The sequence below is a fragment of the Mercenaria mercenaria genome, chromosome 12 (genome assembly GCF_021730395.1).
Source record: "Mercenaria mercenaria strain notata chromosome 12, MADL_Memer_1, whole genome shotgun sequence".
Lineage (NCBI taxonomy): Eukaryota > Metazoa > Mollusca > Bivalvia > Venerida > Veneridae > Mercenaria > Mercenaria mercenaria.
This window is the reverse complement of record NC_069372.1, coordinates 53,989,447-54,061,535: the sequence shown is the minus strand read 5'-3', so window position 1 is coordinate 54,061,535 and position 72,089 is coordinate 53,989,447. Positions and strand designations below refer to the sequence as shown.

General features: G+C 34.1%; 1 protein-coding gene across 1 annotated transcript; it reads left to right on the top strand.

Moving 5' to 3' along the window:
- Positions 1-15,973: 15,973 nt before the first annotated feature.
- LOC123533364 (uncharacterized) lies at positions 15,974-65,805 on the top strand. The gene is made up of 6 exons (XM_053520096.1): positions 15,974-16,490; positions 18,211-18,351; positions 24,078-24,187; positions 48,840-48,935; positions 59,146-59,272; positions 61,559-65,805. The coding sequence occupies exons 1-6, from the start codon at positions 16,284-16,286 to the stop codon at positions 61,703-61,705; spliced, it is 828 nt and encodes a 275-aa protein (XP_053376071.1). The 5' UTR covers positions 15,974-16,283; the 3' UTR covers positions 61,706-65,805.
- The last annotated feature ends 6,284 nt before the right edge of the window (positions 65,806-72,089 follow it).

The following is a 72,089-nucleotide window of genomic DNA, read 5'->3' as shown; positions in this document are numbered from 1 at the left end:
ACTTATGGCTCACCCAGATGTACGAAAATGGTCTTGATCTGTAGCCAGGACCTGTACGTAGCTGACCATATATAAAAGTAGTACAAATTTAGGTCAAAAGGGATCCAGCTGGGTCGGAAACCTTCCAAACATGGTTAAAAACCAACCGTTTCGAACCCGATCTTGTAGCCGTATTTGGCTTGCTCTGACCTCTATGGCTACCCAAGGTACATTAACGTGGTCTAAATCAATAGCCAGGACTCCCACCTTACATGACGATATATGATATAGATATATTACTTTAGCATAGAGGCTCAACCCGGACGAAAACATCTTAGAAAGGTTCAAAATAAGACTGTAGAAGACCAAATTGTGACCTTATATGTCCCGCCCCGACCCGTACGGCTATCCAAGGTACTCAAACATGATCTCAGTTGATAGCCAGGACCTACACCTACACGACCATGTATGATACGGGTACATATTTTTGTCATAGGGGCTCGCACTTTATCAAACACCTTTGTGACCAAGTCGAAATAGACATTTTTATCTAAGTACGAACAATACCCGGTGACCTTGTACGACCTGTCGTAACCCCAAGACTATCCTAGGTACCCGCACGGATCCTAGCTACTGTTCAACATCACATTCGGGTATATTGGATATAGTGCGATCAATTAATAACAGGAAATACCAAAATACTTCAAAAAAATGGGAAAAGCACCAAATTTGGCCCAGATGTTTATCAAAGCATAAGAAACATTTTATTTCATGGGACCCAACTGATATCTTTCAACATGGCCACTACGGCGGCCATTTTTAAAAGTGGCTGCCAAAACTCAGTATGTTCCCGTATAAAATTCTAAAGAAAGGTCATTATATTTACATTCCTCCGCAAATTGCACCAAAATTTAAATGTATACTGTATGATAAAATAAATCTTAAATTTGAATCAAAAGCACAGAATAACAATTTAAATGCTGTTATTTTCTTTTTGCTTCCATGGTGACGGCTAAAATATAGCATTTCAAACTCATTTTAATATCATCATAGCGAACATTTTGTCATTTTTTACATAAGTTTTTTGTTTGTTTTACAATAGGAAGTTATATTACTTGTAGTATTCCCTCCAAGACAGCATATTAAAATTGTTATTAATCCCCAACTAGAGGTGTGTGTGTGTGTGGGGGTGGGGGGGGGGGGGGGGGGGGGGTGCGTATGTTTTGCCCCCATATGCATGTCAATCTGTCAGCCATGCGAAGTTAGATACTGCGATAACTTTGAAAAAAGGAAACCAGATTTTTTCATGAAACGTGGTATATGGATAGATGGTGATGTAGAGAATTCCAAGGTCATTTAAATTTATTGCTTTGGGAACAAAAATTGTTGCTATGGCAACAAGTAGTCAAAGAATGACAAAAATCGTATAAGACAGAAGGAAAAATTGACACTTTTGTTATTTTATTTTATCCGTTTGTACATCCGTTCATCCGTTTGTGTGCTCGTCCATCTTTCACAAATGGTGAATTCTTCACTAACTTTAAAAGTACAAATATCAAAGATCGTAGGCTATTTGGAGAATATGCAGCTCCTTTAACTTATTTTCTATGTAAAATTTAAATTTGGTTCCTACGACACCAAATACGACATATGCCCCTTTCGGTTTGGGACTAGCGACGGGCTAGTGGGATAAAATGAAACAACGTTCATAACTATGCACCATATCTGCATAATACGTTGATCTGATAATTATTGATTATGCACTACTATACTAACTGTGTAACAAAAAGGGGTAAGCTTGGAAATATTAAATTTGCTTTCACGGTCAGCACATATTAACTGTTCTGTGATATATATTACTTAACAAAGTGAGCTCGTATCTGAAATAAGGTATATGTCAGATACACGTGTCATTACACACAAGCACGATATGAAACAATATGGTACATAATATCAGTTAACTTGTATAAGGCAGTGTAGAGCATTTCAGGACTTTTGACAAAATACATCTTCCTCGATGGCCTTTTTCTAAGTTGTATTGAGCACTTGAGGAAATATTGGCAGGAGACTGGTGCATGAGACAAGAACTACCAAAAGGGTTCCAGTTTGTTAAAGATACCTCTGGTCAGCCTCATTTATTCCGGCCTGGAGTCTTACGATCTGGCCCCATATGTGCTCGATGAAAAGGCAACTTTTTAGTATGTTCAAGAGGTGCAGCAAACAATGCAGGAATGCATGCTATAGACCTACTCTTTGCATGAACAAATGCTCGTGAGCCTCATTGACATCGGCTACTTGACATGTTTTGTTTTAAAGAAGGGTATCGAAAGGTTCTATCGTAGGCATTTGATCTAAGTTATGCTCAAGTTTAGAAGAAAAAACAAAAACTGAGAATGATGCTGTGTATGGAGGTATATTTCGCATCCATCGATGACTTCTTATCTGAATGACCGCTACCAAACAGTCTCAGTAAATGGCAAACTATCTACTCAAGTCCATATGAAATACAGTGTACCACAAGAATCTGTTCTAGGACCGAAAAACTACATCATGTACACAAACCCGTTGGTTCAATCTGCAGAAGCCGTGGACTGAATCATCACTTTTATGCCGATGACTCACAACTATACTTATCGTTTAAGCTAAAAATTATTTCCCAACAACACAAAGCCCTATCTCGGATTGAAATCTGTCTCAACGACATAGTCTCTTGCATGCATCAGAACATGCTGAAGCTCAATACTAACAAAACTGAGGTCATTTTGTTTCACACAAATCACACAAAAATACCCAAAGATATCTGCGTGAAAGTAGGACCCTCTCAGATTAAACCATCAATTTGTGTGAAGAATCTCGGTGCTAGAATGGATTCAAACATGGTCATGGCACAACATGTTAATACTCTCTATAGAGCTAGTTACGCACAACTTCGGCAAATTGGCCACATCAGGCAGTACATCACAGCTGATGCTACCAGGTCTCTTGTGAACTCTCTGGTTACATCGAAAGCAGACTACTGTAACTCGCTGCTATATGGAATTTCCAAAGACTCACTGCAAAAACTTCAATGTGTACAAAACACAGCGGCCCGCATCATAACCAGGACTCCAAGATACGAACACATCACGCCGGTCCTGTAGGAGTTGCATTGGCTTCCGGTTCAGCACCGCATTGAGTTCAAAATCTTGACACTTACATACCAAGCCATGCACAATGTCGATATGCTGGACATGTACAAGCCTCGTAGAGACTTAAGGTCGGCAAATGGCCCGGTGTTTTTGGTTGTACCGAGGAGTCGAACAGTAAAGTATGGTGACAGAAATTTCAAGCATGCAGCTCCAAAGCTTTGGAATGCCCTCCCAGCAAGCATCAGAGATTCAAGCTCACTGTCCGCATTTAACAAATCTTTGAAACGCATCTCTTTCACATATGTTATAAATAAATAATAAAATCTGAAATACTGTTGAAAATGGGGTTAAACCAAGTCACATTCACATATGTTATAAATAAACAACAAAATCTGAAATACTGTTGAAAATGGCGTTAAACCAAAAACCATGAAAGGTTTGTTTCGTGTTGAGAAAGGGATTGGTCTCGTAATGTATTTAACGTTGAACATAATTTATGGATGATATTGTTTTAATTACTATTCATTTTAATCTTTTACCAATATATTTTCATGTATGTATGTGTATGTATGTGTTCTTTATGTTTTTGTAAAGCACTTTTGAACGTACATATTATGTATGAAAAGAGTGCTATATAAGTTAGGTATAATAATAATAATCCACTTAAGCAGATAATTTTCACGAAATTTCGTACAGTTTTCGTGAAAATTAAAAAAATTTCATGAAAAGAAACTCTTGTTCTAGGTGAAAAATTGACCACAAAAGTGCCAGCTACTGCATACGATTACAGATATGGAATGACAAGAAATAATAAAGTGAGTTAAAAAAATACGTTGGCTTAATAACCCATCTGATTGTTATAATTAAATATTCATAAGTTTAAGACACTCTCCGGTCTTTGTCGCGATTTTTTTATGCCCCCGCTGTTTAATGTGGGTGGGGGCCTATAGTGTTACTCCTGTCCGTTTATGTGTTTGTGTGTTTGTTTGTTTGTGTGTGTGTGTGTTCGGGAAAGGGTGGTGTTCGTGTCCGTGTCATAACATTAACATACATGGTCCGATTTCAGAATAATTTCAAACAAATGATAAACATGGATAGACAATGTGTCAAGCGCAATGCGCATTTCACTAGCTCAAAAGTCAAGGTCACAGTCCTTGGTTGAACTTAGCCAATTTTCACTACATATATACTGATAATGTGGTCTTCGTTTCAAAATAATTTGACACAAATGATAAGCATGGATGAACAATGTGTCATGCGCAAAAACCATTTCACTAGCTCAAGGTCAGTGCCACAGTCCTTGGTTGAACTTAGCCAATTTCCACTACATATACAGAATACTAAATTTTCTGGTTTTCCTACAATATTTCTTTTTGTAAATAAATCGGGCCACGGGCCCTTCTTTTACTTGTAGTCTGTGAGGAGTACCATGCCTGTGACCTTTCTTATGCCACCATAGCTGTGAAATTAAAGAAACTGGTCGAAGTTTCTTAAACTGATTTTTTTTGCCTCGCGCACAGAAAGCCCATGTCTTGTCACAACCTGTGAAGACAAAGCCTTATTCTAAGCTTTCATGAAAACAGAAACATATTGTCTTCAAATCTAAGAGTGACAGATCAAAACAGAAACTGACAGATCTAAACAGAAACTGACAGATCTAAACAGAAACTCGGGGGAAATTTCAATCTGTTTTCGCGACTCAGAATGCCACAAATTTAAATGTGTGCAATATTTGACAACAATTGCATGTTGCAGTAATACAATCAGACAACAAGCTGTCAATTGAAGTGCATTAAATGTTCTGCCAACATTAGACGCCTAAAGTCTGTTTATATGTAGGTTCATGAACAATACTGTGCTAAATCTGAAATTGTCTGATGAAAGTCAAAGCCTCATAAAGGAAACAAAATTATATAGCAGCCATGTTTGATAAGTACCCGGAAAAGTGCTTTTATCTCTTCACTTTTCATAAAAAATGAATGAAAAACTGTTATAACATGTGGAAATGGGAATTTAGTTTATGCGTAAAGAGTATCATTGACGGCTCACAGTCCAGACATCAGACTCATATTTGAAAAATAAATGCATTCCTTGATATGGATCAACGTATCACAGTTCAGTGTTCCATTTCATCAATACCACAGAAAGAAATGTAAAGTAAATGTAAATTGTTTGTTTATTTGTGTGTCAACCCTACTGAAAGTGCCAGCCAAGTTGACTTATAAAACACCTACATACATTGAACATCATTACTTCAGTAACAGACCCACATCTGACAGGGCTCGAACCTTCGACCTCCCGATTGCAGGACAGGTGCCTTATCCATTAGTCCAACGCAGCTCGACTATTATTACATGAGCAGTTTTTATTTGTTTGTAGGAAGGTGTAGAAAATTCATTTAAAAGCTTGATTCACCGGTAATCACAGAATATTACAGGAACTTTCAATTAATTTGATCAGGCTGATCTAACGGTAACGACTTTTTCCTCAAAGAAATATTACTATAATTATTATTATTATTATATTATTATTATTATACAAATTTATATAGCGCCTTTTCATGATAAACACATTCAGAGGCGCTCAAATTACATAGTAGCAAACGCAGCCGCACAGGGTGCGAAATTCAATCTCTACTAGTACAGACACAGAGCGATCTGACCAGAGGGATAGAGTAAGATGAAGCCCCCCAGAATAGATAGAGAGAAATCCTTTTGAGACACAGGCCTGTCCGGCTAACTTGACCTAGCTCTTTGTTAATAGACTGACTGGTTCTTTAACGTGCCTGTTGTATAGCACCGATACACGCAAAGCCATCTTTCCTGGGAGGAACAGTACAGGCCTCTTAGTTAGGTGGGAGACACTCAAGAGCATATCAGAAATTTCCGGTGCCTGGACCGGGATTCGAACCCCGGATCACTAGATTGACAGTCAATCGTGTTATCACTGGACCATCGGCCCACCTATATTGTCTGATGGGGGATGTTCAATTGTAAGATGTAGAAGTCTCATGCTCTAATGCACAAACATTTTTGATATGTCAGTTACCATTGTTTACTTAATTCTAGCTCACATCAATGCATTCCGATTTTTCTTATGCTTAATAGCAAATGTGTATCAAAGGGAGAAAACTTTTTCACTTTTGTTAGAAATACAGTGTTTTTGATAATACAATATGTTTGAATTTATTCAAACAGGTGATATTAACTGATTATAGTGATGACTTTAAGTGTAAATATCAGCATTATAGATGATATTAGGTATTTCTTAAAAATATGTACATGTATGGCGGCCATCTTGGATTTTACGGCCATATTGGATTGTTTGGAGTGGGTCTTAAGCTCTTTTTGTTTTTGTTTTGCCCTAAGGTAGTTACCAAGGTTTGTGCTTTTCCCATATTCTGAAGTATTTTTACACCATTTGACTGGTCTAATACCATCTGAAGTCAGGACAAGTAATATATGGAGTACTATTTGAGTCACAACAGCATTAGTTTGATCAATTTTGGACGTTTTTTCAACTCGGTTAGATCCCAGTGACCCGGCATATACCACTATGTTATATTTTAATATATGTTTTGTTTCGTATCTGGCTATCTACTTAGACCAATTTTAAGTAGCTGATATACGTATGGTGGCCATAGTAGGTCATGTAAGGTCAGCTGGTAGTGTTGAAACTTATATTAGAAAATATTTGATCAATTTTTACCATGTCTGAACGGCTTTAGACCCGATTAGAGCCCCTATAAACAAGATATGTACATATATATTATATGGTCGTGTATATATAGGTCCTGGCTAAATACTGAGATACTGTTCAGGTACCTAGTATAGCCCGAGGGGTCAGGGCAGGTCGTAGAAGGTTACCAGGTTGTGTTCGAACTTTGAAAATCTGCTTATTTTGACCGCATTGGAAAGGTTTTCGATAAAGTCCGAGCCTATATCACAAACTCATATACTCGTATTATACATGAATGTGTAGGTATGGGTCCTGGCTATCAACTGAGGCCATATTCTAGTACCTCGGATGGCCATAAGGGTCGGGTCGGGTCGTATAAGGACAACTTTTGGTCTTCTAATTACGTATTTTGACCATGTCTAAGAGGATTTCTACCAGATTCGAGGCCCTATGCCAAAGAAATATATCTATATCATACATGGGCAAAGAATGTGAGTCCTGGCTATTGACTGAGACCAAGTTCGAATATCTGAGACACCATTAAAGGTCACGGCAGGTCATGTAAGGTCACTAAGTAGTGTTTAAACTTAGGAGATATGAAAATTTTGACCATGCCGAAAAGGCTTTAGACCCGTCCGAACCCCTGTGACTATGATATATACCAGTATTATACATTGTTGGGTAAGTATGGGTCCTGGCTATAGATTGAGATTCAGTTTTGGTACTTAGGATAGCCTAGGGGTCAGGACAGGTCGTACAATGGCACCGGGTAGTGTTCGGACTTAGATAAAATGTCTCTTTTAATTAAGACTGAAAGGTTTTCGATAAAGTTCGAGCGTCTATGACAAAAATATATACCCGTATCATAAATGGTCGTGTAGGTACGAGTCCTGGCTAGCTATCAACTCAACCGAGAAAATTTTCCTTGGATAGCCGTAGGGATCGGGGCCGGAATGTAAGGTCAAAATTAGGTCTTCAAAGTTCCTCATTTGGTCATATCTTAGAGGTTTTCGACCGAGGCTTGAATACATCGTCATGTAGGTGGGATTCCTGGCTATTGATTGAGACCATGTTGAGTACTTGTGATAACCCCTGAGGTAAGTACAGGTCATATACGGGAACAATGTAGGGTTCGAAACGGCGTTTTTGACCATGTCTGGAAGGTTTTCGACCCAGGTGGTTCCTTTTTGATGTAAACTTCTACCTGTTTTATACATGGTCGATTAGGTACGATCCTGGCCACAGATTAAGTTTGATATGTTTGAACACCTGGGTGGGCCATATGTGTCAGTGGAGGTAATACATGGATGTACGGTATTGTAATTCAAACTAAATTTCAGTTTATAATGACACGTTGTTAGATTTTGACCCTAGTTCAGGTCTCTACATCTCATTCACCTACCTATACGGTATATGAATTTATTATTAAATGTCTTGGTTTCATATTTAAGATATTGCTAGTCCATATGATGCCATGAAAGCTCAGGGCAGGTATCAGTAAATGACTGAACTTGTTATATACAATAGGGAGCTGGCCAAGACTAATCTGGTCGGACTCGAGAAGCTGTGATAATTTTTCCAGTGATGTTGTTAGTCTTTGTAGCCTTATGTTTTCAGGACTGCCTTGACTGCTCTGAAAAGTTCATATTTTGAGAATAATACCGGACTTTGAACTATGATCTTGACCCCCAGCCGACCGTGTTTGAACACGACTTGTCCTGTTTTCTCTAGGTACTGGCCTGCCCTTTGCAACGAGGTATCATTTATTAACATAAAACATCAGGTTATGAAGATAGAAATCCTCTGACAAGGTCCAAGCCTCTATTTGATATACGAAGATGTATGCATATATTCGCGAAAAATGCTACATTTTGAGACATTTTCCCGACAAAACCGTCGGCGATATAAGCATGCAAATCTGTTTGGATTATGTTCAGATTTAATTTATAAAAGTTGTTTTATCAAAATATCTTGTGTTTGAAATATTCTGCAGTTGTTACAAAAACACGAACTTTTGCCGTTCGAGAACTACGGAAATACAGCTTTTATCCTAAACTACGGACGGACGGACGAACACATGGTGTCTTTTTTTGTAAAACACTTTCAGAAATTGAAATTTTCTATGGCATGTCTACGTATACGTATCTATAATCTTATTATCATTGTATGTTTGTTAATATTATTCAATATCGTGTCATTCATATTCTAAAATTTGCTTTTGTTATTGTAAATGTCGTTATTCTTATTCAACCCCTTTAATGGACTGTACTCCCCCAGTTCCTGTTGCAACCGATCAGAAAGAAAGAACAAAAAGCTGATCGCTAAAAATTGAAAAAAAAAACCCCACTATTTTAAAGTAATTAATGTGCTTTGTTGGTGTGTATACTTATATTTTATTAGAAACTGAACATGATTTGTTAATAATATAATGTGTTTGTCTGATTACAGGTAAAATTATAGCAAATAACTTGATTGGTCACAGAGTTTGTCTAGAAATTAAACATTGTCGGCGTCAAAAGTACATATTTTCTTGCTTGAAGACTAATCTATATATAAATCCTACTGTTTTGTGGATAAATATACTATTTTTGTAAAATCAAATAAAGTCATTGCTAAAACCTCCAATTTGTTTATAATCGTCAATGAAAGAGGATTCGGTGTAATGTTATGACTGTATGCATGTTTGCGTGCAGTAAGTAAGTAACGACTTTATTTAAAGTGGATCACCAAACGGCATTGGATACATTTTTCAAAAGCCGATTGACATATGTTCCACTACTGTACAAATGTTTGCGACTTTCGTAAGAAAGACTGTATTCCTGTTAGGAACTGACTTATTTATGAAATATCGGCCTTTCCCTTGCTCCAGTAGTATTTTTCGTAGTTATAACCCGCAAACGCAGTTTGAAGGAGTGGGATATCACCAAGCGGTCTGTTTGTACGGTTTATCTGTATGTGTGTCCTTATAAATTTGGTCCTGCAATTAATTGAATATTACTACACTTACCTCTCTCAAACTTCACACACGCACGCACACAGGTAATATGTAGTTAATTCCCGTCCTCTTTTTTCCTTTCTTTTTCATTTAAGGTCAATGTCACACTTAAGGATGTAGGAACGAATTTTTTAACGTTAAGATTTTTTTTTCATACTGTGTTAGCTTGAAGAACGTTAGTTTCCAAGACCAACAAGAGAAGAAAAAACATAGGCCACCGAACTCGTTTTGACTTTATAGGGCCTTTTCTTCACCCACTGTTTAAGCATTTATGAAATTTTGTAAAATTGAAAAAATGGTGGAACTTTATAAAACATATAATATCCCATTTAATGTAGGGATTTCAGGTCTTACATGTTAATATAACTACAAGGTGATGTCAGTATTATATAAACATAAATGATACTAAGAAATCTCTTTCACTTTTACATGTTGACATAATCACCCCACCCACTTTATTTTCAATGGAAAAAACGTATTTAGATCTGCGAAAAAAATCTGACGCTCAGATTTTAAAAATATTTTGCAGCTTTAATGATACACAAAATTGCTTCACAATGGAAAGAAAAAAATTGGGGTCACCATGCAATTAACAGATTTATTAAGTAAAAACTGTTAAAAACTGGTGAGTTTTATATATCTTTTGTTCTTTTTGTTTTAATTTATATTTTCTACGTAATATAAAGTGCTATCTTGAAAATTTTTACTTCAATTATAGCTTATCAATTATATGTATCAGTCTGGAAAATATCAAAACCAAACCTGACTTACTTTGATAGATATTTGAAATTACCTACCCCTACCCCATTGTAAATCTTACGTTAATGTTTGGAGAAAGAAAAACGCTCGTACATCCTTAAGAGATCAAAGGTAAAAAGGGTCTATTTTTTCGTGTCCGTGCATTTACATTTTTATGCATTAAGTAATTCTGAAATAACTTGGCACAAATGTTTACCATCGTGAGCCAATATGTCGTACACAAGACGCAGCTCCCTAGCACAAAGGTCAAGGTTACACTTAGAGGTCAAATGTCAAAAATAGGGTTGGTTACTTTTTCGTGGCCGGGCCATAACGTCTTTATGCATGAAAGGATTCTGAAATAACTTAAGTAACTTGTTACAAGTATTCACCAGCAGGGACCAGTCTTATCAAACAAAGTACGACTAAAATCGATCGTTGGTCAAAACTGTAATATTTGTTTTTGAATATGGACACATTATACAGAAAACATGCTACCTGCCCGTAGGCCTACATATAAAATCTTGAACACATGAAATTAGTAACGTGCTGTGTTACTGGTATCAGCAAGAGTCTTCAGAAAAAATTCTGGTCCTACGATACGATAGGATGTTTGATTAGACTGGTCTCATCTGGTTCCTTGCTGCAAGGTCAAGGTCACAAAATAAAATAATGGTAATTTCTTGCATGACATACTATGGACCCTGTGTATACTTTAGTTTTTTTTATTCTTTATTTTATGGGTGTAAAACCAGCACGGATTACTTGCATGTAAACGATTCTGAAGCATTCAAGTGCATTTTATAATGAGGTAGGATAGCGAGTCACAGACCCCAAGCCCCTGTGGAGTAGTACATGCATAGCTCGAGGGGTTCGACATTAAATGACATTACATACAGGAAAACAAATCGATCTAGAAACTTAGGTACATTAACACGCTTAAAGGACATAAATCGCATACTTAAGTCGCAAAATGGATTACAGTGTCAGTCGCAAATGAAATATCAGATCAAATATCAAAATTGCCAAGTCGGTATACAGTTAATGTTTGTATCGTCTAAAAGTTTAGATAAAAGTTTTTTTCTCTAAAACGCAACAGCTATGCAACATGTCATTTAACATATATTTATGGACAATGCATGATTATTTCACCAGTTTCGTCACTTGGTCGAGTGAATTTCCACGCAATGATTGTGATGAGCCAATATTTTATCAACATTTTGTAATCATTACTTGTCTGTTTCATCTGTTATATAACCACATACATATATTTGTGTTAAACTTATTGTAAAACTTAAATACACTGTGTAAAGCAAATAATTAAATTGAAGACGATTTTAACCTTCGATCTGACAGTTTTTTGTTTTGATTGGTCGCAACAGGAAGTGGGGGAGAACATTCGTTTATAGGGGATATTATTGTATGTTCGATATTTCTAAGGCAAAATTCATTATTATTACTATTCTATATTTCGTTATTGTTTTTGTATCTTTGACATTGTTATTCATTGTCGTTTCATTCATATTCTAAGTCGTATCATTGTTATTGTATATGTCGTTATTCTTATTGTATGTTTGATATTCTTGTGGTAAAAGTCATTAATGTTATTCTATATTTCAGTATTGTTATTGTATCTTCGATACTGTTATTCAATGTTGTGTCATTCATATTCTAAGTCTCCATTGTTATTGGAATATAGAATAACAAAAATGAATTTAACCAAAGAATGTCTAACAATGGTAAGACTTAGAATATGAATGACACGTATTTGAATAATAATATCAATAACAATAACTGTTACAATAACATAGATATATAATTTAACAAAGTTTGACATGCCATAATTTGCTATTTAAACAAGTGTTTATTTGCAATACTTTACCCAAACTGAATATTTTACAAGCACTTTTTCCTTATTTTACGGCAAATATTTTAAGATATAAATGGCAAAGTTCAGCAAATGATCTCGGCGGGGGAAAATTTGTTTCTTACACGTTTAGAAACTATTTCCAATAATTTATTTACAGAAATTTCAATTTGATATCTTACTCTTAAAACTTTTTATGATAAAATGAAATTGATGAATTTTTCGAAAGAATGCGACCACAATTAGCGTTATACAGTCCCTTTAACAAGTCCAGACGGACAAAACTTACCTAACACTATTTATAGATTATCCATAGAAATAACTGATATACACCGAAGTGTATAACATTAGAGGCTTATTTGATTCAAAATTCTGTTTAGATAAATAAGATGTATTTCCGTGATTTTTTTTTGCTTTTTGATATGACACCATTGTTTTTGCCCGGACAACCCTTAGGGCCGGATTTGGGCCTTGCGCTTTACCTTTATGAAATAGTTCTTGAATATTTCTACAACTAATGTAACTTCTTTTAAGATACCTTAAGTACTTTTGCCGTAATATTTGATCGAAAATGACCGATTTTTGAAAAAATAGATAACAACATTTTACCTTAGTTAGCTCGACATGCGACAATTTCGCAATATTTGTGCAATAGACTGTCGTGTGTCGTTGCTCGTTGTCGAGTGTCGCGTTAATATTGCGTCTAATGGTTAAGCAATTTAAGTCTACAATCGACAATTCAACGAAATCTGCCCTATTTAATGTCGAGTGTCGCTGTTTGATGTCGTGTGTCGCTTTGAACTCAAAGCGTCACACGACATTCAATGTCACAGACGACACGGCACACGACAGGGAAAAATGACCCTCAATTTTTACTGCAATATTTTTTGCCACAATCTAGTGCGACAATGAGACATTCTTAAAATGTCGTGTGTCGTTGTACATTGTCGTCCGTCGTGTTGCAATGCTGTGCGTCTTGTCCTGTGTCGCCCTTTGATATTGTTGAAATGTAAATAAAAAGCTGGAGCTGTATTCCTTAAATAGACCATTGTCAACGCTTTTGAATTTTACATTTAGATATAGAGGTCACTGGCTTCGTTTCCATGGTAACATCAATTTAATTCAAGAAACCATAATTTTCTACTGAAATTTGAGCGATTTTAGAGCTTAGTTTTAGTAAATAAGTAACAAATTATCAACGGAAACTGAAAAATAGGTATTACAAATCAAACTGCTCAATTTGTATTTGAAAAAGACGGTAATAAATAACCTTTCACCCAACTATATTCCCAATAACATCAGTTACCATCATCCATTTTCTTACATTCCGCATAACATTTCAATATAACTACATAAAAGAAGCAAGATATTGATCATTATTCAGAGCGAAAGACTAATAAATAATATTTCAGCAAATAATTGCTGTTTAAAAGTAATTCAAATTAATAGCTATTAATTTTGCGCGGTGACTGACACGTAACGTCATGACGTCAGTGACGTCATTTTAAGGCAACAATGTTTTGAAGCGTTTCTGCAGCAATTTATTCATTATTTCTGCATTATTAAACCATTAAGCATCAGCTCGGAGACAGGTTTATTATTATTTCTCAGAGAACGGATGTACAAACACATTTAGTTTGTCGTAAACGTCGTCGTTTATCGTCACGTTAGCTTCCGGTTGGGCATGCGCACATACAAATATCAAGGTAACCTATATCCTATATTTGAATGTTAAATTTAGTAAATAAAACTAATTCTCAAGTATTACCACAGTTCTAATTCTCAAGTATTTCCACAGTTATAGTCTGTCAGTAAGTAAGTTTTAAAGCTTTCTTAAGAAATGTAGCATTACTTTACTTATACCTATACATTTTCTTCTTTATTTCCTTATTCGCTCCGCTCAAACGTAAATAAATTATCTATCCCATAATCAAAGTAAATCGAGGAAAGAAAGGAGAACAAATACATCAATTCACATTTAGGATTTGTTATCTCTGCATTGTCATGTATCTACATTGAAAACACATTTTTAGCTTTTCACGAGCGAGCACTTGGGTAGGACCACCAACCTTCCATAAGCCAGCTATATGGCTTCCTCACATGAGGAATTCAACGCCCTGAGCGAGGCTCGAACCCTAATCGATGAGGGGCAAGTGAGTTTAAGTCAGCGACCTTAACCACTTTGCCACGGAAGCCAGTTAGAATTGTACTACTAAACATAACGATAGCCGTTCAATATTGTCTAAGTCAAAACATATGCAGCAAAACTAATGGTTTTTTTTGTATTTTCTTAGACTGACAATGGTGATCATTTTGTCTTACTTTCGTGTTTATCGCTTTTCCGTTATCGGCCAGAAATCCTTCGGGATCACGTGATTTTTAAATTATTTCATACGAATATCCGTTTAAAGACGCGCCACAAAATTATTGTATTCTTTTGTATTTCCATGATAGTGATTATACATGATTTGCAAGAAAAATATGAGATATACAAGACTTTAGTTTAAAACTGACAGTGTCATATATTAGGCCAAGACAAATGTTAAAGAATAAACCACCTGCAGTAGCAACAAAGGGAATTACAATATAAGTAATTTATAGTTACAACAAAGGGAAATTAATCTTTAAAAGATTCTAAGTTCACACAAAAGTCCTTACTAGATAGCGATATGTCAAAATACTCTTAAAAATTGAATGTAACATGTGTGTTGTACTTCAGAAAAATGGTCTCAATTTTTTCCTACGACCAGTAATAAAAAGGTTACAATATTAGCTTTTTACAGTGACAAGACAGGAAAGTTATTTCATGATGATGATCAATTGTGCCAAGTTACATCAAAATCCCTCCATGCATGAAGAAGAAATGCTCCGGACAAAGTAATTCTTCTACAAAAACCATTTGGCCTCTAAATGTGATCTTTGCGCATTGTCTTATTATGGTAAATATTTATGGCAAGACTTTAGTATTTTTTTAAACCCTTCATGGATAGCAGAGTTATTGACCGGACACGAAACAGACCCTGTTAAACAGTGACCTCTAAGTGACCTTGACCTTGAAGGTAAGGGTCTAAGTCTTGCGCATGGCACGTCATCACATGAAGGGGAACATATCCGCTAAGTTTTTTTTTTAAATCCTTTGATGGATTGCAGAGTTATGGTCCGGATACGAAGTGTGACGGGCGGGCGGAAGGTCGCAGCCTATTTCTATACCCCACTTTTTCTTAAAAAAATTGCGGGGAAAAAGGATCCTAGAATTTATTTCTTGTTAGAAAGATATCTATCTGACTTTGTCGGAAATCATTTGCTCTTCTAAACCCTTCGCAAATTGTACAGCACGAAATTTCACCAGAAAGATAGGGCGATTGAGAGCCCCTTAGGCCAAATCCTCACTGTATGTTCGAAACCTGGGATAGGGTTTAAAATGCTTTCATATGGAAAGGCCACTAAAGTTATAAGACCTACTCAATTTTCGATAAAATCAGCCTTGAAGGGACTAACCCTCGCATTTTAGACGAAGAAAGCTCATCAATAATCTATAAAAAGTGAGAACTCTGAAGTGGTACAAACTTACTGTAATAAGAAATTTTCGATATAATCATATAAGTAACTAAAATGTGTGCAGAAGGTAGTAAACCGTTGAGACGCTATTGAAATGATGCAGAAAATTTGCATTCTTTTCTCATTTTTACCAATATGTAACTTTTATCCTCAACTTCTTTATCATATCTCACTGTCTTAAATATATTCTATAAAATTCTTGAAAATGTTAACCCAAACTATTGGCGAGTAGCTTTAATACATATTTTCCGTGTACCATTATTCTTTGAAAAAGAAACAAAAACAAACAAACAAGAAAAAAAACCCGATCTGTTTATTGCATTATGTGCATTATTTCAGTATGAAGCAAGTAAGTCAACGTAATATACTACGGACCACACTACACAACATGAGAACAGCACTTTGGTGGATATGTGTCATTATTTTCGTTTCAAGCTGTTTGTCGTCTGCAGAAAGTGTGATTGGCATGGACATAAAAACTGCGACATTTCAAATGTTGCATGAACACCCGAAATTAAAGAAGTGCACAGAAACTATCCTGCAAAAGGTAAGAAAATAATTTCTTATTAGTCGCCTACTGGTTGAAAGCCATTTTCGTGGATTAGGATTGTGCTTTTTTCCATCCATTCTTCCGACCTTCAGACCTACTTACATTTGCATACTTAGGTGGCTATAGAAACAATTGGTAACTGTACCTTTTCTTTGATGCAGTTTATTCTGGAAGTATTTATAGGGCTTTTTTGACATTGCTAAAAGACATAAATACCTATGTGTAGGAACGTCCGTCCGTCCACAAGTTCGTGTCCAGTCCATAACTCTGTCATTCATCAAGAGATTTTACTGCTGCTTGGAACAAATGTTTGAACTTTGTGATGCAAAACAGGATTTTAATATCAGTTGGCACAAATATTTTTCTCTATCAGACAACGTGTCATGCGCGAACTCGGGACCCTTAGCTGAATGTTTAAGGTCACTCTTGGAAGTCAAGGAAAAAGAGATTTTTTCCTGTCCGGTCTGTGACTCAACAATCCTTTAAGGGGATTTAATATTTCTTTAAATACTTAGCACAAATGTACCCCATGGTAAGACAATATGGCGTTCGCAATACCAATACCCTTAACTCAAAAATCAAGGTCACACTTGGAAGTCAAAGATCGATAGGATATTTTCTTGTATGAACAGTAGCTCTGTCATCCATGAAGGAATTGTAATATTACTTAGCACAATTAGACAACTTGTCCTACACAATCCCTTATCTCTAATTCAAAGGTCAAGGTCACTGACATGGGTAAAAGTCTTTAGGACATCTTTTACTTTCTGGTCCATAACTCTGTCATCAATTAAGGGATTTTAGTATTACTTAACACTAACGTTCACCATAATAAGACAATATACCATGTAAAATACAAAGACCCCTAGTGCAAAGACCTTAGGTCAAGGTCACATCTGAACGTCAAACATGGACATTTTTATGTCCACTCAATGAAATATTTTAAATAAGCTCATTTGTGGTATGGAACCGAGTAAAAAAAAATGTTGGTGTGTTTTCTCCAGAATTACTTCCCTAATACGATGATTTCTTACATTTTGTTTCTCATATTTCCAACCAATCATCAAAATTTTAAATACTTTTTACATTTATAGATATTATGAAACAATCAACAACTGTAGATTTTTGTTTATGCAAATTTTAAACCTAGTACAGTGTCATTACACATTATATATATAGTATAATATGTTTATACATCATTGACAGATATCAAATCATTATGTTATATTGCAGTATAGAGAAAATTAGGTGCCTTCCAGAAGGTGACTTTACTTTGTATTGCATTGCAATACTTCATTCACTTTTTTCTTTTTTTGTACAATAGTACAATAGTAAAACAAGTTTTCATTTAAATGATATATCTTAAAAGAATGCAAAACGAATTTTAAGACGAGTTATGATTTCGTATTCTACGACTATGCTCAAAATTTGGAATGAGCATTGTAATATTAAGTTTTGAAAAAACTTTGTGACACAAGTACCTTTCTCGTAGTTGATAGTGCGTGTAGGTTACATGTATATTTTTCAGGTATCTAAGAACAAATACCAACGAAGCCATATCTATACTTAGTACTTTGTTAAAGAGTCTACCACGCCGATTATAATACATATATTCCGTTGAAATGTGTTCATTTATTTATAAATGACATGTATTGTTTGGTAGTTTAAATGTTCGTGATTTGTCACACTCCTGAACACTTGATCTTACTTCTCGTAGCACGAGTATGTTGGTTGTCGTGTATCTATGCAGACAGGCCAGTGCGAAGGCTTAGACCACAACTGGGGATTGCATCCAACATTAGAACAAGGATATGCATATGCGAAGAAGATGTATGTTCAACAAAATTTCTACCCACCGGTACAACTTCTTTTTAATCACATTTTTCTTGTTTATCAATGTTACATACTTGATTTCGTAATGATAATCAGCGATTTTCGTATATTTACGTATTTTCGTAGGCAACTACGGCATCTTTCGGCATTACGTAAACTTGTTTTTCATAACAGCCGGAGAATGACGAAATCGTATCTGGAGAACACGTAAACGAACGGGAATTGCTGATTGTAGTTACGGGTCCTCTTCCTTAATGCAGAACTTCTTGGTCACGGGCTCCTAATTAATATATGAAATATATACAAGAAATGTCAGAAATTTTATGTACAAAACATTTTTATCAATAATTGCAGTAGTGCGATTGAAAGAAGAATAGGTTGAATAATTTTTGGTTTGTGTTTCGTTAAGCGTTTCACTTTTGTAATTTGAACTAATTTCAATTCTTATGATTAACATTAAACTAAATAAGTAATTGTATTTTTTGGTGGTATCGAAAGCGAAATTGTAAGGAGGAGACTATTATGTGATACATCTATAAAAATATCTCACGTAACGAGAGTTCTGAGATTACGGGATAGGAACTCGGTGGTATATATATAATGCCTCCACACGCTCGCTTATATTTTCTTAGATTTTAATAGAAAAGTCACAATCTAGTTTCGCCGTGAGTGGCTGATCAGTGTGTCTAAATATATGACAATAAAAGAATGGGGATTAATTCAATATACAGTACAATCGCGATCCTACGAAAAGTCAAGGGACCTGCCGTTTTTTCGTAATATCTCATTTTCGTTCGAGTGCAGCATAGGAAATTTCGCTACACAGCACCTTGATATCTACACGTTGTAACCCGTGATATTTAAACATGTTATTTTCGTATCGGAGTACATGTACATGTATACACATTTTATATGTACATCTGGGTCTACTACAAATCTTCTTCGAATCTGAAACGTAAAACGGGTTGTTTTCTTTTTCTCCACTTTTTATTCACTGTACATAAAACATATACAGAGTACATTGTTGCACGAGAACAAAAATAGCAATTGCCTATACCGATTCAGCTACCCTTCACTGAATTGTTTGGAATTATAATAAAACGACAATTTACAGACGATCAGGACTTAAATATTTTTTATCTCTTTTATCTAGTGATTGTTTTAGATGTATAGATATCGAAACATGCCATCCGATCTGATAGTTAGAGAAGACAAAAATAACCATCAACACAGCGTATGAGTTTCGAATTTAATTACTAAGTTGTCACACTTTAATTACTGTTTACGCCAAGCTAATTGATCGTAACACTTTCCACTCTAAAGCGTGTTCACGCCATTATGGAAGGTGTGGAAACTTATACGATACAGGTATTTGTAAAATTGCAACTAAAACAAGTTGAAAACAGGCTTGAAGGGCATAAAAATACATTCGTAGGAGCGCATTATTTGTAAAATTGCCTTTTCGTAAAACCGCGACTTTGTAACATAGAAATAAGAAGGAAAACAGCCGGGACCACAACACCTTTTTGTAGTATACCGGTATTTCGTTAAATTGCTATTCGTAGCACCGCGAATGCACTGTATATTCAAAAAATATATTTCACTTTTGAAGTGTCTCGATTGCACATTTTGATTACCTAAATACATTTTAATTTTTCCTATGTATTTTTATAACACTGTGATGTGACAAGCGTAACTGCGTCTATATTCAGTGTCTATGTCTGATGATTCTCAACCTGTTTTTCCACGTTTTGATGTTACTTGGTACAAATATTTATCACAATACATCTTTAGTATCTTAATCACATGTTTAACGTCATGGGAGTGAAATAAGCCTTTATATAATTTTGGTATTACACTAGTAAAACAAAGTAAAACAAAGGAGACGTTAGTCAAACTGACTTGGTCTATAATAGGTACAGAAAGACGAACATTTGACGTTTCAGAGGCAAAAGTTTACATGTGATAAAAAGAATATTACATATAAACTTTATGAATAAAACTCGCATTTGATTATTTCATTGAACTCGTTTATTGATAAAATATTTGGTATGAAAAGACACTCAAGTATATGTATATTCCAACTTTGTTCCTTTTCTACTTAAAAGTAATCACCATCATAACATGACGATTCCTCGTATGCAAAATCAGCCATATGATCCTGAATTGCAAGCTTAAAAATGATAAAAATTGAAAACATATTTTTGTTCAAACTTTGTCCTGTTTTGACTCAATATTTATACCACTACAATGGTATAATGGGAATATTCCTCTTCCTTCTAGGAGTTTAAATATCTTATGTAGGAAGATCATGAGGCTGTGGAAGGTGTAAAACAGAAAAAATCGAATATAATAGGCCGCCCTATAATATATAACTGACCCCTACTCTAGGAAACTAATAAAGCAATACCTATACGTTGCAAATATTTCACTTTAGAATGAGCTCAGGTTCGCCTATGATTATTCATTAAATCCTATTTAATACACTGCCATACAACAGTCTCAGCGAGCATCAAAAATGAAAAAAAAAAAAAAAAAAAAAAAAAAATACAACTGCAAATAGAAGTTGAGGGCGATACAATCTCAGCAACAGCTACTTTTGAAAATACACGGCGTTTCTGACTACGACCGTACAATTGAGTAGGTACATAAAGCTCACAAAAACTACACAGGACACACTCACATTTCATACTACGTACATAATCGCCATAGACGTAAACATTTTGTAACGTAAATGTCCACAATCAACCAAAATGATTTAAAAACTTTATTTATGTGTATTAGAGCGTATAGGGAGTTGAGCACTCATTTTACTGGCATGTATCATAATCATAACTGATCCACTTCCTGGTTGATTCTTCACTGGTTGTAGGTGCAGATGGAGATATCTGGCTTTGGGTAACTGTGTAGGAGGTAACGAGGCTTTGTCAGTTACCCGAGAGCTAATACTTGTAAAGTTAATTTGTGCTACTTTTAAACTAACATAGTGTGTTACTTTTATTGGAATTGTAGTATATAAGCCAGTTTTATACTACTATTCATGTCTAGGCGGTATATACTCTACGGGGAATTTTTATGCTTCATTCTGTCTGAGATGGCGGATGGATCGTTATTAATTAATTGCCAAAAGTTTGTTTTTTTTGTTACCCCCTCTGAAATTGTTAACGATTTTTGTAAATTGTATTGTTAATAATTTTTATCAGCTTTATAACTCACTCTGAATCCCTACTGGCTTCACAAGGGCGAAAAAAATCAAAATGATACTTTGGCAATTTTTTTCTAAAGTATTATCATTGTAATAAATATAAGTGTACTGTGAAATCATTAATATTCGTGGGGGACTAATTTTCGTGGATTTCGTGGTTGAGCCAATCCACGAAATTTAATCCCAACGAACAAGTAAATTTCCATTCATTTTATGCTCAAAAGCTGAAATCCACGAATTCATATCCCCTCGAAATTGCCGTTTTGACCAAAACCACGAAATTTCATGCCCATGAAATTAAATGATTTCACAGTATATAGCCCTCGGACCCATACTATAGCCTAGATACGTTATGACCTGTGCTAGCAATAAGGCAAAATATGGCCTTTTGTATGCTTTTTTATCTCAAAGTAGGTTAATTCATGATAACAGTTAACAATGTCAGAACAATGGTCTTTCTTGAAAGGTGGCAGATTGCACAACATCGACTGTTTGTCCTTCCGAAGTACTAGTTGATCAGTCTATGACTGTATAAAGTGTAAAAGCTGTTTATAGTGAAATTTTAGTCACTATTCATAACTGCATATTCATAAGCTTTTTTCCTACCGAGCCGGGTGAGAAGAAACCATCAACGTCCACAGGCCTCTAAGTAAATACACCAACGTAATAATCAGCATATAGCACACGGGTTATAATTATGTCTCCCACGACACAGTGGTGTGGGAGATATATTGATTTACTCCATTCTGTCTGTCTGTCACAAAGCTTGTCCGCACTCTAACGTCCACAGGCCTCTAAGTAAATACACCAACGTAATAATCAGCATATAGCACACGGGTTATAATTATGTCTCCCACGACACAGTGGTGTGGGAGATATATTGATTTACTCCAGTCTGTCTGTCTGTCACAAAGCTTGTCCGCACTCTAAGTCATTCTCATCCGATCTTCACCAACCTTAAACAAAATGTGTTTGACCATAAGGCCTTGGCCAAGTTCGATAACTAGCCAAATCGGCCCATGCACTTTTAAATTATGGCCCTTAAATTACTGATTGAATCCACTCGTCCAGACCATCTAATTGAATCCATTCATCTAGACTATCCAAAGAAGCTAGACATTTTTCATTTTTCATAGGGGCAGTTGTGGGAAACATGCGCTTTTCTCAAAAGCATCTCTAGTTTGCGTGTATTTTGAGTAGCTTATCTAAACAATGCGCGGAAAAATTCACCGAATTAAACAGGAAAGACGTCTTAGAGGCAAGCAACATCGTAAAAACTCTTATTTTGTTTTACTCCCAAGAAGAGATGTCATATTGTCTTTATGTTCCGGTCGGATAGCCCTATGATTATTAGACTTTAATATACTGTAGTACCATTTATTGTCAGAAGTATTTCTCAGAATTCATCTTTCGTAGTAGGACACTCATTCCCAAGTAAAGATGTGCATATTGTCTACATGTTCATGTCGGATGGCATCCGAACCATGAAAGCATTACGAAATAATACTAGAGCAACGTTTTTATATATTGAAACTGGACGCCTGTAGAATGGTTTCATGGAGGCGAAGCACGAGTGAGTTATTCAGCATGTGTGTCTAAGTTATTTAGAGAATTCATGTTGAAACACGGCAAAGTGAGTTGTGGAGAGCGTAGACTTCTAGTAAATTGTTCTATATTCTATTATCTTTCGAAATACCTTGTATATAAATTATCAAGGTAAAATTTGGTAACCCTTTAGCAGGGATGTGCCTAATTATTTTCAAAAATAATTAATTAATTCCAGTTACAGAGAGGAAATTGCTAATTAAATTAAATTAAATTACAAGCCATTTTTAAAAAGTAATTAATTAATTACAATTATTTTGCCAAACGTAATTAATTATAATTAATTATTTTATCTCTCCTTTGGAAGGATAAAATGTTTGAGAGCTGATGAATTCATGATGTGCACTATGTGTAATACCACGACAGAATGACAAGTTTTAATATTCGTTTTTCTGTACATTCCTAATTATTAGGTTTAGTGACTAAAATGTATCACACTTAACAGAACTGAATAGGGATTAACAACTCTAACACCTGATTGTTGATACCTGTCAGCTATTTACTGTCGCTTTGAAAATTTCACAGGCCCATTGATCAGTAAAAAAAGCCAAAGTAATTGAAAGTAATTAGATTTAACTGACAATTACAACCCAAATCTAAGTCATTAATTAATTAATTTCAATTACTTTAATTTAGTTTGTGCTTAATTATTCATTATTTTCAATCAGATCAAAATTTGTAATTAATTATAATTAATTAAATTACAATTATAATTAGGCACATCCCTGCCCTTTAGCGACAAATAATTTATATATGACGCTTATATTGTAATTTCAGTGAAAGTGATATTTTCCTATAAGATTTCCTTTTTTAGATAGTGCTGCCAACATAAAATATCATAATTTTTAGGTCATACAATTATCTTTTGACAACTAATGATGCATTGTAAATGTCTTCAGTTTTATATAAGAACATGTTAAACAATAAACCATGTTTTTCAGCTTGAGATTAAAGAAGAAAATAATCCCATTTCGAGGATTCCCGTTGTGCTAAATGCCGGAGCACGAATAGATATACATATTTCACTTGAGAAACATCCTGATCCGAAAAGGTAAGTATCGTTCAAAGTCCAACTGATGTGCGGTGCTCACTAATGTAACGTGGTGAGCACGCAAATCTCATCGCATGTTTGCAGCATTTTCCTTTCGATGTCTCTTATATAGATCTTGTGCATTCATTCTGCGCATGTCACAAAACCATTATAATCAGAGCGCACGGCAAAAATACGCACATATATGCATGTCTGCACGCACTTAGTGTATAGTATATATATTTTACTGGCTATAGGTTAGGGCTAGGATTACCATGGTTACAAAATATATATACATTAAATATACTAGTCATTCAAATCGCTTTTATATACCAGATTTGAAATATTTCATAGGAGCTTCAGATCTGTTTTTAGTCACAGCCTAAAATCCATTGTACACAGGTATCGTTCACATAAAAGCACAAATGTCTTTAAAGGAACACATTATAGTCTAGCTATTCTATTCACTCTGGCGTTGGCGTCGGCGTCGCACCTTGGTTAAGTATTTGAATGTAAGTACATATCATTTAAAGGCATATAGCTTTGAAACGTTTTTTTTTTCCTTTTCTTGGTCAATGACCAACCTCACTGCGTCAAGTTCCATAAATCTGACATGTATTTTGAGCAAATTCTGCCCCTTTGTGGACTTAAAAAATCCTGGTTAAAGATTAAATGCCAGTTACTATCTCCAAAACTAATGCAGATATTGAATTGAAACTTCACATGTCTTCCAGGTTTATAAAACTAGTTGATAGCATCAAGTGCAATAACTCTGCATTTTGGGCAAAGTATGCCCCCTTTTGGACTTAGAAAAGTCTGGTGAAAGTTTTGCATGTAAGTACTAACAGCTATTACTTAAAGGCGTATAGATTTGAAACTAATTTTTTCTTTTCCATGATCAATTACCAATCTCACTTGGTCAAGTCCTATAACTCTGACATAATATTTTGGTCAAATTATGCCCCCTTTTGGACTTATAAAATTCTGGTTAAAGCTTTACATGTAAGTTTCTATCTTCAAAACTAATGCAGATATTGAATTGAAACTTCACAGGTATCTTCGGGGTTATAAAACTAATTGATAGCATCAAGTCCCGTAACTCTGACTCTTTTGGAAAATCCTGGTTAAAGTTTTACGTGCAAGTTACTATCTCCAACCTAATGCAGATATTGAATTAAAAAACTCCACATGTGTCTTCGGTGTTATAAAACAAGTTGATAGCATAAAGTTTCATAACTCTGACCTGCATTTTGGGCAAATTATGACCCCTTTTGGAATTACAAAATCCTTATTATGGTTTTGCGTGCAAGTACATACAGCTACTACTTAAAGGCATATAGATTTGAAACTTATTTTGTTCTTTTTCTAGATCAATTGCCAACCTCGTTGGGTCAAGTCCAGTAACTCTAACATGTATTATAGTCAAGCTATACCCACTTCTGGATTAGAAAATTCTGGTAAAAGTTTTGCATACAAGTACTTACAGCTATTACTTAAAGGCGTATAGATTTGAAACTTATTTTTTCTTTTTCTAGATCAATAACGAACCTCACTGAGTCAATTCCCATAACTCTGACATGTATTTTGGTCAAATTATGCACTCTTTTGGACTTATAAAATTCTGGTTAAAGCTTTACATGTAAGTTTCTATCTTCAAAACTAATGCAGATATTGAATTGAAACTTCACAGGTATCTTCGGGGTTATAAAACTAATTGATAGCATCAAGTCCCGTAACTCTGACCCGCATTTTGGCCAAATTATGCCCCCCTTTTGTAATGAAAAATATCCTGATCATGGTTTTGTGTGCAAGTACATACGGGTATTACTTAAAGGCGTATACTTTCGAAACTGATTTTTTCTATTTTTAGATCTATTGCCAACCTCACTGGGTCAAGTTTCATAACCCTGACATGTATTTTGGTCAAAATTGTGCCCCCTTTTGGACTAAGAAAATTCTGGTTAAAGTTTTACGTGCAAGTAACTGCCTGAAGAACAAATGCAGATATTAAATTGAAACTTCACATTTGCCTTCTGGGTTGATTGCATCAAGTTCCATAACCCTCACATCCATTTAGGTCCATTTATGTTCCCTTTTAACTTAAAACTTCTCAAAAACTAATGCAGATACTGGATTGAAACTATAAATATTTTAACGTTTAGGGTAATATTTTCTTGCTTCTGTGACAATAATTCGAATTGTCGGGCATTTGCTGTCTTACGGACAGATATGTTTACTTTTATATAAAGTAGAAATTTATTACTTATCGATCATCTGCATGCAATATTGACAGTAGACTATCGATATATACACTTTAATTAACGTACATTTACGTTGGTAAAAAAAGTTGAAATACTATGTATTTAACAATCACACATACGACTCAATATAACTTAAATTATTTTACTATTGTACATGTTCATGATATTACTAGTATACTATAATATCATTTTTGCCTTATGTTATCACAGATTTCAATGCATTCTCACATTAGACACAAAATGCTCCAACGGTTGCATCATTCAAGCGACTGCTAAATAATGACCGTCCAACTGTCCTAAGCTTCTTCTTTTCTTGTGACTGTAAACTGTTGTTTTATTATTACATTTTACACTAACCATTTAAATCAGTATCAAATTCTCGTTCAATGGGATTTGCCAGTGATTCTGAAATACTATTAAATTCATTGCTATAAGTCTGAATTATGTTTTCATTTTTAAACTTTAACTGTAATTTACAAAAGCGCTTTTTGGCATATTGAAATGTGTCATCTTTTCATGTATTTCATATTATACTGCATTAACTGGTAAATAATTGTACCATGAAAAAAAAGTAATTTTATGTAATAAGGAGAGGGCAACTGTAAGCTAATATAGCTTTCTGCTCACTTCCTGAAATGTTGTATTGTAAATATTTCATGCTTTTCTGCAATAAAGATATGTTTAAACTAAAATATATTACAAAATTCCCTTACATAATTATATATTCCAAATAGATGTATGTATGCATAATCCAAATATCATTTCAGGAACCTTTATTTAGATCTATAGGAAACATTTCAGAAGTAACTATTCAAAACCAGAAATATACTATCCTAGAAAAAATAGAAATGACTACTACATCAAATAATAATAATGATAATGATAAAATACAAACAGAACATTGATTGTCAGTCGTAAATACAGTATATCCCGTCTCAAAAAAATGCTTTGAGCAAATATTATCACATGTTTTCGGCATATTTCCTTTCGATGTTTCTTATTATAGATCTTGTGCAGTCATAACATCTACAGGTAAAACTGTGACATCTACTTCTGGTTTAATTTCCTTTATATAAATCCTATTTTGGTTTAGCTTCAGTTAGATTCAGTTTCGGTTTCGCGTCTTTCTCGTCCAGTACTACCAACTTTAAATGGTACTTTAGGGTTGAGAACGTCTTTCAACATTTCATTTGAAGCTTTTATTTTGATATTTCTCATTTCCATCAAGGCTCCAATGCCTAGTTCTGTGCAAAATTTATTGTTCTTGAATACCTGTTTGATACAAAAATGTCGCACATGTCTTTTTCTAAGGGTAGCTATATCTACCATCGAGACCAGCAGCCTAACAAATTTCCTTAATGAAACTTCTCAACTTTTTTATACTAACAATATTTTTACTGATACGAAACTTGTTTTAATCTATGCGTGGCATTTCACGTTTGCAGAATGGTTTATTTTTCCTTTTAGTTTTCCAGCATGAAATATACATTTCCACCTCTGATTCATGTGGGGAAGTTGGCAGTTACTTGCTGAGAACAGGTTTGTACTGGTACAGAATCCAACATTTCATACACTTTAACGAACGAGTCCGCTTCCCTTAACATAAAATGAGATATTTGTTTTTGTTCCAACTGTTGTTTTCTTACAGACGTTTCAGACGTGTTTCCATGAAAGACCACATAAAGTCCATTCTCAATTTCTCAGATGGGGAATTAGTCAGATGAAAGCTCTCGGTACTCATCCACAAATCTAAGTCTAGAGACTTTACAATTATAAAAAACACGGTCCTTTGAAGGAAAATTGTGTCAAAATCCCCAAACACACCCTTCTCCTATATTTGTCTCTCATCCGTTTCATTGATAGGTAATGATTTTCTTTGGGGTAAAGCTTAACCCTCATTTCTTCACTTTTTTCGTTTTAGAATTCATGACTTTATTATAAAAAACAAAAATCTATGATCATAATGATCGAGAGGGTTTGCATTGTTTATAATAATATCTTTTAGGTTCTTAAGAAGTTCATGGTATAAACTATTTGGAGGATACGAAGCAGCATCTGTTTTCCGTGTTTCCATAACAAAACGACACTGATACATATTTATGTCATCCACGGTAATAATGAAAGCTTTTGAATCTCATGGTTGCTCATATTGCTGGTATCCCTAAGGGATTCAAATACAGTGTACTGCTACTTTGTATTGCTCTCCTTATTTTTGACTTCTGTTCATTAATTAAAGCGTTTGCATCTTAACATCTTGTTTCTGGTGCACATCTGTCTGTGCTATTTCCGCCAGCCTCTTCAGTTTTAACTGAAAATATACAAGCCAATCCGATAAATTGGTATCCCCAGCCGAATGGGTTTGTGTTGATGAAAAGCAAAGAGATACAGCCGGTAAAACGTTTACTAGGATGTTACTAAGAAGCAAATAATTTCATTACATTCAAACTTGAAAAAAGCACAATCAAGTATGAAATCTAGAACGTTGGCGGCGACGGAAGTTTACAACTTCACATGTTCATAAATATTAATGGAAGGTTTGAAAAAAAAAATGGTTGTGGGATGGTAGTGGTGAATAAGGTGACCGGGTAAGAGTACAAAGCTTCACACGTTGGTGATAAATATTGCTGGTGGGGTTGACTGGTTGGAGGAGCGAGGTTGGGGAGAGTACAATTATGCATGTTGATAAATATTCATGGAAGATTGAAGATTAACAAAAAAAAAAAAAAAAAAAAAAAAAAAAAAAAAAGCAACAACAACAACAGAAAAACAGAAAAATGTGGGATGGGAAGTGGGAGTGTAAAGCCAGGGTAGCGGGGTGACAAGGTGTTGGTACGCAACTTCACATGTTGATAATAAATATTGACGAAAATAGGTATAAAATGCGGGGTGCACTATAGGTTGTACAGGTGACCATTCTCACATATCAGAGGTCTATCATGGTTCCCCGGATACTAGGGGTCTACTTTCGTATCGGGATTTTGACGAACATCTAATGGGTGACAATGTATCTGGATCTTGACGAACCTCTGATGGTGTAGCGAATTGAAGCAATCTTCAGCATATATTGATCATTTGCTAAGTTTTAATATATTTTTTCTGGTCATCGTGCGTTTACTCATTTTGTAAATTCTTGAAATAAGACTGGTTTCAAAATTGTAACAGTAACACAAGTTTGATTAAATACAGAAGTAAAATTAGTATTATTATCAATCAACATATGGGTGTATTTCTTTAAATTATACATAATTATTTATATTATTTAAGTATATACATTTGAAATAATCTAAATTAAATGCTTAAAGGCCATGCTTGGTTCGCCGGAAGACATATTTGAACATGTACCATTGTAAAATATGAAAACGTAACTTTGAACTAAAATTTATTGAAAAATTAGTAGTTAAATCTGTCAGTTCAAACCGCAAAGATCCAAAGAGATTAAGTAATCCAAACCGGCGTTCCCTTGTTATCCAAACCGTTACATTCATTTTTTTGTATACAGTATACGTTTTGTGTCTTTTTGAATCTGAGTTGCTTTGCACATATCACAGTTTATGCATACTTACATTTGAGATTAACATAAAATATATTTACATCTATTTAGACCAAATAGTTTGATTTTATAGATAATAACAATGAAATTTGTAAACATCGGATGTGAAATTGAACAACTGCCATGAGTATATAAGATATTTTATGCTAAATACGATTCCGATTGCCATGTCAGTCCGGCGATTACTTATTTGGACATTACCAGGGTTACTAAACAGAATTAGGTAACCAAACGTAGCAAGACTTACTAAATATCTTTAAGAATTTACATGATGTTCCATTGTTTTTCCCTTCGAGCGGCCATATTGGACAAATCCAAACACCCGGCTACCGTTGTAGTTACCATACAGTGAAAAAAGACGTGAGGGTAAAATATAACGAGAGTTTATTTTAAGATAAGTGTGCATAATCATGATTATACATATATACATGTGTGTTTACACATACGCAACATATACACTTAAAACTGTTAAGATTATAAATTTAAACTGTCTGAAGATCGACATTGATGTATATAATGTGTATTGATAGAAAACTCTGGACGAAATACAACAAAACTGCTACCACAAATTTTGTCTGTAACTGTTCGCAGGTTTCATGTATTTATAATGAATTGATTTCGAGGCCTTACCGGGAAACTATTGTATCTGCATTTTTGTAATTTTTTCAGGAGAAAGAAAAAAATGAATATTTTCTTTAAAACACAGCTTAGTATTACCATTCTCAGTAAATCATTATAAATTTAAATAAGAAATATTGTATTGGCTTTTAAAATGCATTTAAATAATTTATTTATAAGACTGAGCAAAACATGTCATACAAAAGTTTCACGCTCAAAATGATGTTTTTAATTTTAAAAAATTAGCGGGAAACTATTGTATCTCCAATGTTCATGAAGAATTATTTATAAAATTCATATTGATTAAAGCATATAACTATTGTTTTACTTAAAAATAACATAAATTGCGGATATAAAATGAAAAAGGTGTTAGATACAATATTTTCTTTCTAATTACCAGGAAAACTATTGTATCTGCACTTGAATCTGAGTAAAAAATGAATTTTGATTTTCCTTCATTGACTTTAGTTTTGATAAAGTGGAACACACACGAGGCAATTTCACATCATCCCTTGCCGGCTATTGTCTCTTTCCGCAGATAAGCATGACCATCACTGATGCCTAAATCATAGATTGTAAAATTAAAGTCATTAAGCTGTCTTTTATAATATATGCACGACTCAAACGATTTTGGTGTAAGCAGTACTTACCCAAAGTCAAAGCATGCAACTAACAATTCAGGGTCATTCTTGCATTTTAACCTGTCTGAAAGTTTATTTTCAAATGCCTGGGGTTTTTTTTGTATGTAATTTTCATATTCATGTTTTAACAATATTCTATCGTCTACTGAGGAATTTTTGTATGATGAGAATATATCGCATTGATCTTTTATCCGGGCATGAAAACTTATATTATATTCATAATTAAAAATTCTTCTGTACACTTTTTTAGAAACACACTTGATTTTCTTTTCAACACAATCTTTCTGATACAACCTGTACATTGATTTAAGGTTTAAATCTGCATTCAAATAGATATTTTTCCAGTATCTTTACGACAGTAATGGGAGCCAACAGAATAAAAACTTTCTATATGCTTTCGTACCGAGTTAGCATCATGAACACTACTGGTCATATTGTGTCTGGAGCCTTTAGATATCCCTCTGTTATCTTTGTTTCGTATACCAAGTGTATTTTTGGAAAATGCAGTGTAAATAAATTGGTCACTTATACCCAAAGTATTGAGAAAGAATGACTTGCAGACTCTTTCTGACACATGGTTACTACTTGCATGTGGTAATACCCAAGCATAAGGGTTTTGTCGCCTGATAACACTTTCTTTTGCCTTTTTTATTTTCTTGGAAACATGTTTAAGCACAAATTGCCTTTGTTTTTCAATATCCCCGTATCTTCAGAAAGTGTGAAAATTTTTCTCTCTTTCATTTTCACTTAATTTGTTTGAACATTTATATTGTAACGTAGCGGCTCCACTGACTCAGGTGTGACAAACAAAATAAAAAGTTAATACATTTTCATTTCAACTTTAATCGATCGTATAGTGGTATTTTATTAATTTAAATATTTATCCATTGTCATTATTATAAAACATACTGTGAAATTATAAAACAAGAACCAGAAATATTATAAGTGCAAAACCAAAGACATCTCACTCTTCAAAATCCAGTGCACTATTTTATAATACCCTAACTACGTTGACAGATATTTTGACAGAAAAAGGTGGGAATAACTTGGACTAATCAAAATCTATCTAACATGATTTAAAAACCAATGAAAAGGGTTTTAACATTTTCTGATGCAATTCACTCGTGATATTTTGGAAATATCAAGTTTAAAATGTGTTGTCAAAATATTTGTGAATTATGTCCAATATTTTATAGTTTATGAGCCAAATTGACCAAAATTTTATTACATGTGTCAGTCATTTCGGATAAATGTTAAAGTACATCTTAGTACATCATGTGGGTGAACTGAAGTAACCAAAACAACTCTGTAGTAGTGAAATATCAACTCAACATCTGTCCTGGACAGCGATCAAGTGCACTTGGCTCCGAAGCAAATCAGACTTTTAAAATGTCAAATACAAGTTACATACTGCAACATGTATGAAAAACAATAATTATCCTGAAAGAAATACATCTTTAATCTCGTCACGTACTTTACTTAATTAATTAGCAAAAAGAAAATAATCAACTTCTTAAAGTAAACATGTGTAATATTGCACCCTTAAAAAGTCATTATGTTACATACGCCCAACACTATATTTCTAAAATTCACTCATTTTGAGTAATTTCAAACCACATTTATAAATAAAATAACATAATGGACTTTTTATCAAGGTTAAAAAATTAACTTACATAACTTTTTTTAAAAACAATATTTTAAGCTAATTAATTTCACTATAATATTTTTGCAGTATTTGTACATCATCCACTGTTTGTTCCGTAGGTTTGTTAATGTTTGTCGTCATCGTTGTAGTTGTTAATGAAGTTGTATTCGTTTGTTGATTCTAGTAACGTATTTACTTCCGGACAAGTTAATAGTTTATATACGTCGGCATATGGTATGGCGAAAAATTTAACGTTGTTATCTTCTGCTGCTGAATCCACGTTGTTTGAAAAATTACATTGTTGTATCACACAAATATTGTTTGGATGAATTGGTATTTCTATCAAGTAGAAATCATTTAATGGCGTTTCGAATAATCCAATATCATTTTATTTATTGATGTTGTCTGTCATTTTTATTATTTCTGTTTCACTAATTCCTTCTTGCAATGGTTCTATTGTAATTACGGATGAGCTGGATCTGAATCTGGTTCTTTGTCGTTAATATTATAACTGTGATCCATTTTGAATAGGAACTGTAAGAAACAATAGTTCAATTATAAATACAATCAAAATGTTAATGTTCTACTGTTAAGTGTGCACATATATATACACATATAATAAAACTCTTCACCTATCTATTACCTTGTGGGTAATAGATTGGACTTTATCTTACTAATTAAGTGTCTGTAAGAATCTTCACCTTCTCTATCACCTTGAGGGTGATAGATTGGCCTTATATCAAGGTTAAATAAAAATAAAACTTATAATGTCTTATGCACAATAAAATATAACTATATACAACGATGATCATCACTCTTGTACATTAAGTCAATTCCGAGCTCACTATTATATCAAAAGAGTTCTTAAGACCGATCATTTTTTAAGTAACGATGACAGTTTCATCTTCAATCCAGGATCAGATGTAGAAGGAAAATCCCTTCTAGGTTTGTCTTCAACAACCTCGTCATCTGCGGACGACATTGACCCCTCGGTCCCAGTAGACCTCGTTACAACATTTTTCCCATTACACAGTTTAGCCAGTCTTTCCAAAATCAATGATTTATTTCTATACACGACAATTGAAATTGCAAGCAATAATAGAGATGCAAATATGACAAGATATGCCCATAATGGCATTCTGTGTTCATTAATGTCAATTTTTCTATATTTATTTGCGGCTCTTACAAAAATTGGCATGGGTACTTTTTTTAAATTAGAAAGTTCCTCAGGTAGTGGTACATTAGTTTTATTTGAAATCATTGAGCTAAACTTATCCCAAAGAGTAAATTTAGTGATATTATCAAGCTCAACGAGTGGTGTCAGTGAATCTGTAAACTGAAACGTCATTTTTTTGCATGTAGAGCGGATAAATGCCAAAGTATCTATTTGATACTCTACATGTTTTATTGACCTTTATGATGCTCATAGGCGGTTTAACAACAATGTCACGTTGTTTTGAATGTTTACAAATTACTACAATAGAGAAAAGTGGAAACTTCACAGGTCGCTCAACACGACAAAAACGAAAATGTTGCAGGCTCGGTTTGATTGAGCCTGTTCATGGACGGTAGTGGAAATGCATGCTACCGTCTACGCCCTCTAGCCCCGGGTTGAGCAGAACTCAACATTTACACATGCTAAAAGTACAAAAAGCAATTTAGAGACATCCGCAGATGTATTCAAACGGCGGGGAACATGGAACCTTCAATGATACACGTATTGAGGCGTGTAATTCCATGAAGAGCGGCGTTTGGTCCCCAGATAAAGTAAAGGGTTTGCCCCAAACGAGAAAACAATGGGCAGAACTAAACAAACTGGAATTTAGGAAGGGGATCTGAGGTTATGGAGCCTGCGTATCGTAGGAACTGTCAAAAGACTAAATCAAAAAGCAGGCACCATATCCAAGGGGTGATTAAACAATACCCAAGGCTATGAAAGCGGGAGTATTGGAACCACCCAGGCCGAAATGGTCATGTTGAGAAACTAAACAGTACCAATAACACGACATAAAAATCGTGCTGAACGATCTGACAAGATCAAAATATACGTATATGAATGTACGGGGAGACTTTTTACGGCCGCCACACGGCACAAACAACGCTGCTGTGATAATAAAATAGAGAAAAGTGGAAACTTCACAGGTCGCTCAACACGACAAAAACGAAAATGTTGCAGGCTCGGTTTGATTGAGCCTGTTCATGGACGGTAGTGGAAATGCATGCTACCGTCCACGCCCTCTAGCCCCGGGTTGAGCAGAACTCAACATTTACACATGCTAAAAGTACAAAAAGCAAGTTTCATCAACTGTTTCGTGGCAATCGCCCAAAATCCATGATATATGTATTCCGCAATTGGCAATTTCTGATCAAGATACACAACACTGCTAAAATAAAGTTTTATATTCTTCAAGTGTTTCAAAAATAATGCGACAACACATGATTTACTTAAATTGATTTGGTAAAATGTAGTACGTGGACTACAAAAGTTCATATCCTTACTATTACAAGCACGAAATTCTGATTCTGTAAGAAAAGTATAGACTGTTTGATCACGATTTATCATTAATGCATTTTCCTTTATGTCATATTTGGCAATATAGTCAACTGAATGTTTCATTGACATGGACTCATTATACAAAGGTAAAGGTAAATTGTGAATCTTGTAAATGTCAAATCTCTCTTTAACACTTAATAAAGGAATAGGTAAAATTACTAAAATTCTATCATTATTTAAAATAGTTGTGCATTTAAGAATTTTATAAAAAATACCAAATGTTCGATTTAGGGTTAGCTGGTAATTTCAGTGTCATTGGTATTTTTTCTTTAATTGTTAACAATAAAGATTGTAAGTTTTTCGGAGAAATTGTACTCAAAGACAAATGATTTAATGAAAGCATGTTTAATTCCATTTTTAGGTTTTCCAGATATAAAATAGCACTTTGACTTGTCTGTCTGATTTCATTTAATATGAGTTTAAACTGTAAATATGTATTTACAAACTGTTGAAGTCCTACAAACTTTTTGTGTAATAATTTTTGCAAATGAAATATTTTCTCATCCAGTTTTTGAACATATATAACTAAATCCATTACAGGCAATATTATATATTATATAACAGCTCTTCGATTTTCTGCAATTTGTACTCTTGATAAGTTCAAAAGTGTAAAGCTTTTCTCAAGATCATGTATGATATTTTCTTGATTCTTTGCCGTATAACCAATATTTTTGTTTATATTTTCTAAATCTGCCTCAGATAAAGTGCCAAACAATAAACTGAATATTTGACCTATGATTGGTAATAGAGATCGTTTTGTTCTAATTTTACCAGTTTTAAGAGACTGATAATCTACAAAATATCCTTTATTCCCTGATAAGTACTATTTAGTAAGTTAATTTCCTGATGTAAACTTTCAAACGTATTTACTTATTCTGTTTGATTTGTTCGTCTGTAAAAGTCAGTAATGGTCTGTACAATGTCATGTGTCTTTTAAAGGTCTTTGTTAATTTTATGGATCAGCATTTCATATGGTTTTAAATCATGTACAAACGTCACTACCCATCGCCCATTATTCAAAAAGATTTCGTTTGTCTTTTGAAAAATAACATTTTCATGTACGACCATTCCAAAAACATGTCTAAATAATGTAAGAAGGATAAAATGTTTGTAACACATCTTGTAACAATTTTCACGTTACAATCTGAAAATACATACAAATTAAACATTTTCAGAATATAATTTCAATATATACAAAATAAACGTCTGAAGTCATTTCTTCAAACCTTATTGTGAATTGCTTTTAGCAAATTCTTTATTTTTTCATTCGATTTTGAACCCTTCTTTGATCTTGTTTTCGTCTTGACTTTGCCCATGTCCTTAAGTGTTTTTATCTCATTCACGGACATTGCATCGTCAGAGACTTCAAATTGATAATTAGAATATCTCATGGATTCCTCACTTTCGGACCCCATTAAGGTCAACTTTTGCATTACTCTGTGGGTGATATACACTCGTAAGAACATGATGGATATTTAGGTATTGCATAGTTTCTTTCATAACCTTATTAACATTTTCTGTTCCATTATCTGTGACAATCTCAAGTGGACAACCAAATCTAGGAAATATCAGTAAATGTGCAATGCTGTCAGCTGTCTTATCAGGAACAGCAAAAGCTTCTGGCCAACCACTGTACCAATCAACAAATCCTATAATGTACTTGTTACCTGATAATGTTTTTGGGTATGGCCCAGATAAATCTAGACTTAATTTTGCCATAGGAAATGGTGGTATACCAGTTTCTTGTAATGCTTGTCTTACTTTTTGTAAGGATTTTGTCTGACAGACTGTACAACTTGAAACGTAATTATACAATTCTTTGAACAAATTTGGCCAAAAATACTTTTGTCTGATAGAATCGTAAGTCTTCTGAACACCCATATGACCATTGTCGTCATGATACTGTTTCACAACAAGTGCTCTAAGATGTTGAGGAACATACAACCTTAATATAGGTTCATCATCTGGATCAGTTATAAAATAGAGAACTTCTTCAATTACAATATACTTCCTTTGAATATCTTTAGTTGGTTCACCGTGTGTCAAAACTGTTTTTAACTCTAAAATCTCATTATCTTTACCCTGTTCTAATACCATGTTAAAACCTGTCAGAGTATCATTTGGGACCTTTAAATTGTCTTCAAAAGGTAAGTTACAAGTAGCAAATTCTTTTGGATTGAATGTATTTGAATCTAGGACGTTGACTTGATAAGTGTTATCATTCACATCTAGAACAATCTCTTCACTGTTTCCCTCAGAAACTTCTCTTGTATTTCCCACTAAATCTGGTTTTCTTGACAAAAGGTCAGCACAAGTGTTTGTCGTACCAGCTGTGTACTCTATTGTGCAATTATAACCTGCCATACTTAATGCCCATAACTGAATCTTTATATTTTGCAAAGTTGAATCTAACAAATATTTGAGAGGCTTATGATCTGTTTTCATTACAAATTCAGCATTGTGAAGGTAGTAATCTAATTATTGTAACCAAAAATGAATTGCATATGCCTCCTTCTCAACAGTTGACAATTTACATTGTGTTCTATTCAATTTATGAGAGGGGTAGTAAATTGGCTTTTAATTTGGAATGTTTGGAAATGAGTCATCATCTGATTCACACGATTGTGTCAAGCATGCTCTGATACATGTATCACTAGCATCAGTGTACAACGTATATGGTTTACTTGGACCAGGATAGGATAACAATGGAACAACGGTTAAACTATCTTTCAAATAGTCAAAAGCTTTCTGGTGAATATCTGGCCATTTGAAATGAGCATGTTTCTTGGTAAGGCTGATAACTGGGTCAGCAATTTCTGAAAAATTAGGAACAAAGCGTCTATAGTAGGAACACATTCCTATAAATGACCTGACCTCGCGTACACATGTAGGTACTGGAAGAGTTCTAATAGCTTCAATTTTCTTTGGGTTTGGTTTAATACCCTCTTCATTGATAATAAAACCAAGATAGTTTGTTTCCACTTGTAAGAAATTACATTTCTTAAGCTTGAGTTTTAACCCATGTTGTCTTAACCTGTCAAAGATCAATTTTAAATGTCTAAGGTCATCTTTCAAAGTAGGACTAAAAATCAGAATGTCATCTAAGTAAGCTGTAGCAAAAACACTATAACCATGGAGAACAACCGACATAAGCTCTTAAAACACCGCAGGAGCATTTGATAGACAGAAAGGCATAACACGAAAATGAAACAAACCTCTATGACAAGCAAAGGCTGTTTTCTCTTTATCCTCTTCATTCATTAACACCTGCCAATAACCACTTTTTAAATCTAAAGATGTAAAGTATTTTGCTTTTCCTAACAATGCTAAAATGTCATCTATCAATGGTAAAGGGTAGGAATTTTTCTTTGAAATATTGTTTAATTTCCTAAAGTCTACATAAAAGCGTTTTGAACCATCCTTCTTATCAACAATCACTACAGGAAATTACCAAGGAAATTGAGATCTCTCTATGATATTCGAATCTAACATTTCATCAACTGCTTTATCTATCACTTGTCTATTGTTAAATGGAGTTCTGTATGGTCTTAGCTTGATAGGTGGATTCTTGCCTGTATCTATTTTCATCTTCACCGTGTCAGTATGTCCTAAATCAGAGTCTTTATTTGCAAAGAGATCTGAATTTTCTAAAACAATATTTTCAATTTTATCTCTGTGTTCCGAAGGAACATTTAAATCATTCAAATCAATTTTGTTTTCCAAATTTTGTTTACTGTGGACAGAGTTTACATTTTTCAAAGTAATATCATTTATATTTTCAACTTTTCCCAAAATACTATGTCTGAATATGTTTACTGTTTTGTTTGTGTTATTAACAAGTAAAACTGGAATTATTCTGTCCTTTCTTAACATTCCAGCTGAATTAATAACTTGTATTCCTGGCTCTTTGTTAACAAATCGTCTATTACTTGGAAATATTTGATAGTTTTCACTTACCGGTATATCAAGACTGTTTTTCATCTTACCATAACAAATCTTTCCTGGCTGTCGTTTAATAACTACTGTACTTTTATTTCTTATTAATGTTAAAATAGAATATCTTGTTCTAAACTTACGTAAGTTTTACCAACTCGGAGACAACCAAGATCAAAGTAAATTCTAACTTTTTGAGTAAGCCAATCATTTCCTAAGATTAAGTTTCTGTTTAAATCTCGGATAACATAGAACACATGTTGCATCTCCGTTCCGCCAATACTAAAGGTAAGATTGATGCACCCATCCATTTTTAAAGTTTCACCATTTGCAGAATCCTTTTGTTTTGCAACTTAGGTCTAACCTTTAATAAGTCATAAACTCGACGATGCATCAAGCACAACTCAGCCCCTGTATCAACAAGTGATCTATATTTATGTTTTCCAATTTTTATCAAACAAGAGTTAGGATTTTCCTGTTAAATTGATTTTATAAGTAGGCAATTTTTCTGATATGTTTTGAATGTTTTCCCTTAAACCGACTTCAATATCTAAGGGATTAGTTAGTTTTCCTGATTTTGTCCAGGCCTATTTGGAAACCGTCTTGAGCGTCCATGTCCCATTGGTATTTTGTTTGTTTGATCTTTCTTACAGTTTCTTAAAACATGTCCAAATTGACAACAGACCCAGCATTTTGTTTCTCATAACGTCCCTACCATGTTTACATTTTTGCAATTTTTTGCTGAATGTCCATTTCTTTTGCATTTAAAACATTTAATTGGTATACAATGATCTACTTCCATTGGTTCCATTTGTCTCGACCTATTTGACATTGCAACCCTTTGTTTCAAATTTTGTTCATAAGTGCACAATATAATTGCATCCTGTAAAGTATCTGGCCTATCTCTCAAAATTTTAAGTTTGTATTGTTCATTTAAGAGACCATCTACAAATATATCTATCAATTTTCTTTCAATACTGGCCCACCTTGTCCATTGAAAGCATCTTCAGCAAAAGATATAATTCTTTCAGCATAAATCTGTATATTTTCGCCAGGCTTTTGTCTAATATTTCTTAATAAAGAAAGAGCATATTGTGGATCTGTCACATCAGAAAATCTCAATGCTAATTCACGTTTTAAAGATTGCCAATTTTCATGTGGGAAATGTTCTGTGTATCTTTGAATGTAACCAGAAACAGCCCCTGTACTAGTTTGATATGCTATCAAGTATGTTTTATTGTCACCTAAATTGACAAGTTTAGCATAGTTTTCTATGCTTGCTATCCACTCCCTAAATTTCCTTCCTTCCCCATCAAAAGTTTTCACTACCTGAGTCACACCTTGTGCAGACAATGCACATGCTACATTCTTAAGTTCATCAGCTAAACTTTGAAAAGATGATTCTATGTTTTGTGGCGAGACCTGATTATCGTCATCACCACTATTAAAGTTTGCACCTTCCATTGATTATTGTTTTACTGGCCAAACTGTACAAATAGAAAATAATGTAACAAGTGCCTACCTTCCGAGAAGTTTTTCTTTTGAGACCGCTTGTGTCCACGACAGAAGTTCAATCCTGCGAACGGCACCAAAAATGATACCATGTAACGTAGCAACTCCACTGACTCAGGTGTGACAAACAAAATAAAAAGTTAAAACATTTTCATTTCAATTTTAATCGATTGTATAGTGGTATTTTATTAATTTAATATTTATCCATTGTCATAATTATAAAACATACAGTGAAATTATAAAACAAGAACCAGAAAGATAATTATAAGTGCAAAACCAAAGACATCTCACTCTTCAATGTCCAGTGCACTATTTTATAATACCCTAACTACGTTGACAGATATTTTGACAGAAAAAGGTGGGAATAACTTGAACTAATCAAAATCTATCTAACATGATTTAAAAACCAATGAAAAAAGTTTAAACATTTTCTGATGCAATTCACCCGTGATATTTTGGAAATATCATGTTTAAAATGTGTTGTCAAAATATATGTGAATTATGTCCAATATTTTATGAGCCAAATTGACCAAAAGTTTATTACATGTGTCAATAATTTCGGATAAATGTTTAAGTACATCTTAGTACATCAGGTGGGTGAACTGAAGTAACCAAAACAACTCTGTAATAGTCTTGGACAGCGATCAAGTGCACTTGGCTCCGAAGCAAATCAGACTTTTAAAATGTCAAATACAAGTTATATACTACAACATGTATGAAAAACAATAATTATAAAATACATGCAAAACCCTGAAAGAAATACATGTTTAATCACGTACTTTACTTAATTAATTAGCAAAAAGAAAATAATCAACTTCTTAAAGACACTGATTCTGGTATGCCAGGTATGTGGCCTATGGGAATGATAAGGTCTGCGTATTGGCGGTAAGGGCCAATACACAAGACTGGACCATTGATAGACTTGTTTCTGTTTATCATAATAAGCTACTGTATAGCTACTGTGGAGTACATAAATTACAGGTGATATTTCTCACCTTCATAGCAAATCAGTTCTCACCTTTAAAACTAGTTTAGAAAGCTTGATTGAATTAGGGCTAAATAAACAAAGTGATAAGATACAACAGTGGTTTTTTTTTTCATATTTTCAATAATCAAGTTTTTTAACAATTAAATTTCATCATTGCTGTTTTTTTTTTTTTTTGTTTTTTTTTAATCAAAAATATAAAAAATGCATTCAGGCACATAAATAATAAATTATGTGTATTTTGAACAATGATATCTCTTTATTGCTGGATTTTATTATACATAAAAGAACCGTTATTTAGGCAACACAAGGGGAATTATGAATTTTTAATATATAAAATCCTTCCGTCCATATTTCGGGGCCTCCGTGGCCGAGTGGTTAGAGTCGTTGACTTCAAACCATTTGCTCCTCATCGATGTGGGTTCGAAACCTCATTTGGGGCGTAGAATTCTTCACGTGAGGAAGCCATCCAGCTGGCTTACGGAAGGTCGGTGGTTCTACCCAGGTGCCCGCTCGTGATGAAATAGTGCACGGAGGGGCACCTGGGGTCTTCCTCCACCATTAAAGCTGGAAAGTCGCCATATGACCTAAAATTGTGTCGGTGCGACGTTAAACCCAACAAAATAAATAAATAAATTCTGTCCATATTTCATTTTATCTACTAAAAATGCAACTGAACACTTCTTTAATTTCTAATAAAATCCAGCAATTATCATTTTTTCTGGTTTTATTTTGTTACTTTTGATAAAAAGATCATAATCATTGAATAAACAAACTTTTAATTTCTTTTATTAAGTTTTAAGTAATTCTTTAATGGTTAAGGAGTGAGAATTGCTTTGTGCTATAAGAGTTATTATTTAATTGGCTGGGTCATTACTCAACATCAATTAAAATAATTTTGTGTACATTTAAAAAAAAAAAAAAAAAAAAAAAAAACAGCATTTCAATCAATAAAATGCAAAACACAGGAAATAACCAATTTATCTGTAGGCAATAAAATTTATGATTCTCTGACAATAATTAGGCTACATGTCAAGTCTACAGGGGTTTTATGGACCCTTATCAGATTGGACCAGACAGGATCTTGTATATTGGGGATTAAAAAGTCTGGTATTTGGAATGGGGGTGGGGGGTCACTTATATAGGAGATTTTCTTTGCCTTTAAAGTAAACGTGTGTAATATTGCACCCATAAAAAGTCATTATGTTACAATATCTGCAGCCATTTCCAGATGCTGGTTTCAAAACCCTTGCTTTTCTGTAAGTCCCATACTTATTTGTATAACATTTCCCATGGTTTCTTGCATTTTTTCTTAAATTGCATTTCCAGTTTTTTTCTTTCTTGACGTTTTCGCTTTCGTGATCCACGCATTAAATTTTGTTTGAAATCAACAGTCGCTTTTTGACCAGATATTCTGTTTTCAATTTCTTGATTTGTTTTATTTAGGATATCATCTTTTTCTTTTAATACTCTGCGCTTCCTTTTCAGCACAGCATGTTTTTTCTGTTTCGTTCTTATTACACTTAAAGGTAAACAAGAGTCACTGTCATTTTCAATGTAACTATCATTAGTACTTGACGGAGCGTGCTCTTCATCATCTAATGAATTGATGTCTTCATTAAAGTTCTCCTGATCAGAGCTGTAATTACTGATATCATAACTCTCAGTGTCTGCATCAAAATGACTATGTTCTGATTCATCATTAGTGTCATTAATAGGTGTTTTATCTGTGGAAAATTCTTCAAAAAATAACAGTGTCAAACTGAGAAAAACAGCACTGTCATTTAAAGAATGCATAGCTTTATCTATTTCTTTGCTGTTCGCACTACTACAATCTGAAGCATCCGAGACAACCGCGTTTTCAGCAATTTCATTTGCGATATAAAGTTTGCAAGCTATTTCACCATCTGACACAGGATCAGATCCGGAAAAATCTGAATCACTGTCTTGTTCAAAAGAGTCATACTTGGTTACCATTGATGTAAGTTCAAATGGTATGGCACCCTTCTGGTTAAGAGAGGATGTCAAATGCTGAATAAATAGAACCATAGCTTGCTGGTTTTCATGTATTGTAAGAATTGCGGTACCTACAGGACTCTGCATGCCAGTCTCTGATCTACAGTAGGGATAAAAAAATAATTTTCTAAAAATGCATACAAAAGTTATGTGACTAGATTTGACGACATTCTAATTACGTCCTAAAAGTTATTAGAATTCAGTTAAGATGTTACAAAATGCTAACATTTGAATTATTTCACCTTATTTGTGACAAATGTACCAGTGTGTGTGTGGGTGGGGGTGGGGGGGGGGGCACACCCTGTGTTCTACAGACACATTCTAGTCTTTTCCAAATTGAGACTGTAACAGGAAATGTTACCGGGAAACTATTGTTTGTGCTAGGAGGTAGATGATACAATAGTTTCCCGGTAAAAAAAAATAGATGGTTGCAGATACAATATTTTCACATTATTGAAAATGAACATGAAATTGTTGGAAAGTTTTTATAATATTTTTGCAGTAGATGTATGACAATAAAAGGCTTAAGAAAATGCAGTAAAACCATTTTTGGTCAGATACAATAGCCCTCGATTTTTCCAAGCCTCTAAAAACATTCACGGATGTCGGTCATGGATTTTTTTTTTTCAAACATACTCTTTGTTTTTGTTACACATTGAACTATAAGGTTTTGCTTTCAATAATGAGAGGACAAACTCGGCAAAGCTTATTTGTTTATTTATTTATTTATTTATTTATCTATTTATTTAAAATGATTACTTCGTCCAGTCTCCCAGGTTTGAAAGGGGTTAATTTAGGTTGTCTAAGATGCTGTGTATTTCGATTTGTCCAAGTGCGACGCCGAGAATTGTCGAAGTTGGACAAGCTTATGATACAAAAATATAGTTCATGACTTTAAACTGACAAAAGCACATGTGATTCTAATTAAATGCATTCATCATAGTCAAATGGTATGATCGTTAAATACTAGTATTTGTGACAGGTAAGTAGTATCATACAAGAGCTGTGGACATAGAGGTTCAATTTTTACTTCCACAGTTCTAAATCAAAAGATAAAATGCTTTTACCGATATTTTCTCTCAATCGAGTCTTCTCTTGAGATACGTTAGTTCTACAGAATCAATTTTGTACTTAAGACACAATCTGTAAAATACCAAACCAAAGGATCGACATCGATTAGAATTTAATTGGAAAAGTTTTCCATATGAAAAAAATATACATAATTTCATAGAAATCCGTCAAAATATTACTGCATACAGAAGTCATGTGGTATGCAATGTCACGAATACTTAAGTCAAATGGAAAAAAGTTTTATGCCGACGTCGGCTGTATTGCACTTACTTGCCCGTATGATTTCTATAATCCAATTTGTAGTATCAATCCATCGTGTGACCGCCTCCGTAGTCGAGTGGTTAGTCGCTGACTGGAAATCGATCGTTGTAAACTATCACTGATAGGGGGATGGGTTCGGGCGTTGCTACCGACCATATTTCTTTATTTGAGAAAGTTGGCATTTTCTTACGGACAGTTTCTTAAGGCGGACGGGAGTCTAGTACTGGTTCCTGTTGAAAACAGGCACCCGAGAAAATAGATAGATGAATTTCAGACGTGAGCAAGTTTCTTGATAAGAAAACTTACTTAGTCATGAATCCCGAATCAAGTTTCAAATGCTGTTAAACCAACACATAAAGCTTTTAACTTCATGTACAACGACTACGTAACCGGAAGCTGAATAGTTGATAAGTAGGACCTAAATACATGTACGAAAAAAAAATAGATTCCAGTTAATTTAAGCCTGTCTTCAGAATCACGTGTTTGCTAGATTCTCAAGAACACAAAAAATGTAAATTACCTTAAATAACTTGAGTAATGTACAGCGCATTTATATTTAAATAAAATATTTTATATTTTACCTCGACAATTGGTGAGAGCGGAGGGTCGTGGATCGGATCGTAATGCTGTTGAGGGAACTTGGTGGAAACGTGATGATCGTAAGATCTTGGCAAAATTTTTGACAGTCAAAACTTTTGCACGATTATCCCCAATTCATCGTTAAATTTTGAAAGAACGTAAAAGAACGCGGAAATCGTAATAGAGTGTAATACAGCTGAACAGATCTTTACATAGCGCATCGGACCTTATGACCCATTATATAGGCATACATGAAAATTGCAAATTCAGCATCTTCTACATTTCTTTGATGTATAGCTCTTTCTTCTTTGGAATTCCTGGAGAGAAAAAGAGGATGAACTATGCCTCCTATTTATACTCCAGTCGTGCCCAAAACGCTATAATCTTGATCAACTCACGGCCATAAATCGTAGGAGAGCTTAGCAGAACTTGACAACATGAGGGTTTTAAATAGAACGTGACAAAACGTGATAGCATATCGTGGTAACCGTAAGAGAACTTGACAGAACGTGATGAAAATCGTGGCAGATCTTAAAAAAATCGTGTTGGTTTCGTATGAAACCCCTACATGTAGAAACAAAACGTAATGAGAGCGTATCAAAAGTGTAGAAAAGCGTAGTAATACAAAATTTATGCAATTAATCGTAGAGCTCCGCGCTTTTTTAAAATCATGCTGGACATCGTGGCTAAGTGAAAACGCAGCATAACTTTCAGTGGTGGATGAAAATATGAAGTGCACGCCCGGGCATTATTTCAAACGGATACATGTGTAGAACCACCGATCTAACTCAGTGCCGCTGAATTGCTTCCTTATATTATGTCGAGCCTGCTCGAGCCCGATAAAATGATAGATAGATCAGCGACCTTAACAAACTCTTTAACTGTAGGAACGATTTTTTTCTTACGTCAAGATTTTTTTTTATACTCTGTGAGCTTTAAGAACATTAGTTTACAAGACAAGCAAGAAAAGAAAAAACACAGGTCATCCTACTCGTTCTAACTGACTGGGCATTTTCTTCATGCACCTGTTTCAGCATTTCTGAAATTTTGTTTAAAAATGGTGGTACTTTATATAGCACATAATATCACACTTAATGTTAAACGGATTTCAGGTCTTACAGGTTAATATAAATATAAGGTGACATAAGTATTATGTAAGCCTAAACATCACTAACAAATCCCCACCTACTTTATTTTCAACGGAAAAAACATTTCTGACGTTAAGGTTTTAAAAATATTTTGCAGGTTTAATGACACACTCAAGTGCTTCAAAATGGAGATCAAAAGTTGAGGTCACCATATATCTAAGGAATTTACTAAGAACAAATGTTGAAAACTGGTGAATTTTGATATTTGTTTGTTCTTTTTGTTTTTATTTATATTTTTCTAGATGATATAAAATGCTATCTTAAAATCTTTTATTTCAGTTTATCTTTATATGAAATATAAAAACCAAACCTGATCTTCTTTAACAGATATTTGAAATTACAAATTATTTTTGACTGGCATTTGCCTAAAATTGACATAAGATTTACAATTTAGGCAAATGCCAGCCAAAATAAGGTTTTTTTTTTCAAAAATGGTACATAACTAGTATTAGCCATATTTTAACTATTTAGCATTAATTTTTGCAAAAATATTCGAAAAAAATTCAAAATGGCGGATATCATGAAAAAAGTCCCGTATATCTTTAACATGCTCTTTTATCTTTAAAGGCACTCGCTACAGTTTTTCCGGACGGGTCGATATTTACCCCAACACCGTGCCAGTTTGATTTCGATGTAGTTCACTGCAGACTTGGTGCCGTCTTCTGCGCATGCCCGGAAGTGATTATCTAATGTCGCGTACGGCAAAAATTCGCAAATTATTGTACGTTTGCATGCATTTAATGTTCACAGTGTATAATATACTGACTAAAGGTAAAGGTTAGTATCACCATGGTTACAAAATATATACATTTAAAGTACTTTTAGTTCAAATTGCTTCAATCCGACATATACTGGTGTCTGTTATTTATACTAGCGCTCAAACTCTGCATTGAGTCACAGCTGTTTCTAGTCCCGTACCGTACCCGTACCGTACATTCGTGAATTATAGGTTTGGTTAAAAACGGGCGGAAACTGTCATCGTTCTATGCCATCAAAATTCTGCAGAACACCTTAAAATCCGCTTATTAAGAAATCTACCGTATGATAATTTTATATATATATATTTCTAAGTCATTTGCTTAAACACTGAATGATGGATGAGTATTTCGTACCAACCTGCGTTGTATAAATTCCCGCCACACCCCACCTCGTTGTAATTTGATTTAAGCGAAATCTAATATGGTGACCTATCAATTTTCTTTTTGTTTTAGATTAGGTAGGCATAACCAAAGGTACGTGCAGAGTTTGATTAAATTCTATTATGTGAAACTCGATAAAATAGCAGAAGTACCAACTTAAAATTGACAAAAATATGCAAAAATAGCCATTGGGTCTGCTGAACAAGTATTCCTTTCTTTACAAAATCATGTTCTTTTGATTTCTCTGAGCATGTTTCAAATAGATATATTGTTTTTCGTTATAAAAATGCTCAGATAATCAAATTTATGCTGATTATTGTACTTTACTGAAGTATATTTTAGGATTACAGAAATTTTGAAAAATGTTTAAAATAGCACCATATCTAGGGACAAATTAAATTGAAACAAAGCTGGTGACCTAGTATTTTTATTTCATTTTTCAATACATCATAACATGATTTTTTAATACAAAACATTTCATCAAAATCTATTATTGAGAAAAAAATACGAAACTGTAGCGAGCGTCCTTAATGAAGCAGTTTACTTCAATTAAATTTTTATTTCATTTTTATCAATGTATCTTATTTGATCAATTAGTAACACAAAATGTATACTCTAAAGAGGGAAATGCAAGCTATGAATTCAATATACTCAATGCAAAAAACATGTATATGTTTAAACTATAATTATCATGATTTTCAATCAACAATTTTGTTAACAAATCGTATCATAGTTATGATGGTTTGTATTTTCTTTGCAGTGACCCTATCCCAGAGTTACTTGTTCTAAAATTAATGAGAGTGAACGCTAAAGTGCGGAGTCCTTCACTGGCGGAAAGCAGAAATCTTGTTCTAAGGTAATATTAGTATGGTCCGATACCACGACTGTTCAAAAATAACATACACTTCTGCTGTCAAAACCCGCATATTTGGCATACTGCAAATGAGAAATAATTTAAAGCAAAATCGTGTTTACCAATATTGATACACTACGGGCGGTTATACGTCGTTCGAGCAAATTGCACACGAGTTATGTTCTCGTGAAATTATTACGCCCGACATATAACCGCTATTCATGAATAAAAAGTGTTAAAACACGGTTTTGCTATAAATTTGTTTCGATATATGTCTTTTACTGTAAAATTTAGTTCATATATGATAGAACTGTTTCTTCTCTCATGCAAGGCGCAAAATGGCAGGTTAGCATGTCTGTTGTTTATACAGTCCGAGACCGGAAATGGTAATACGTGCTGCGGACAAGTTCAGTCCGGGTGAAAATGATGTCACATTAATATCATTGTGATGATCTAAGCATTGCTAGTCGTGTAAGAATGTGAAATATACAAAGCATTATTGTAAATTGCAATGTTTGTCTTGTTTGATCATACAATATTTGCAAAATCTTTGCTTGCAGGTTCAGTGAGTAGATCGTTTTAAATGACATAGCTACGCTTAACCGGCGCAGTCACTTTTTCATTTTTGTCGTGAAAATGTCATGTAAATTGTAATTTTCCAGTAGAATCCCATTTTGAAAACTTGCGATAATTCCAGATTTCTCAAATCAGTGTAAAAAAATATGCAGCGCACATTTTATTCCGTTTGGTTTCCAGACTGTAATCATTATAAACTAGTAAAAAAATGAAGGACAAGGAAAGCCTGACAGTAAGTTAATTTCATATCAAAGCCATCCTCAAACCGTTCATAATGATAAAAAATTCTCAAACTCGGACCTTTACGGAAAAAGATTGGGCAGTTTGAAATTTTAAGAAAATTGCTGATCATGCAGGCAGCCATTTTGTGTGTATATGACGTTTTTACACACTGCTGAATTCTTCATTTAGCAAATAACCTATTCACTTACTGAATGTAAGATGTAAAACATGGTTATTTATTCAATTACAGGTGGAAAAATAAGGAGAATTATTTTAAAGAAATGAATTAATACAATTCAAATATATGTCTAGAAATTATTTTTAAATAAGGTGACAGAATAATTTGACGTATATATGATATATTGATATCGTACGCCTCCGTGGCCGAGTGGTTAAGGTCGCTGACTTCAGATCACTTGCCCCTCATCGATGTTGGTTCGAGCCTCACTCGGAGCGTTAAATTCTTCATGTGAGGAAGCCATCCAGCTGGATTACGGAAGGTCGGTGGTTCTACCTAGGTGTCCGCTCGTGATGAAATAATGCTCGGAGGGGCACCTGTGGTCTTCCTCCACCATTAAATCTGGAAAGTCGCCATATGAGCTTTCATGTGTCAGTGCGACGTTAAATTAAAAAAAATGATATCGTACGACATAAGCACAGATAGTGCTTGGTTGTCTTTTTATGCTATCATTGCTATAATGATTGTTGAATTGTTGTTTTAACAAGATTTGGGCTATTTGTGGCTGATCTGTGTTTATTACGTCGATAGCTGGATGCCATCATCACACATTATGTCATAAACAATAATTAAAGGGAACCAGACATTTGCTAGGGCAAGTACTCGTTGTAATATACTATGTATGAATTTGGACCGATCAGAAACAAGTCCTATAAATAGCACCAATAGCACCTATCAAAGGTAACGTCTGCTAATGTATAAATAGACAGATGGATGACAGCGAGATCATTATGTATCCAGCGATTAGGAAGACACATCGGGGATTCAACTAATAATTTATCACAGTAGCTTGATAACGAAGTTATTGCAACTGCCCTGTAAGGGCGGATAAATTATTAAAAAGGAGAAGTTTGAAGTTCATAGACTAAAGAAGAATCGCAGAATTTCAACAAGGTTTCGAGCAATATAGCCAGCGCATAGAAGTTTTACCTTAAGGATAATTGAATACTATAGATAATAGCAAATATAGACTGAGCATTGGAAAGCTGAGACAGAGACCCAGAGTCAAAAATCTACTGAGATAGTAAAAAGTTAACTGGTAAGGATAACAGTTGATTCAACAGAAAAACAAACCAACAGTTATTAATAACAACATTTTTTTTATTAATAACAATAACAGTTCAAATACCTTAAAAATGCAAAATAGCGATGAAATCCACGCTAATACGCAGAAATAGTCCAAATTCTGTCCTGATCGAATTAAAATCCAAACTTAAATCATTCTAAATTGTTTACAAATCAAAATGGAATTTAATATGTCCAAAGAATATAAATCCTCCCTTCTAAAATAATTTTTGAAACCTATGTTAATGTGAATCCTTCAAATATTACATGTAAATATCCAAACTAGCAATATTTTGTTATTAAGCTATACAGGAAAGTTTTTCAATTATTCTTACTATTTGGTTCTACCCTTTCCTAACAGCTTCTTATTTAAAGTATCGATGAAGGTTCCAGGCCCCAATTTCACGAAAAAACTTAAGTAATTGCTTAGCTAAGTTTGTTGTTTCAGATGCATGTTTTTGCCCTTTATGCGTCTTCAATATTGACTTTTTCATATATATCAGACCCGTACACGACTATTTCATAGAACAATGCACAACAATTCTGAATTTTACAGAAAATGAAGTATAAAAACAAGAGGACCATGATGGTCCTGAATCGCTCACCTGTTCCCACATGACCCAGTTTTGACTATGACGTCGTTTTTTCTATTATTTGACATAGTGACCTAGTTTTTGAGCTCATGTGACCCAGTTCTGAACTTGACCCAGATATTATCAAGATAAAATTTCTGACCAATTTTCATGAAGATCCATTGAAAAATATGGTCTCTAGAGAGGTCACAAGGTTTTTCTATTTTTATACCTACTGGCCTAGTTTTTGACCGCACGTGACCCAGTTTCGAAACTGACCTAGATATCATCAAGGTGAAAATTTAGGTCAATTTTCATGAAGATCCATTGAAAAATATGGCCTCTAGAGAGGTCAAAAGATTTTTCTAATTTTAGACCTACTGACCTAGTTTTTGATCACAGTTGACCCAGTTTCAAATTTGACCTAGATATGATCAAGATGAACATTCAGATCAACTTTCATACAGATCCCATGAAAAGTATGGCCTCTAGAGAGGTCATAAGGTTTTTCTATTTTAAGACCTACTGACCTAGTTTTTGATCGCAGTTGACCCAGTTTCAAACTTGACCTATATATCATCAAGATAAACACTCAGACCAATTTTCATACAGGTCCCATGTAAAATATGGCCTCTAGAGAGGTCACAAATTTTTTCATTATTTGACCTACTGACCTACTTTTTGATGGCACGTGACCCACTTTCAAACTTGACCTAGATATCATCAAGATGAACATTCTATCCAATTTTTATGGAGATCCATTCACAAGTATGGCCTCTAGAGAGGTCACAAGGTTTTTCTGTTTTTAGACCTACTGACCTAGTTTTTCACCGCACATGACCTTATTTCGAACTTGACCTAGATATCATCAAGATGAACAATAAGACCAACTTTCATACAGATCCCATGAAAAATATGGCCTTTAGAGATGTCACAAGGTTTTTCTATTTTTTGACCTACTGACCCAGTTTTTGATGGCACGTGACCCACTTTCGAACTTTTCCTAGATATCATAAAGGTGAACACTCTGACAAATTTTCATGAAGATCTCTTGAAATATATGGCCTCTAGAGAGGTCACAAGGTTTTTCTATTTTTAGTCCTACTGACCTAGTTTTTGGAGGCACGTAACCCAGATTCAAATTGACCTAGATATCATCAAGATGAACATTCAGACCAACTTTCATACAGATCCCATGAAAAATATGGCCTTTAGAGAGGTCACAAGGTTTTTCTATTATCTGATCTACTGACCTAGTTTTTGAAGGCACGTGACCCAGTTTCGAACTTTTCCTAGATATCATCAAGGTGAACATTCTGACCAATTTTCTTGAAGATCTTTTGAAATATATGGCCTCTAGAGAGGTCACAAGGTTTTTCTATTTTTAGACCTACTGACCTAGTTTTTGAGGTACATGACCCAGTTTCGAACTTGACCTAGATATCATCAAGTTGATTATTCTGACCAATTTTCATGAAGATCTTGTGAAATATATGGCCTCTAGAGAGGTCACAAGGTTTTTCTATTTTTAGACCTACTGACCTAGTTTTTGAGGCACGTGACCCAGTTTCGCACTTTACCTAGATATCATCAAGATGAACATTCTGACCAATTTTCATAAAGATCCCACAAAAAATGTGACCTCTAGAGTGGTCACAAGCAAAAGTTTACGCACGCACGGACGACGGACGACGGACGCTGCGCGATCACAAAAGCTCACCTTGTCACTATGTGACAGGTGAGCTGATAAGAAATATACTTAAGCAAATACTTAAGTTCGTTATATCCTGCTTAAATAGAAATATCATATTTGCGTGACTGCAATAAGTACTGCAGACAAATACTACTAACCATAGTTTAATTTAATTATCTATTCATTTGGTACAGAAAAAAACAACATTAAATTATAATAGCTTAAGCAATAGCATGATGTTAAAATAACAGACTTAACTAAGTAATTACTTAAGTTTTTTCGTGAAATTGGAGCCTGAACTTACATTTATCACATTTTTGACGTCGCGGGAGTGTAATAAAGCCATGACTTAAAAATGATAATACATTATTGTAATAAAGCTTTGACGTCGATGTCATTTATAGTATTGGAGACGTTGGTGAAATTGACTTGTGTATATAGCAAAAGAAAGTAGACTTTTAAATGTTTCTATAGAAAAAGGTGACATGTGTTAAAATGAATATTACAATTGTGATTTTCCACACTGAATGTGTTAAACTCTTTGAATAAAATTGATAAAATGCTCGGTAGAACCTCGAGGTTCATTATTTTATTCAACTCGTTTAATAAATTCAATATGAAAAAAAACACTCATGTAATATCCTCTATGTATCATCAAGAATAGAAAGAATATTCTCGAAAACCCAGAATAATCCAGACTTTAAATACCATTGTCACGTCCTGTGTAGAACAAGTAGAACATTCTAGAACACCATGAAATATACGGTAGAAAACAAACATGATGCCTGAAAATTAAGTCAGTACACAATAAGTTGTCAATGAAGTACAGCCGAAGAGGAAATGAATATATTTAGCAACCCTTTTTCTTTTCTTTTTCTTATGAAGCGATATTATTTTTTATGGGAATTTTGGTCTCCGATAACCTGATATACTAGAAATTGTAAAAGGATAAAACCGATATAAAGGAAGTGGAATATATATATATAGTACATGTAGTGTTCAATCATAACTGCCAGAGAATGCCAATGAAAGTAGGCAGTATACGCGTCTAGATTTTAGCGATTACAATGTTGTAAAACGTTATCCACTTCCATTTCATATCCAAAAGCATAAATAAATCCTTGATAACGTTTCTGGTAAAAAAAAACAAAAGCAGAATAATATGTATCAGCAGTATACATACTCTTTATTTCGCCATTTACTGAAATTTTTAACAAACTAATTAAAGTGTACAACAATAACATATAACAATACGTGACATTTAAAATTGAAAAACTATAAGCCATCATATTTAACAATTATTTAAATGAAACAAACATTATCGTGGGCTTAATGTAACTGTATATAAATAAAGAATAAGATACAAAAGTTTTGTGCTAAGCCCTCGTTATGTAATCTTAAAACAAGTTCACCAGACTTCATATTTTACAGGACTTTAGTGTAAACATTAAAAGACGGAGACGTTCATATACCAAAAAGCAATACACAACAATAACATACATTTAATATTACTTAACACTGGCTATACTAGAAATCGGAGCAATTAGATGGAATACATTTTACAGACTATCAACACCAAAATAACGCCCAATTTCAATCTCCAGGCTACGCGATGCAGTTCTAAAACTGGCATATTGTCATCTCAGTAAATTGCTTTCTAATATATCAAACTATAAAATATTATGCGGAAATTACGCCATGATTGTTTTGATTTATGCTACCTTTTAACTGAATTTTCTTATATTCTGTTCACTTTCGCATGTTCTTATAACGATTAACTGTACATCTTCAATTATATCATTGCAACCAATATTGATTGAATTTTAACTGAATGTTTTGTTGTGCCCCCATGAGTGGTGGATGCATATAGATTTGCTCTTGTCCGTGGGTCCGTCTATGCGTGCGTCCGTCCGTGTGTCCGCACGTCCGAAGTTCGTGACATGCCTGGCTCCAAAAGTATTTGAGGCTTTATCATGATATGAACTTGCGCACCTTCTATTTTTCATTTGGCTCCGCCCCCTATTTTTAGAGTTATGGCCCCTGAAATAGTCAAAAATGTACATTTTCACCTTGTGACACCCCTAGCTAAGAAAGTATTTGATATAAATTGATGAAACCTTTCATGAGTCTTTATCATGATATGAACTTGCGCACCTACTATTTTTCATCTGAGTCCGCCCCCTATTTTTAGAGTTACGGCACCTGATATAGTAAATAAATGCACATTTTCACATAATTATGTGCCTCACTCAGAAAATATTTAATGTATATTCATGAAACCTTGCTTGAGTCTTTATCATAATGTGACCTTGCACACTTGGCATTCTTCTTGAAAATTTTAGCATTTATTACAGAGTTATGGCCCTTATATCATATTTTTTGAGGCTATACCCCATTAAGACTGCAAACATTTGAATTATTTCACCTTATTTGTGACAAATGTACCAGTGGGGGTGAACACTCTGTGTCCTACAGACACATTCTAGTTTTGTTCACATTCGCATTGTCAATATTACAATTACAATTCAATATTAATGTTTAAGGTATATCAATAAATTACTGTAGAAAAATATATAAGGGAATATACAATATAAGCTACTATACGAAGGTGAAATTCTGCTACTCTCTCATACAATGCCTTTAATCATTCAATTGTATTTCACGTTAAATAAGCGCGCGAGACAATACTGTCTTTCATTTCGTACCGCTGTACTTCTAGCATCATTATAAAGTTAAAGTATGCAGTTTGGTCAATCTTATCTCAAAGAAATGCAATGATAACCTTAAGTGCGCAATACTGGTTGACACAACAGTCCTTAATCACTATAAAACTTGTTGAAAAGAAACACAAAGTTTATCTTAAGACTTACAAAGCGTTAACTAAAAAAGAAAGAATTTTTGGCAAGATGCAGATTCGTTAATCAACATAAAATGATACTTCTATATAAGGGTCAATGTCTTAGCTCCGTAATTACATTTATTTGTAAACTTTAGTGCCATCAGACTTGCCTAAGATAGCTGTTTTACAATATACTTGTTTCTAGTTTTTGTAAGACCGTAATAAAAGCAATGACTTTCCAGTAGTTTTAACAGCTTATTATGCAATTAATATATTATGTCACTAATTAAACTTTTTTCTCGTGAAAGTAATTCTAATAATTCTATATTACATGACGAGATCTTCACAACTGAGGCTCTTTCTTTTTTCACAACTTCATCTACAAACTTATACAGTCAATCGCTTTTCAGTACATGTTTAAAACATAGATATATAAATATCTTTACCTAGACTAAAATTTAAAACTTTGAAAAAACACATTTTGCCAGTTTTTTTAACTATTTAGTAATGACTTAACCTCCGAGTTAAGCCGTGTTGGATGTATTTACAACGCTTAAGTCAGCACGTCAATAACGGGGCACGACAAAAGTTAAACCTTCGATTGGATTCTTCTGCTTTAAGCGGTGTCAGCAATGACGTGTATATATCTTTCTATTATTATCGTAAACCTAGGGCATAGGTGGTTTAAGAAATGATCGCGGCGGAATAATTAGACACGCATTTAAATTTTCAGCTTGAAGTTATAGCAGAAATGTTGAGATGGGAGAGAATGATATGGGGCAGAGCAAGCCGTTCGTTATGTGCTACGATTTGGACTTTTTGGATATATCCGCTACATCTGTTTTCGCTTTGACCTTTTCATCCTTCCAGACTTGTTTAAGTTAACTGCAGGTTCTGATGTTCACATTCGATTTAAAATGAATCATGCAGATACAAAATCATGTCGATATCTTTCAATGTATAATATATAAGCGAATTTCAGAATACGGAACTGTGTACTAAAATGTAACAGATTCAACTCTGCTTTTTACTTTACAAAATTTGCTAGGTTAAAATACGTTTTAAAATATACGTGCACGCAAAAATATATAAGTTTATGTAAATATTTATATACGTGCACTCATTAATATGTAGTCTCCCTTTAATGCCTTTAATGACGTGTGTATTTGTGAATTAGTACGTGAACATTTATAGGTTATAAATTTTGTATGTGGATATATGCACAAGTTCAGCAGCGGTAATATTGCGCAACTTTAGGAGAACGAGTGCATGTATCCACATACAAAATTGACAACCTTTTTATTACATACCCACTATCAAATAATTAATTTATATCTAAATTATCGTTCTGTTACGAAAGACAGGAAAATTACGCAATAATATTTTCCTCAAAACTGATTTCAACTTGTAGCAACGTGCGCGTGGACGCCATGGACATCACATGATTCTTTCCATTACAACGTTAAGGAAACATTCCACGTCCGATATAAAAGCGTTCCAAGTCATGATATGGAAACATATTGCACGAATGCGGTCAATTGAAACTCAGTCAAACATAATTTTAGGTAATAAATATATTTGCAAGTGCAGTTGTAGATGATAATATACAAGGACATATTTATATACATACACTTTACAAAAAAGTGTCCATGCAAGGCTATATTTATGCCCTTAAATGTACGCATGTACCTGTAAATGTACAGTGACTATTAATTTACAAATACATTCAAAATTACAAGAGTATATTGCACGTGTTTTGTACATAAATGCTGCAATATTTAGTAAATAATGAATAACAATAATTAAACTCACTTCCTAACTTTTCCCAGTAAACATTTTTCGCATTGATCAGGTGAGCACTAGTGTTTTTGTTTTCCAAGGTATAGTTATATTTTTCGACGATTTTAGTTAGAACTTCATTTTCAAAAATTGTAAAAATTTGCGTACGTTTTGACATGGCCATGTTAAATCACCAAAGTAACACGCTTTTTCGTAAAGGTAAAAACCTTGCTTGAGTCTTTATCATGATGTGACCTTACACACTTGGTATTTTTCTTGAGAGTCTTAGTGTTTATTACTGAGTTATGGCCCTTGAAATAGCCGAAATGTGATTTTTTTGTTTGTCATGATCATAGCTAAAAAGTATTTGGCAGCACCCTGCTCCTTTTAGGCAGCACCCTGCCCTTTTTGAGCTCTAGAAATAACACTAGGCCTAGAATAATGAACCTTTTCATAATGTTTGTTGAGGCTATACCCCATTAAGACTGAAAACATCTGAATTGTTGCCCCTTATTTGTGACAAATGTACCGGTGGCAAAGCAAACCATTTACAAATTACTGAGGCTATACCCCATTAAGACTGCAAACATTTGAATTGTTGCCCCTTATTTGTGACAAATGTACCGGTGGCAAAACAAACCATTTACAAATTACTGAGTCCCATATTCACATTATCAGGAAATTATTTTACATAAATTCTCAAAAAGCGGATTGGTGGAGGAGGAGTGGGATACAGAAAAATCGCACACATTTCGAAATATGTGTCGTCATGAAAGAGTTTAATAATATCTCTCAAAATGGGTTGTAAAAATTGTCCATTAAAGATCATCTGAAGCATAATTATAGTAGATTGTGACAGAATAGTTACGGAGTCATTAAAATTATAAGGTGATACGGAGTCTTTAATTTGTCAAATAGAATTATTTCACATCTACTATATGTTATCTTTGTTTACAAAACAAAAAGAAATTTGCAAATTCCTGTCTGATGTTAATTTATGGACTCTAATATATAGCCAAATGTGTATAAAGCAGCCACTAATGAGATGGAAACAACTTTGCTGCTTAAGCCAGGTGACAGCAAGTAAGCTGACTGGCTGCGTAAGAAAACTTGATTATTGACACAAATGGTCACTGAGGCAAATTAAACGGTATATGTCAACACAGATTGACATTGGTATTTTTTGCATTGAAATTAGTTTTTAAAGCAGTGTTTTTTTTTCTATCTAGGTTTCTCGGTGGTACAAAGTTAGAGCTTGATGAAGTGTCTGGAAAGATTTGGTCAGAAGAAACAGAAAAACTGAGATCACTGGAAATCATTAAGATTTCTCTCCTAGTTCAGGCTGACTCAGCTGCTGTAGGTTTACACAATTACGTATTTTCATCTAAATACAGACAACTTCGTTCGCTTGAAATCAGATAATTCGAACTTATCATCACGAATAATGTTGCTTGAAATATTGATAGTTCGAACATGCTTTGCCAGTCCAATCGAGTTCGGGTGGATAAAGTTTGACTGTATCTTTAAAATATGAATACATATCAAAGTATACATTAGTGCAATATGCACACTTTGCACGCTTATATTTCTTCTACAACAGGTTTGAAACATGTCATACCACTACCTGATCTTTATAGATCCCGCTGTAAACAAGAGTAATATGAAAATTCTCACATGTATTATTAATCCCCTTATCCTAGTGAAAGCAGAGTTTAACCCCTTATTTTCTTTTTAGAATAGAGATTTGGTATTTTACTATATCTAAGTAACCTAAAGATGAATCTTCATAAAAAGTTACTTAAACGTAGATCACTAAAGGGCGGCGTTGCAGGCAAAACTTTATTCAGGATCACTTCAATAACTTAGAAGATTAATAACCCTTTCATTATTTTACGATTCATATTTTCCAGTATCAAGCAGTTGTAAAAAGATTACACGCGGCGTGCCGCAGGGATCTGTTTTAGGGCTTTTACTATTGCTTTTATTTATTAATGACCTGCCACTTACGGTAGGAATATAGTTTCATCAACAGACCTGTATGCCGATGACACAACTTTCTATGATATGCAAAATAACAAAACAATTTTACAAGCAAATCTAAATTCTGCACTGTCCATTTTAGAATCATTTTACAAAGAAAATTGTATGCAACTCATTACTGAGAAAACAAAAATGATGTTTATTACAACGCAACAAAAGCTTTGATTTCTTAAAAAAGAAGATTAAATGGGCTTTTGTGACCCATCCCCATCAGTGGTGGTGGCATATAGATTCCGTCTTGTCCGTGCGGCCGTCCATTCTTGCGTCCGAATGTCGTGACGCGCATAGCTAAAACGTATTTGATATAAATTGATGAAACCTTACATGAGTCTTTATCATGATATGAACTTGCGCATTTTTCATCTGGCTCTGCCTCCTATATTTATGGCCTCTGAAATAGTCAAAAATGTATATTTTCACGTTGTGCCACGCCTACCTCAAAAACATTTGTTTTAGATTCATGAAACCTTGCATGAGTCTTAATCATGATATGAACTTGCTCACCTCATATTTTTCATCTGGCTCAGCACCCTGTTTCCAGAGTTATGGTCCCTGAAATAGTCAAAAATGCACATTTTCACCTTGTGGCAGGCCTAGCTAAAAAATGTTTAATATGATTTGATTAAACCTCACATGAGTCTTTATTATGAGATGAACTTGCACACCTTGTATTTTTCATCTGTGTCCGACCCCTATTTCAAGAGTTATGGCCCCTGAAATAGTTGCAAATGCACATTTTTACCTTGTGACGCTTCTTAACTATATATCATATAAATGGATGTTACCTTGCATGAGTCTTTATCTTGATATGAACTTGTGCACATCCTATTTTTTGTCTGTCCCTGCCACCTATTTCCAGAGTTATTGCCCCTGAAAAAGTTTAAAATGCACATTTTCACCTTGTGACGCACCGAACTAAAAGGTATATGATATAAATGGATGAAAACTTGCATGAGTCTTTATCATGATATAAACTTGCACACCTCTAATTTTTTGCCTGGCTCCACCCCCTATTTTTAAAGTTATGGCCCCTGAAATAGTAGAAAAATGCACAATTCCACCTAATAATTTGCCTAGTTCAAAAATAATTTGATGTAAATTTTGAAACCTTGCTTGAGTATTTATCATGAAATGACCTTGCACACTTGGCACCCTTTTTCGAGAATTCTAGCGCTAATTACAGAGTTACGACCCTTAAAATAGTGAAAAGAAGTTGATTTATTGTTTGTGATGATCATTTCTCAAAAAGTATATTGCTTAGAATAACGAAACGTTTGAATTATTTCCCTTTATTTGTGCCAAGAGTACCGGGTCGAGGGGATGGGGCGGGGGGGGGGGGGGGGGGGGGGGGTTACAGACACATTTTAGTTTTTAAAAAAATAACAATGCTTCAACAAAGTCAGATTGAAAAACTCCTTGGCATTTGCATACAACATGACCTTAAATGCGATTTGCATGTATGAGTTATATGTTAAAAAACTATATGATATCCTCTAACAAACGGTAAAATATACAAAGTTATAAGATTGGAAAAAGGTGCATGTAGAATTACATAAGGATCAAATAACAAATATACATCTTGTCTGTGTGTGTGCATTTCAGGTGCTCGTTGGTGACGAAGTGATAGGAATGATGAAACTTGTTAATCACCCTCGCAACATGAGCTGGCTCGATCTTAAAAAATGTGTATGGTGCCCCCATCAATATGTAGCAACATTTATTCACAGAGTCGAGTTCACAGGAAAATAGTCTTTGACTATAGCAGAACATTATTATTACATACATTATTATTAACAATGTACTACTTTTGCGTCTTGGTGATTTTAATATTATGATTATTGGTCTGTATTTTTAAATGCTCTATTGTAGCCTGTATGAACCAGTTATTAGTGATGTTTACAACGAGAACTTTTCCGATAAGAACTTTCATTTAAGCTATTGTGCGTGTTACATGCTCTGTGAGCAAAATCCAATCAATTTTGTATCTAACAGGTTCTTTAGTTTGCATTCCATGAACAAACTCAGTCGAACCAAGTCTGCTATTATTTTGCTTGATTCAGTTCTATGCTTCCAAAGAAGCTTCTTATAGAATTTATATTGTTTTAACTATCACAACAGAAATCTTTTATGTACCGTGCCGCGGCTGCAAAAAGTTTCCCCGTACTTGGATTTAGTGCTGTTCTATATTTGCTCAAGTGAGTTTTTATGATCGCTCGATGTCCGGCGTCCATCGTCTGTCTGTCAACATTTAGCTTGTGTATGCGATAGAGGCTTTATTTTTCAACTGATCTTCATAAAATTTTGTCAGAATGATAACCTTGATAAAATCTAGACCAAGTTCAAAAATGGGTCATCTGGAATAAAAAAACTAGGTCATTAGGACAAATCAAAGAAAAACTTTGTGTATGCATTTTTGGCTGTATTTCTTAACTGACTTTTGTGAAATTTTATCAGAATTATTAGCTTGATAAAGTTTGGGCAAATTTTAAAAATGGGTCATCTTGGGTCAAAAATATGTCACTAAGTCAAATGGAAAAAAAAAAACATGTCTATGCGATAGAAGCTGTATTTTTTTTCAATTTTGGTCAGGATTATTGCCTTGATAAAATCTAGGCCACGTTTGAATATTGGTCATCTGCGATCAAAAGCTAGGTCATATCAAAGAAAAAACTTGTGTATGCAATAGGGACTGCATTTTACACCAGATCCTTATGAAATTTGATCTCAATGTTGATCTTGATAAAATCTAGGTCAAGTTTGAAGTTTGGTTATCTGTGGTCACCCAGTCAAGTTAAAGAAAAAGTTTGTGTACACAAAAGGGGCTGCAGTTTAAATTGGATATTCATAAAATTTAGTTAGAATAATTGCCTTGATGAAATTCAGGAGAATTTTGAATATGCGTTATCTGGGGTTAAAAACTAGGTCACTGGGTCAAATCAAAGAAAACGATTGTGTATGCGATATTGGCTGTATTTTTCAACTGATCTTTATGAACATTTTGTCAAAATGAGTACCCTCATGTAATCTAGGCAAAGTTTGAAAATGTGTCATCTAGAGTCAAACACTAGGTCACTAGGGCAAATCATAGAAAAACCTTCTGTTTGTGATAGAGGTTGTATTATTCAATTTATCTGCATGAATTTGAGATAGAGTAATTGCCTTGATAAAATCTAGGTCACGTTCGAATATAGGTCATCTGGCGTCAAAAACCAGGACACTATGTCAAATTAAAGAAAAACATTGTGTATGCATTAAAGGCTGCATTTTACATCGGATCTTCTTGAAATTTGATCAGAATGTGTGTGTAAATAAAATTATGGTCGAGTTTGAATATGGGTCATCTGGGGTAAGAAAACTAGGTCACTCGGTCAATTAAAGAAAAACCTTGTGTATGCAATATAGGCTGCATTTTACACTGGATATTCAAAAGATTTAGACCGGATGATGGACTGGATAAAATCTACCCCAAATTCAAATATGGTCATCTGGGGAAACATCTTTACTCTGTTATGATGTGTTTCTCAGGTGAGCGGCCTAGGGCCATCTTGGCCCTCTTGTTTCGTCGTTTAGGATCATAGAGTCCATGCAATGAGGGCGGATGAGAGATGTTGCAAATTTCATTACCTTCCATTAACAGAGTCAGTCAAGCCGAATCTGTTATCAGATTTAGGTTGCGTCCCTACTTCCAAAGGATTTATTAAATTTGGTCATGGGCTGCTTTCTTTCGAAATATCATGATCAACATTACAAACATTTTATATTCGTCTTTATTGTAGTATATTATATTAAGTGATTTTACGGATTACGTCATAAATGCTAATATAGATATAAATCATGATTAAATAAAAGGGGTAGAAAGAAAATGGGTAGTAATTTTCGGCGACCGGTAAATCTAGTACATTTTTGTTTTTTTGTTAAAAAAGAGAAGAAAATCAAGAAAAGACCATTTCATTCTTAATTTTAAAGAGAGAAAGAGAGAGAGAGAGAGAGATAGTGTGTGTGTGTGTGTGTGTGTGTGTGTGTGTGTGTGTGTGTGTGTTTGTGTGTGTGTGGTAATGCATTAGACAAATTACGACCAAGCGCCTAGCAATACAATCGAGCGTGCATTTACAGTACCCAATCTTCCATCTCATTATGCGATGTTTTACGTCGTGGGAGCGAAAAAAAATCATTATATAAATTTTGTATTCGCACTTTATAGTTATATAAATCTTTGACGTTGAAGTCGTTCTTTCTTAGTAAACGTTGGTAGACTTCAGTTAGTCTATTATAGGTAACTTGATGTTTCAGCGGGAAAAAACTTACATGTGATAAAAAGAATATTACATAGATAGGTAACTTGATGTTTCAGCGGGAAAAAAACTTACATGTTATAAAAAGAATATTACATTTATGTTTTTTCTATACTGAATTTATCTAACGTGTTGATTTATTCAACTCATTTAATAAATTCAGTATGAAACGACACCCATGTAATACCCTAGATATATTTCGTGCACATGTTTGTAGCAGTTCAAAAGGATGTTTATTAGTAAAAAGTCAAGGTTAGTGTCATTTTCAGTTTTGTAAGTGAATAGCAAGTAGTACAACTGAAGTATTAAAACCACTTAAATATAAGAATAAAGTCATTTTCTATACATAGTTATAACATTTTTACACTGAAAACAAAACGTTAAGTCAGTAAAATACATGTGAATTTCCAAAGGATTAATTAAAAGCTGGATCAATGCCTGAATACGGAACTAAAAGCTCGAAATCTAAAATGTGCTGAATGAATAGAACCGGGGATTACAGTTCCGGACTAGTTGAATAATGGCAATGAGAAACAAATTCTCATTTTTTATGTTATAGTGGCATTTCCATGTTTTAAACCAGTTCCTGTGTTTATTTCCTTGTGGATCTATACTTGGCATTTTGGTACTATCCAACCAGAGATATCTGATAGTGACGTCATATTGTGTTTACTTTTCAATGTTTACCTTATACTGTACTGGATTATTATTATGTTTCTTTCCCCAAAGCCTGCATGGCTACGTAGCCTAGAGGATAACGGCGCTGTCGTAGTAACCGAAAAATACCGAGTTCGAATCCGGTCGGCGGAACTTTTTTCCCGCACGATATATTTTTTTCAACTATATAGTTATCTTGATTTTCTAGTGCATCACGAATTATGCGTACAGAATAAATTGTGTAGAAAACGTTCGTTATTTCACTCCACATAAAATGGCTAAAATGGCTATGAACACGTTTTTAACTGTAACGAGCCTTTGGAGAATAACGAGAAAGCAATATCTATTCTAAAACACAATAGACGGACGGTGAGACATGCTTATGTTGCATTAACATTTTGTAAACTTCATACTATAATAAATGATTGATAATTAAAAAAATACTAACAAAAAAGCACAAAACATATGAAAACAACATTTTTCCAAATCAAGGAAGCAAATGTAACTGGTCTTTCAAACAATATTTTTTTTTTGCTACAAAAATACATAAAATATACATCGCCTACCACTGGTTTCGAACTTACATCGCCTGCGTGACAAGTAGCCAACACATCCACTGGGCTATACCTTACATAAGTTTCTCATACGATAAGGACATATTTCTATCTATTATAGGTATACATCCGTTTGGGGATATACCGTGGTTATTTATAGTTTGTTGACAAAATGACGTCACTGTCAAAAATTGTCGGTGGATTAGTACACATGTATTCTTATCCACATTTTAGCTGTTAGTTTGGAAGATATTGTTGACCTGTCAGACAAAAACTCTCTCTAAGAAGATGCTTGATCCCTACCTTTCTTGGTTTGTTTTTGTTTCAATGTCATTTCAGAATCTGGTCCTAGCAATATTTTTTAATGGACCTGCCTATTTATTATCGCTCTCAGAAGATTGTTAATTTGGTATAGATCACATAGGAAATGCATTTACTATTGTACATCCTGTAAAAAAGAAAAAAAAAATCCGGTCGAAATGTAGGTATAGTGATGACATGTTAAGATATTTAACGGAGTTATGCACAATCATTTTCACCACAGTGTCGTTTATGTGGTTATACAATAGTATATTTTATTTTACTTAAAGTGTGTGTGTGTGCGTGCGTGCGTGTGTGCGTGCGCGTGTGTGTGTTTCAGATAGATGTCGTTTGTGTGTATTTTAGTACTTTATATGGCGTAAAGTTTATTTAGTATAATTCAGTATTTTATTTCCGTGCGAATAGGAGAAGGTCGGAGACATTCTAAAGACCAAATATACAAGCTATTCTAAAGTTCAAAGGATTTCAGATCTTTATTTTAGTATCAGAAACTGCTACATTTAAAAAGGTAATCAAAAGAAAGTGGGCTTTTTTTTCAGTTTCTTTTCAGATTTTTGAAAGGGAACTTGTGTCTGTATTTCATATTTTGATTTTTTTTGTTATAGAATAGTCATCATGTAGCAAAATAGTTGACACATAATGGTGTAATGTGTATTTATATGAATAATTTTGAGAGCGATTTCGATTTAAGAAACGACTGCCTATATTTTATTAACTGATAAAATTATTGGAACAGCTTTATTATTTTGATTCTAACCACTCAAAGTGTTCGTATTTTACTGAAACGCATTTGAACAGGAAATCAAAATATTCGAGGGTAGTCTCAAAAAACCTTTCTTATATGTAAGGGTAATGAGTTTCTTGAAACAATATTCAATGTTAAATATAATTAATAATCATTCATGTCAACAAATTAAGGGAGTTCTACACGTTTGATAAACCGGAAGTAAAGGCGGAAATGATAATCATTTTATGAATGAGAAAATGTATCATAATGACATTGTTACTATCTTACTAGAATAGTTAATAAGTTAGAATATGATATTGTAGGGATAACGAATGTTTTTTCGTGTTATAACATCTGTAGAATCCCGAGGGATTGGTTGGTAGCCGGGTCCGTTAGGGCGAGGGTACCAACGATTCCCGAGGGATACTGAAGATGTTATAACACGAACAGAACATGCGCTAACACTATTCTAGCATAAAACGCGTAGTCTACGTTGGTTTTTCAGGATGACGTCATTTCCTTTTGAATTATCCGTTTTGGGGCCGTAATACGTTTACGCTTTGCCACGGAACGTGCATATATAAAAAGGTGTTATAACAGCACGTGAGCGCGAGAATCTCAATGTTAACACATTTTCTCTCCTGTTAAAACACCCCCGAAAAGTGACAATAACAGCAGGTTTATGCTAGAATAACCTTTGACACATTAAGTGATTTAAACTAATGTTAAAAAAGTAGGTTGAAATGTACGGTTCACTTTAATAATGGGTCAAAAATAAGCACATGGGCCTTTACATTTTATTTCGCCACACCATAAACGATATATTTATTTACGAATGTGAGAAGTTTCATTTAAAACTACGTTGTAGAATAAAAAATATTCATGAGAATGTTACGAAAGTTGTGGTTTTATCATAGACTCCCATTATGAAAGATTGTCTGAGGTGTTTTTCTTTCAAATCAGTCATGCAAAAAATCAAGCAGACGACCCTATCTAATTATTTGAAGTTTTGAATAATCAGGGTTTATTAATCAAATTCTACATCATAGGAAATATTCAAAACTCAATCTGAACGCGCAGAACTACCTTAACTTTCATACGTATTGGCACTGCAGGTGAATATATGCACAATCATCCCTTGAATATTTTAAAGATTTTGTACTGATGCGTCCAATTTCCAACTTTGATTTAAATCGTATTAATTAACAAGTAATCAATGCCTTCAAGTGGTTTGTCGTCTCCGAGTACACGTGCACAAAATAATAGCACGAGACTTTAGCCCGGGTGGTTAAATAACTAAGCATCTGAATGATGAACCGTGGTAAACTAGACAATAAACCAAAATTGGCCTTCTTTTCAGTCTTACATGTTCATTGAAATATTCTAGTGAAAAGTATGTTAGATTTCATTTATCCGAGTAGTAATTATCTTCGCGTCAAGCGGTAATTTAACATCATAATTGACGTCATCATGCTCTCCCACCGCGCATCCACCGGTGTTTGTAGCAGTATATATATAGAGAAAGAGTTTGACATTCTTCTATGTTTAACTAGCAATCAGATCGATGCATGTTAGAAGCATATATTTGAATGAAAGATCGGCAGTGTCTTTATTGTTTTATTTTGAATGTACATGTAATTTTATTAAGTGTTGTTTGTTTCAGTCATTTTTAAGCCTTAGTTCTCATGTTGCATCGAACAAATAATTAAGGCCTTTGAGTGGTTTGTCGCCTGATTTATCACGGATCAGAGAACGGATGCGCTGGAACTGAACGCCCGAGTGGTTAAATAACTAAGCACGGTTAAACGATGAACTGTGGAAAATTAGACGACAAATCACAAGAAAGCCTTGACTTTTTTTATCTTGCATGGTCATTGAAATATTATTGGGCTTCATTTAATAAAGTAGTTATAAACCGAATGGCACGTGGCAATTTGATGTCATAATCAGTGGTATAATGCACTTTTACCGGTCCGCGTGTCAACCGTTTTTGCAGTTTTACCTTCTTTATTTAACTCATAGTCAAATCTTGCCATGTTAGACCTATATTTTATTAATATGCCACCAATAGTAAATAATTGGCTGATAAAATATTTTATTCAAGATCTATTATTTTCTATGTGATTTTATTTTATTTTAGTTGAATCATTTTTGGCTATAACACATGCTAGCTGTTAAAAGTTACCAAAGTGAAATCGGCTCTTGATGCATCTGGTCCTCGATGAAGGGCTAGGTTAAGTTAAGCGAGGTCAATTTGTTAAAAAAAAATGTTAAAAAACTGTGAAGTTGTTCTAAATTTGTCTTAGCGATAAAACGATAAACACAGTAATTACATACCGTTACTTTTACTTAAGGCTAATTATCAACTAGCTTTATGTTTTTTCACAACATGTAACGAGGGGCATTAACTGTCTAACCTTGGGAAAATTACTGGCATTCACCTACAGTCTTAGAACATTTTTCCAAAACGAAATCGGCTTTGGTGGTGTCTGGTCCCAGGTGTATGGCTAGGAGAAGTTAGGTGAGGTTAGGTGCGGTTAGGGTTTTTGGCTATTTTTGAAAGTTGAATGGCGTGTTGTTACTGACTGCACAGCATTGGGCAAATTACTTGTTCGTTAAAATACAACAAGGCAAATATTCAAGTTTAAGTACTTTTATTGCGGTTACGAGTGCCAATCGCTGCATAAATGTCCCCGAAACACTTTGCATTTCGTCTAGGCGTTTCGTTGAACCGAAATGGTGGCATCGGTCTGTAATTCTGCTTTGCATCTACTTCTGTGCTTAAAACTATCAACAATGCCATGATCTGTAAATGATAAGAGCAAAATGCATTTAGACGATCATTTGCCCCTTTTTTTTTAAATCAAAGTATCACTTTATATTTTTTTCTTGTCTGACATTGGCCATTTTTAGTAAGGTTAATAAACCACGGGTGTACTGTAGGAGAATTATCAAAATCTCAGAATTTAGGTGTCATAATATGTTTACCTAAAGGGGATAAAGATAAGTCTTTTCTTAAAAACTGGCGCCCTATTACTCTTATAAATGTAGGCTAAAAGATATCCACAGCATTTGTTGCTAATCGAATGAAGAAGGTTTAAAATTCAATAATGAATGAAGACCAGAATGGATTTATTCCAGGACGCCTCACAAGAGATAATGTGAGACTATTATATGATGCTATGTTTATGCTGAGAAAAATTATGTTCAAGGTTTGTTGTTATTACTTGACTTTCAGCTAGCATTTGATTCAGTTTTCATGGAAATTTATTTTAGATGTTCCCCATTTTTTAATATTTGGTATTGATTTTGTGCGCTGGAAAGGAGTGCTTTATAGAAACATTCAATCCTATGTTATTGTAAACGTATATTTATCAGACTGATTCTATGTTCCTTAAGGCTGTCGTCAAGGGGACCTATTGTCACCTTATCTCTTCCTTGTATGTGCCGAGATCTTTGCATTTCTGCTAAAGAACAACAGTAACATCAAGGGCATAATGATCAATAGCCTTGAATTTCTCCTGTTACAGTACGCGGATGACACATCAGTTATGTTAGATGGTACAGAAAAATCATTAAATAACGCAATACGCGTTTTAAAATTCTATGCTTATATTTCGGGACTTATTGTTAATTTCGAGAAAATTATTTGGATAGGAATAGTGGTTAATGTGATAGGATGGTCTAACCGGGGACAGAAACTATACGAACAATTTAACACACATTACAATATTCACAAGCTTGTTTACAGAAAATGAATATTTACAATGAATAAAAAGAAATTATTTATTAGAAGAAAAGAAAAGACTGAACTCTGATGGTTTTAGAAAAGATGTTCGTTTCACAGATTTCTAATGCAATGTCATAGTGACGATTTTACAGATGTTTCAGATCTACTTTAAACTAAGAGCAGCACTATTAATGTTGACACTATTGAAGATACTGTCCCATCAAATCGCGAAGAAGTTAACCCCATTCTGGCTCCCCATATCCGGTGTTTGTATCCCTGAGCTTTCTCAGTCGTTTACAAAGATCAACAGTTTGGCGGTTAAGGCACAACCATGGGACGTGGAATCTCAGCGCTGGGAATTCACACCCAGGCGGCGAGTTAAGAAAATCACAGTATTTCACTTTTTAGTTTCTTATTGAATAAAGGTCCAGATAAAATTAAAAGGGAGGTAACAGCACAGGATATCTAAAATGGGGACCTCCGCGTTATTAATGCTGGAAACTTTAATATAGCGTTGAAATTTACATGGTTAAGAAGATCTTAGCAACAAAACGCAAAATATTTTGTACTAGTAAAAGAGATATGCCCATTTGTATCCAATTTTGGTAAATATGGAAACGAATATATAAAACAAAAGACTAATTTTATCCAAAATGAGTTCTGGAGAGACGTATGGAAGTAGGTATTAATAACTTATTGAAAAGAAACAGATTAACACATAGTATGAGTTTATATCTGAACCAATATGGAATAATACAAAATTCAAATTAAGGGGGGAAACTCTTGAAAATCAGCATATATTGGACAAAGGTGCCTTCTTGGTTAACGATTTTATGGGGGTAAATGGAAACTTATACTCTATTGAAGAAGTTCAAGAGGTATACAATACAAGGACCAATTATCTGCATTACAATAACATATTGCCCTTACACGCCCATATCTACATAGCCTTTGTATTCCGCATCAGAGCACTAACTAAACCAAAAAAAAAAAATCTACTGCAACCCTTGCCTATAGCAATAATATACTTTAGAGTTAAAGGCTGTAGAAAATTTTATGGTTCGTTAAATAGCAAAACAAGCCAGCCTTCCTCTCAACACAAGTGGACACAAGACTTAAATCTGGCAAACCCAATCTAGATAATATATATAAATTGCCTTTGAAGTGCACAAAGAACTCAAAATGCAGTGGTTTCAGTTTAGGATGAATCACAGTCTTTTTGATACAAATTATTTATTACAAAAACAAAAAGCGGGTATGGTTAATAGCACTTTATGTTCTTTCTTTGCTCAAGACGTAGAAACATAAGTACCCTTATTTTGTGGTTGTGACATTATACATGCTTACCGGTTGAATATGCAGTCATGAATTAATAGATCCTGTGGAGAAATCAAAGCATTGTAAATACTGGAGGACGGATTGTCTTGAAATTTATTGATTCTGTCAGGTCCGAGATCAGCAATGTCCCTTTTCTGTTGGGAGTGTTAAACTAGTAAATGTCTTTTTCAGTTTTTTTTTTTACAACAGTGTAACCACTTCCTTGCCAAATTTCTATGTTCATTGTGAATTTAATTACTAAATATGAACAATGCGGACTATCATTATCAGACTGCACAGATGTGCATGTAGACAGATACACACAATTACAAAACAATCATATACTTTGTAATAACTATTGGGCAAATATACATTAAACTATAATAACATAGGGGACAGAACTGAAACACATTTTTAAGGTCACTAATTATAGCAGGGACTATCAGATTTTTAAGGAATACACATATAACCGATTATCGTGTTGCAAATTAAAATAGACTGTAATAGTCAAATCATTTGAGCATGAAATATTTTG

Excerpts from the sequence above, each read along its gene's own strand:
- LOC123533364 (XM_053520096.1), top strand. The coding sequence starts at position 16,284 with ATGAAGCAAGTAAGTCAACGTAATATACTACGGACCACACTACACAAC. Across the intron at positions 18,352-24,077 it reads AACAAAATTTCTACCCACCG|CTTGAGATTAAAGAAGAAAA; the intron begins GTACAACTTCTT and ends CATGTTTTTCAG. Across the intron at positions 59,273-61,558 it reads TTCAGGCTGACTCAGCTGCT|GTGCTCGTTGGTGACGAAGT; the intron begins GTAGGTTTACAC and ends TGTGCATTTCAG.